Source organism: Trachypithecus francoisi, unplaced genomic scaffold (genome assembly GCF_009764315.1).
Source record: "Trachypithecus francoisi isolate TF-2019V2 unplaced genomic scaffold, Tfra_2.0 Lachesis_group6, whole genome shotgun sequence".
NCBI classification, from domain to species: domain Eukaryota; kingdom Metazoa; phylum Chordata; class Mammalia; order Primates; family Cercopithecidae; genus Trachypithecus; species Trachypithecus francoisi.
The window spans coordinates 87,418,841-87,488,164 of NW_022681471.1; the positions used below are offsets into that span (position 1 = coordinate 87,418,841).

Consider the following 69,324-nt stretch of genomic DNA (forward strand, 5'->3'; position numbering starts at 1 on the left):
CAAGGACACTATTGACATGCCCACCAGGGTGGCTAGAACCAAAAAGTCAGATAACAAGTATTTGTGAGGATGTGGAGCAATGGAAACCTCATACTATGCTGGTAGCAATGCTAAAAAAAAAAAAAAAAAAAAAAAAAAAAACAAAGTCCTTGCTCTTAGGAAATTCATACTGAAGTATTTAGTTAAAAGGGTGTCATATCTGCAACCACTAACAAATAATTCAGAAAAATCACTGTGTATCATCAGAAAAATTTATATATATATATATACACACACACATATATTACATCTGTACATATATGGAGAGAAAAAAACCAGAAGAACAGAGACAGAGAGAGAGTAAATATGTATCATTATAAGGCTTGGCATTCTTGTCAGTCCCATAAGTGAAAAATAGTATATCATTGTTTTTAATTTGCATCTCTTTAATTATGGAGAGCTCATTTAAAACACCCCAGAAACCACAACCCAGAATGACCACAGACATCTGTTGAGTGTCCACCCTCTACTAAGCTCCAGTGATAAAAATATGAAGCACAACATCTGGTAGATGTAAAATGGTATTATATCTCACTGTTGTTTTAATTTTACATTTCCCTGAGAAGAGATTGGGTTATCTTTTCATATATTATACATATTGACCATCTCTCAAGTTTCTTCTGCTGTGAATTACCTATTTGTACCCAATGTCTATTGCCAAGTGTATTGTTTGTCCTCTTCTGACTGATTTGTAGATGTTCATTATATATCCTAAAATCTAGATCCTACTTCTTTGTGACACAGGTCAAAAGCCTAGATGGAAACAATCAAGTCCGCGAAGCCCAGGAGCACATGTGGTAAGAATCTTCCAGTTTTAAATGCCAGATCTTGCATTTGAGGGAAGTATTTCTGGTAGGTGCTGTGGGTCATTGTTGACTCAACTTGAGTGGGTTTGACAACTGAGAAAAAAATTAAAATGAAATTTAATTCATAAAATGTACATCCTGTATTCTGCTGTTAAGGAAAAGAATTGATATTTGTGCATCTGGTCTAAGCTATTATTCCTCATATATACATATTCCTACCGTATTAAATATTTTTTGTTTGTAATACATGAATACTAATTTATGAGCTAGATGCCACTTAACTTCATGTTGAATAGAGAGAAAACATACATTTCTCTTCAATTACCATTGGTGTTTCCCAGCAAAAAACTGCAAACCCCACTCTTTTGTTTAACAGAAAAGGACACTGGAGACGGGTGAGTGGACATGACTTGCCCAGCTCCATACAGGCCATTGTTAATCTGATTAAATTCTGTTTCAGTTGGCTGCCCAGGTCAGGGTGGAGTCCAGCTTGACCTGGGCTTCCTTCTCCCTTCCATGTCACAGCTAAGCATGCAGTGCAGTAAGTGCCCAGTAAGTGCTCTTTTGGAAAAATAGGCCCTTCAACAGCCTAGGTACAAAGTGGAATGCCTAGAAACTGCAGCAGTAGGGTAGGTAGAAGGTGGGTGCTACATAAATCTTTAGTGTTGGTGCAGATAGAGTTGCAGATGGGGCCAGTGTAAGTGCTTTCTTCTTTATTTATTTATTTAGAGAAGGAATTTTGCTTTTGTTTGTTTGTTTATTTTGGAGAAGGAGTTTTGCTCTTGTCGCCCAGGCTGGAGTGCAATGGCGTGATCTCGGCTCACTGCAACCTCCACCTCCTGGGTTCAAGCGGTTCTTCTTGCCTCAGCCTCCAGAGTAGCTGGGATTACAGGTGCCTGCCACGACGCCCAGCTAATTTTTTTGTATTTTTAGTAGAGACAGGGTCTCGCCATATTGGCCAGCCTGGTCTCGAACTCATGACCTCAGGTGATCCATCCACCTCGGCCTCCCAAAGTGCTGGGTTACAAGCGTGAGCCACCACGCCCAGTCTTTATTTATTTATTTATTTATTTTGAGACGGAGTTTCGCTTTTGTAGCCCACAATGGCGCGATCTCGGCTCACTGCAACCTCCGCCTCCCGATTCTCCTGCCTTAGCCTCCCGAGTAGCTGGGATTACAAACGTGTGCCACCACGCCAGGCTAATTTTTGTATTTTTAGTAGCGACAGGGTTTCACCATGTTGGCCAGGCTGGTCTCGAACTCCTGACCTCAAGCGATCCTCCTACCCTTGGCCTCCCAAAGTGCTGGGATTATAGGAGTGAGCCACCAAGCCTGGCCCTTAAGAGCTTTATAAATGGCCCCCCTTTTAAGTGCTCCATACTAGCCTCCCTCTAGTTCACAGAGAACATTTACTAGTCGCTGGGGTCACCTTCGAAGCAAAGAGTCTGCTGGGGAATTAAGCATGCAAATCACTTCTCAACGACGACAGGCCAAGTGTTCACAACTCGTCCCCAGGGGAAGCACAGGAGCCTAATTTGTGTTCCTAGGTGACACAGTCATTACTTATAAATGTTCCTGGCCGGTCCCAGGAGGTGGGGACGGTTGGGAGTTACTTCGGTTCTTTCAAAGGTTGGGGAAGGAGAGATCTCGGTTTGTTTTCCCATCTGTGAAACGGGGACACCACGGTATTTAGAGGACTTGCGCGGGTGACTATTTCGGGGTGCAACGGCTTCCCTCCTCCCACCCCCATCCTTCCCTTCTCACTTCCAAGGCTTGGAAATTTGGAGATTCGGAAGTTTGTTCTTGGATGGCCAGAAATCCTCCAGATGCAAACGGTCTGGGGCTGGAACCGCCACAGGCCGGAAAGGTGCGGGCGTGAACGTCCTGCGCGCCGACGTCCCCCCGCGCCCGGCTCCCCTCAATCCTCCTGCTCCCCTCCTCCGCGTCCCCGTCCCCGCCCCCCTCCCGCTCTCCCATTGGCCGAGCCGGCGGCCGGGCCGCCCCGGGATTTAAAGGGCCCGCTCGCCGCGCCGCCCTGGGAGCCGCTGCTGGTCCCGGCCTTGCGGCCTGCGGGGGAGGCTGCCCGGAGGAGGCAGCGGCGGCGGCAGCGCGTCCTCGGTCCCCAGGACCACGGCTTCTTTCCTGCCAGGTAGGTCGCCAGTAGTGCGCACGCGGCTCCCCAGCTCCCATCCCTGAGCCGGCCTCCCCGGGTGGATCTGTAGCGCGAGTGCTAGGACCCCCTCCCCATCACCTTTCCGACTCTCCCTCCGGCTATGTCCCCTGCCACCACCTCCTTGCAGCCCCCGGACCTGGGCAGGACTTTGTTGGCGGCCTCTCGCCGGGTGAGGATGAGATGAGGCGCGCGGAGGATACAGGACAAACCCCCGCCCCGCGCCGCCGCATCCATACAAGGAGAGATGCACACGGCCCCCAAGTGTCACAGAATCCCCTCTCTGCCCTCCACTCAGAGCGACTCTACCTTGGAAACCAGGGATTCCCCTTCCCGTCGCCCGCCCCATTTGATATATGGGCCTGAAATGTATGCCATCCCATCACCATCGGACTGGACTGTTCACAGCATTGGAGAGACAGAGGTCCTTCATTCACTCCAGGTCACAGGCTGTGCGTGTGCATGCCGAACACTCACATGCACACAGCTGGTGGCTCAGTCTGATGTACCTGACTTCTCACACCCTCCCCCAGTCCTCCAGTACGTGCCTCTACATGGGTTGGGCAGCCCCAAACTGAAATGTGAGTGTCGGAGTCCATCCCTTAAGCGAGGTCTGCCCCACGGACACCCGCACCCTCTGTGTCCCTGCTTTGACAGATCTATCCGTCTGGCCATCCATCCGTGGGGGTCCGCAATGGCCACCTTCAGCCGCCAGGAATTTTTCCAGCAGCTACTGCAAGGCTGTCTCCTGCCTACTGCCCAGCAGGGCCTTGACCAGATCTGGCTGCTCCTTGCCATCTGCCTCGCCTGCCGCCTCCTCTGGAGGCTCGGTAAGTGCCTGCCATACGGTGCGCCACCATGCCAGGCCATATCAGACCTCCCACATTCATCCATATCGAGCCACACCTTACCCTGCCACATCCTGCCAGGCCCCAGCATGTCCAAGCTGGGCCCCAACATGTTCAGCCCCACCACATCCCACCAGCCAAACCCCATTCCACCATACTGCATCCTACTATGCCAGCCACCCCATGCCACGCCACACCGAGCCACATCCTGCCATGCCAAGCCATGCCCTTCAGTATTCCTGGGTTCTGGGATTCTGAAAAGCTGAGATTCTTGGATCTTGGGATTCTGAAATGTCTACATCCCAAGGTTATAAGACATTGCCATGCTGATGTCACAGGGTTATGGAATCCCAAAGTACTGTGATTACAGGGTTTGGAGATTCTGACAATTTGAAATTCTCACATTCTAGACTTCTGAAATGTTGGCGTTTGTGGATTTCTATAATCAGGGCATGATGCATTTTCTGGATTCTAGGATTCTGAAATGTTTCCACAGTCATAGCAGGCCTGTATCTTAATGAAAGATTCCAAGTCCCCAAGATTCCTATAGGAGGCAGAGATTTCTGGAAATCTGAGATCCGAAGGTTCTACACTTTCTTTTTTCTTTTCTTTCTTTTTTTTTTAATGGATGTTCTATTTTTTCCCAGGTTTATTATTTTGAAATATTTCAAAGCTACTGAAATGTTGAAAAAATAGTACAATGAGCACCCACGTATGCATCACCAGATTCTCTGTCAACATCTTGCCACATTAGCTGGCTCTATCTATCTATCTATCTATCTATCCATCCATCTATCTATCTATCATCTTCCTGAATTCCTTGAATATCCTGCTGACATCATGACACTGTACCTCACATCCTTCAGTGTGTGGCCCCTGAGAACAAGGACATCATCCCCCACAAACACATCCTCCACCATCACCCCCCAAGACATTGAATCTGGATACAATAATGTTATCCTATATAAATTGATATCTGAATTTCTTCCAGGGTCCCCCAAATGCCCTTTACAGATGTTTCTTTTCTTTAAACCCAGGCCCTGCCACCCTCTCCAGCTCCCCAACACCTGCTTTGGCCCCTCCAATCCCACTACATTCCAGCCTGAAGGCCTTTGCCCTGGCTATGCCCTCTGCCCAGGTCATCCTCCCCTTCCTACCAGCCCACCAACCTTCTCTTTCTTGTTCTCCCTCTCTCCCTCCCTCCCTCCCTCCCTCCCTCCCTCCCTTCCTCCTTTCCTCCCTTCCTCCCTTCCTCCCACTCCCTCTCTCTCTCTTTCTCGTTCTTTCTCTCCCTTCTTTCTCCCTTTCACCCAAAGGGTTGCCATCCTACCTGAAGCATGCAAGCACCGTGGCAGGCGGGTTCTTCAGCCTCTACCACTTCTTCCAGCTGCACATGGTTTGGGTCGTGCTGCTCAGCCTCCTGTGCTACCTCGTGCTGTTCCTCTGCCGACATTCCTCCCATCGAGGCGTCTTCCTCTCTGTCACCATCCTCATCTACCTACTCATGGGGTATGAGTGTGCATCCTTATCCACACTGTTGGCTGAAGTGCGTGGGTGGGTCCCCAGGCCCCTGATGAAGTTGTCCAAGTCAGGGAGGGTGGTGAGATTCCCCGGAGAAACAAGGGAGTCTGGGAGAATCATTTGCCTATGAGGAGAAACAGAACAGGGTAGGGTGTGGAGTGTCCCTGGAGAAGGGAATCTGGGAGATTTGTCCTTTCACAGGACTGTAAGGGACAGGTTGGGCATGGGCTCCCCCTGGAGGAGGAAGCCTGGGAGAATTTTTCTGCCGTGAGACTGTTGTAGGATAGGAGGAGGCAGAACCCTCTGGGCACCTTGGTCCCCTCTTCCCCTGTCCCCTGTGGTCTCAGAGGCCATGAGTGTCATGGGACCAAGACCAGCACCTTTTTCCTCAGTGAGATGCACATGGTAGACACCGTGACATGGCACAAGATGCGAGGTAGGTAGCCCTGCCCCTGCCCCCTCACCTGCCCAACCCCCCTGCCCCACTCCGTGTCTCCTAACTGCCCCCACCCTGCGCCTTTCCTCCCCTGCTTTTCTCCCTCACCTGCCCACCCCACTGGACATGCAGACCTCACATTACCCTCGGGTCCATGTCTCTTTCCACTGTGCATTTTCCCGAAGTCTGTCTGTCTCGTGTCATGTACGTGCCTGACTCTCTAGAGTAAGGGCATCTATCTGTCCTGGGCTTCCTTGCCCACCTGCCTATCTGTCCCATGCCCACCTATCCATCCCTGTGCCCCCTTTTCCTACCACATCTCACCTGATGCACCTGCTCCCTGCCATGCTGATCTGCTCTCTGCCCATCCACTTGACCATGGGCACCACACATAGGGGCCCAGATGATTGTGGCCATGAAAGCAGTGTCTCTGGGCTTTGACCTGGACCGGGGCGAGGTGGGTGCGGTGCCCTCGCCGGTGGAGTTCATGGGCTACCTCTACTTCGTGGGCACCATCGTGTTCGGGCCCTGGATATCCTTCCACAGCTACCTACAAGCTGTCCAAGGCCACCCACTGGTGAGGTCCTGAGTGGATGGGTGGGCAGGGACTGTGGGAGCCACCCTGGGGCAGCACTCATGGAGCCTTGATCCCTACAGAGCCGCCGATGGCTGCAGAAGGTGGCCCGGAGCCTGGCACTGGCCCTGCTGTGCCTTGTGCTGTCCACTTGCGTGGGCCCCTACCTCTTCCCATACTTCATCCCCCTCGATGGTGACCGCCTCCTTCGCAAGTGAGCACAGCCTTCGAGCCCCTGCCCAGCAATGAGGGGGTTGGGTAGGGACCCACGGTTTCCCCAGTTCTGAGCCTGTCTCTTAATGCTTCTTTCTGTCTTCTGTTACTACAGCAAGAAACGCAAAGCCAGGTAAATGAGGGCAGGTGTGAGGGTGCGTGGAGTGGGGCTGACGTGAGTGGGGGCAGAGCCCATGACCAATGGGTTCTGTGTGTCCAAGTGTGTCTGACCGTCAACTCCATGACTAGACAGAGACTGTGGCTGGCTGGCTGGCTGACCAAGCTTGGCTCTGTGACTCTGTATGACTGACACTCTAACACATACTATGTGTCTGGCTGTCCATCTGTTTAGCTGTCTTGCTGTTAGAAGCGAGTCACATAACTGTCATGGAGAGTGACAAGTGTGTGTTCGTTGGGTGACTTTAAACTGTCAGTGACTCTGGCTAGGGATATGTATGGGTTGTTTGTCTATTGGCCACTGACCCCCAGAATGTAAGCCTGTGAGTGGCTGTCTGGCTGTGCCATCGTCAATGATAGGGTGCGTGGCTGTCATTGGATAAGATAAATCTGTGTTGATGATTCTGATTTTTTGTAGCTTTGGCCAGGAGTGGGTCTGGCTGTGGCTTGTCATATGCCTGTCTGTGGAGTTCATGGGCTACCTCTGCCTGTGTATCTGCCTTGCCTGATGGCTTGGTGTTGTCTAGCTGAGGGGTTGTACCTGACTCTGGTCTGTGCCTGCCTGCAGGACTGACTGCCTCTGGTTTGACTATAGGGTTTGATCGGGCTCTTTGGTTGTATGGCCCCTGCCCCACTCCCTGACTGCTGTTTAGATCTAATGCCAAATGAGTCTCCAAAAGGTCAAGTGACTTGACCAGTGTCACCCAGCTAAGCAGCCAGGCATGAATCCCAGGCCTAACTTCAGAACCTATACTTTTTCCAACGCAAGATGCTGCCTGTTTTTGACCATGTCTGATTGCAACTAGTAGGGGGTGTGTGTGTGCATAGCAGGGTGTTTGATGTTCTCTGTGCCCAGCTCAGGGATTTTTGGCTGTCCTATGGTCACTGAGTCAGGTTAGAGCACTGCAAGGCTGGGAGTCTGATATTTGTGTCTGGCTGTTAGAGGGTGCGGGTCTGTGAAGTCGGGCCTCTGATGGTGGCTGGCTTTGGCCGTCTGGCCATGTGAGCCTGCCACATTATAGGACATATTATAAGACATGCCATATTATAGGACTGCTCATGCATCCGTTTGAGCCACATAAGACTAACTGCCTGAGGATGGATGTCTGTGTGTGACTATCATAGTTCACCTTTTTTGAGGTTACATTTCGTCTGTCTTGTCTGAACAATTCAGACCAGCCTCCAGGGCCTCTCTGACTCTCTTTTCTTTCTTCTCTGCTGCCTTCCTGACCCCTGGGGGCCCTAGGGGCACCATGGTAAGGTGAGTCTACAGAGCGGGGCCCAGGATGCTGACATGTGGTGGGGTATCATGTTGGGACCTGAACGTGATGCCTCTCACCCCTGCCCCTTTCTCCCCAGGTGGCTGCGAGCCTACGAGAGTGCTGTCTCCTTCCACTTCAGCAACTATTTTGTGGGCTTTCTGTCCGAGGCCACAGCCACGTTGGCGGGGGCTGGCTTTACCGAGGAGAAGGATCACCTGGAATGGTGGGAGGGCTTGGGGACCCCCTCTCCCACAGGGTGCTGCCTAGAGGAGCTGCAGGGAGGAGGGCGGGTGCTCCCAGGGAGGGAACAGCCAAGACAGAAGTGTGGTGGTCAGATGAGTTGAGATCCCAAATGGATGTGCATATCTCTTCTGCCAACAGGGACCTGACGGTGTCTAAGCCATTGAATGTGGAGCTGCCTCGGTCAATGGTGGAAGTTGTCACAAGCTGGAACCTGCCTATGTCTTATTGGCTAAATAACTGTAAGTCACCAAGTCACCACTCCAGCTATGTTGGTAATCCAGGCCCTTTCATACATTCATACAACATTTACTGAGCACCTTCCGTGTGCTAGGCACCCAAAATCCCTACCCTTGTGGAGCTGCAGTTCTCCTGGGGGGCAGATGATAAATAAGAGGAAAAAAAAATACATAATAGCTCAGGTGTTGATAAGTGCTATGGTTAAAAAAAAAAAAAAGGTAAAGCAGGTAAAGGTGATCCAGGAGTGCTGGCAGGAGATAGGAGTGGGGAGGGTGGGGTATTGCAATTGTAAAAAATTAGCCAGGGCAAGTCTTCCCAAGGAGGTGACATTGGAGCAAAGATGCAAGGCAGGTGAGGGAGCAGGGAGTGCAGATACATGGGGGAGGAATGTAGCAGATGCGGGAATAGCAGGTGCAAAGGTCCTGAGGTGGGAACTTGCTTGGTGCATGGGGAACAGCAAGAAAGCCAGCAGGGGCAGGAGCAGAGTGAGCCAGGGGCCAGTGGCAGGCAGTGAGGTCAGGGAGGGCCTGGAGGGTCTCGTGGGCCACGGAGAGGACTTTGGCTTTTTCTTTGAGAGAGATGAGCGCCACGGCAGGGCTCCAAGCTGAGGAGGGCCTGGGCTGACTCAGGTTGCAACAGGATCCCTCTGGCTGCTGTGAGGACAGACTGAGGGGAGGGGGCAAGGATGCAGCGGTGAGGAGGCCACTGCCATCACCAGGCCAGTGATGGTGGTGGTGGCAGTGGATGTGGAGAGGAGAGCTCAGATTCTGGCATATTCTGAAGGTGGAACTCACACGATTTGCTGAATTTGGATGTGGGAGTTTGGGGAGGGCAAATCAAGGGTAATTCCCAGGGTTTTGCCCTGAGGAACTGGAAGGGTGGAGTTGACATTGACTGAACGTGATGAGACTGGGAGGAGCAGGCTCGGGGGAAGATCAGGAGCGGGGCTTTGGGCATGTGAAGTTTGAGGCCATCTAAGGACTTTATCCTGGGGGCTCCAACAGGTTGTGGGTATTCTCATCCTGCCGATGGCCTTCCAGGAGGGGCTGGGGGACTCTCAGGAGAATTTTGTCCCACATTTCTTCCCCTCCAGATGTTTTCAAGAATGCTCTCCGCCTGGGGACCTTCTCAGCTGTGCTGGTCACCTATGCAGCCAGCGCCCTCCTACATGTGAGCAGGGTGGAGCAGGATCAGGGTGGAAGCTGGGTGGGGGCGGGTGGCAGGGCCTCTTCCTCACTCATTCCATTGTCCCCTGCACTCCCCCCAGGGCTTCAGCTTCCACCTGGCTGCAGTCCTGCTATCCCTGGCTTTTATCACTTATGTGGAGCATGGTGAGTGCAGGGCCCAGCCCAGCTGATGGATAGAAAGTTGGTCGGGGGCTGGAGCCAGCCTCCCCTGAGGCTAACCTGACCCCCTTACCTCTCCCCACCACCCCAGTCCTCCGGAAGCGCCTGGCTCGGATCCTCAGTGCCTGTGTCTTGTCAAAGCGGTGCCCGCCAGACTGTTCACACCAGCATCGCTTGGTGAGGGTTCAGCCTGGGCAACCTTGTGCCCAACACTCCCCGTCAAAAATGTTCCTTCTGTCTCTACCTTGTATCTGTCTCAGGGTGCCCAACTTCTTCTTTTGGTGCCTGAGCCATCCCCATAACCTCTCCTCTATTCGCTAGCATCTGTTTCCCTAACAGGCATTTATTGAGCATCTGCTGTATACACACTGGCATTTGTTTCCCCCAATGAACATCTGTTGAGTGCCTGTTGGTGCTCTAGGTGCTGGAGACACTGTGAACGAAACAGACCGAAGTCCCAGCACTATGGGACGAGCATTTTAACCGGGCAGACAGTAGATATAAAATGAGTCAGTAAAGTCTAATAATAGTGTGTCAGATTGCAAGTAGTGCTAAGGAGAAAATGCGTAGGGAAAAGGTGATTCCTTTATGGGGGTGATTTCCATTTGAAATAGGGAGGTCAATAAGCCTCCCTGGTGAGGTGACGTTTGAGGCCTTTAACCGAAGGAGGTGAGGGGGGAAACGTTCCAGGCAGAGGGACACCCAGTGGAAAGGCCCTGAGGTAGGAGAGGGCCTGGAATCTTTGAGAAATAGCAAGGCAGCCATGTGGCTTGAGCAGAAGTAAGGTGGGGAGGGAAGATGGGTGGGAGACATGGGCCCGCTAGGTCATGGTGGGGATTTGGTTTGGTTTGGTTTTGTGTTTTTCATTCTGTTTGCAATAAGAAGTACAGACAACCTCATATTTGTCTCCCACCCGACTCCCGTTCATTACTATAAAGCCCCGACTCAAAGCCCTGCCACTCTTCCTCCTCAGCCTGGAGACTCGAACCTCCCCCAACCCAGGATGCCCTCACTGTGAACAGTACCCTCATCCTTGGATGCCTCTGTACTCCCATAGGAGGCTCCCTGAACCATCTCTTCCCTATCTCAGGGGGTACCCTGGCATTCTCAGTCCTGGAACCCACTGTACCCTGTGTGTCCCCTGGGCTCCCCCACGAAGGAGGAGGTGGGACACAGTGAGTAAGTCCAGTTGCCAAGTATATCCATCTGTCCCCCACAGGGCCTGGGGGTGCGAGCCTTAAATTTGCTCTTTGGAGCCCTGGCCATCTTCCACCTGGCCTACCTGGGCTCCCTGTTTGATGTCGATGTGGACGACACCACAGAGGAGCAGGTGAGGTGGGGCCCTGGGCTGTGTGGTTAACCAAGGGTGGCGCTACCTGGCAGGGGGAAACCATGAGGACAAAGGCTGGGGAGCTGAGGCCTGAACTCCTCAGACTGTGCTGCTTTGCCTGGGCAGCCAGTGCTCCTTGGTCCTTTCCCACAGTCCCTCTGCTTGAGTCACACTATTAGGTCTTTTATTTGGCTGAAGTATGCAAAATATGTTTATTTATTTTACTTATAAAATTACTTTTAGGCTGGGCATGGTGGCTCATGCCTGTAATCCCAGCACTTTGGGAGGCCGTGGCAGACGGATTACTTGAGGTCAAGAGTTCAAGATCAGCCTGGCCAACCTTTTGAAACCCTGTCTCTACCAAAAATGTAAAAAATTAGCCAGGCGTGATGGTGCGCACCTGTAATTCCAGCTACTCAGGAGGCTGAGGCAGGATAATCACTTGAACCCAGGAGGCGGAGGTTGCAGTGAGCCCATGCCACTGCACTCCAGCCTGGGCAACAGAGCGAGACTCTGTCTCAAAAAAAAAAAAATTCATTTTATAGAGATGGAGTGGAAAATCCAGGTTTTACTTGTGTTAATTATTTCACTTCATTATCGTTTAGGTAGAATTTGCAAGACTTCTTATTTATTTATTTATTTATTTATTTTATTTATTTTTTTTTTTGAGACAAGGTTTGTCACCAGGCTAAAGTGCAGTGGCGTGATCACAGCCCACTGCAGCCTCACATTCCTGGGCTCAAGCCATCCTTCTGCCTCAACCTCCTGAGTAGTTGGGACTACAGGTGCATGACACTAAGCCCGGCTAATGTTTTTTTAATTTTTTTGTAGAGACAGTGTCTCCCTATGTTGCCCAGGCTGGTCTTGAACTCCTAGGCTCAAGCAATCCCCCTGCCTCAATCTCCCAAAGTGTTAGGATAACAGGCATGAGCACCCTGTTTTATTTAATTAATATATATATATTATTATTATTATTATTTTAGATGGAGTCTTGCTCTTGTTGCCCAGGCTGGAGTGCAATGGTGCGATCTCGGCTCACTGCAACCTCCACCTCCTGGGTTCAAGCAATTCTCCTGCCTCAGCCTCCTGAGTAGCTGGGATTACAGGCATGTGCCACCATGCTGGGCTAATTTTTGTACTTTTAATAGAGACGGGATTTCGTCATGTTGGCCAGGCTGGTCTTGAACTCCTGGCCTCAGGTGATCCGCCCACCTCAGCCTCCCAAAGTGCCGGGATTACAGGCGTGAGCCACCACGCCCGGCCAAGAAATATATATTTTATTTTACTTAGGTTGAGTGTACAAACCCTGGATTCTGCATTTTAAAAATTTTTCATTAAAATGTATGCACTATTTTTGTTCATGTTGAGTATGCAAATTCCAGATTTTACTCCTTTTTAAATTTAAAAATAACATTTATTCATATGGCTCTTGCAGAATCTAGGTTTTTGCTTCTCTTTTAGTTAGGTTTCAGTTGAAAACAAAACTTTATGTTTTTTGACATTGAAAAGGTTTTTAATTCAGGTTAAGTGTGCAAAATCTGGGATTTGCTTTTTTTTTTTTTTTTTTGAGACACGGTCTCACTGTGTCACCCAGGCACCCAGGCTGAAGTGCCGTGGCACAATCATAGCTCACTGCAGCCTCAAACTCCCAGGCTCGAGCAATCCACCCATCTCAGCCTCCCAGGTAGCTGGGACTAGAGATGCATGACACCACACCTGGCTTTTTGCTTCTTTTTAAATAAAGTTTTTGTTTTGTTTTCATTAAAATATTTTAAATAGTGAATGCCTATCACATGGTTCAAAAACCAACAGTATTCAAGATATTCAAGAAAAGACTTATTCCCACCCTCTGCCCGCTACCTCTTACAGATTACATGGTGAGACGGGGTTTCACCATGTTGGCCAGGCTGGTCTCAAACTCCTGACCTCAGGTAATCCACCTGCCTTGACCTCCCAAAGTGCTGGGATTACAGGCGTGAGCCACCACACCGAGCCCACTTTTATCCTTTTATTAAAATATCTTTCCAAAATTTAAACATATCAAACAAATATAAAAATATATTTTAATTCTACCCCCTCGCCAGTTTTTACCCTAAAGATAACACACAAATGATACTGTTCTGCAATTTTTGAAAATCTTCCACATCAGAATATAGTGTCCTCATTCATTTTTTCCACTATGAGGAAGTGACAGAGTTTAATTTTTCTCTTATTGGTGAACATCAGGTGATTTCTAGTCCTTTCCTATTGCAAGTGAGGCTGCAGCAGGAACTCTGTACCCATGTGGATCCACATAGGTGCAGACAGATCTGTAGGATCTGTTTCTGATAGTCTCAATGGAGTAGTACTTTTGTGCTCTCCCACCAGCAATGTCTGAACGTGCCTCCTGTCCCACCAGTACAGAGTGCCTCTCAAGCTTCCTGGATATGTTTGCCACTTCAATAAAGAAGAAGATGGCTGGGTGGGGTGGCTCATGCCTGTAATCCCAGCACTTTGGGACGCCCAGGAGGGCAGATCACTTGAGGTCAGGAGTTCGAGACCAGCCTGACCAACATGGTGAAACCCCATCTCTACTAAAAGTACAAAAATTAGCTGGGCATGGTGGTGCAGCATCTGTAATCCCAGCTACTCAGGAGGCTGAGGCAGGAGAATCGCTTCAACCCGGGAGGTAGAGGTTGCAGTGAGCTGAGATCGTGCCACTGTACTCCAGCCTGGGTGACAGAATGAGACCCTGTCTCAAAAAGAAACTAAATAAAATGAGGAAGATTATGAATGAGGCTGAGCATCTTTTCATATGTTTAAGAGCCATTTGTTTTTCCTTTACTGGAATGACCTATTATTTCACCTTCTCTGGCAATTTTTCTTTCCAAAAAATTGATTTTTAGGAGCTCTTTATATATTAGGGAGATAACAGGTCAGAGAATGGGATCACTTTGTTTTTAAAATGATTTTTAAAGAAGAAGACAAAAACTATATCTGGTCACCTTTCATATGTACCTAGGCCCTTCTGTAGGGCCTCACCTAGAACAGTCACAGAAATGTCCTTGGGCAAAGGCTGGGTTTTCCTGAGAACTTCTTTGTCCTTGTTAAGTGGGACCATCACCTCTTTCTCTCCCACAGGGCTATGGCATGGCATACACTGTCCACAAGTGGTCAGAGCTCAGCTGGGCCAGTCACTGGGTCACTTTTGGATGCTGGATCTTCTACCGTCTCATAGGCTGAGGCACATCTGTGGACCCTCATAACCCTCTTAAGACCCCTCTCAGGGTGCCACTGATGGGGGATGAGGGAAGGCCCTCTCTCTACTCCCTGACCCCCTCCATCCTTGACCCCCAACACCTCAACACACACACACACACACAAATCACACCATTTCCATGCCTGTCAATCCCCACCCCACCACAAGGCGGGAAGGGGGTGGTCCCTGTTGGGGCCTAGGGGTGGGGGATGCTTGGGGAAACAGAATGGGGAGATCCAGGGCCTCCTCACCTTCCTTCTTCCTTTTTATACAATTTGTTATTGTCAAATAAAAGTAGGAAATATACAGTAGGCTTCTTCTTCACTGCTCAGAGACGAATAGGAGTGAGTGAGGAAGGGGGCACAGCATAGATAAAGGTTTGGAGCTGGAAACCATGAAGAGAGAGCAGACTGTGATTGGTTCATGGTTAGTTTATGATTGTTTGATTAGATGAAGAGCCTGAAGATGGCAGGATCCTGGTCCTGCTTGGTTTGATTAGGGCAGGGACAGGTTGCATAGTTGGATGTGGGGGAGGCCTGATTGGCTGGAAAACTGAAGGATCCCCATTCTGATTGGTTGCTCTGAGTGGGACACAGAGGAGAGCAAGAGAGATGAAGGGTTGGTGCCTATTTGTCCTTAGGACTGAGGGTTGTGGGTTCTAATTGGATGGGAGGTCTGGGATGGGCCTGGATTCTGATTGATTGCTCCATCTGGGGGCCCACTAGTGGTTAGCGTTTGATTGGCTTTTTAGAACTGGCACACGGAGATTGAGGGTCTTCATGCCAATTGGCCAGTAGGACTGAGAGGCCTGGGTTCTGATTCGTTCTTCTGACCTGAGGTCGGGAGAAGAGAGAATGACCGCTGCTATTAGGACTGAGGAGTTCTGAGCACTGAAGAGCTGGGGAGGGGTGGTTGCAGTGTATAGCATGTGATCTGCCTGTAACAGTTTCTTTGCATCATGCTGAGGGTTACTCTACTAAGAAAAGGGCGGAGGTGAAAGGATGCAACGCAACGCTAATTTCACCAGCGGAAGAAGAGGATACACACCTTAATGAGTCCCTGTTTTGATCGACTGATAAGGGAATGAGGAAATTGAAGCCAGGACTCAATGCAGAGTGGCTACGGATCCAAAACGCCCACTAACCTTGGCCCGCCCCAGTCTCCACCCCAAACCTGACTCAGGTGAAAATGGCGCCACGCGTGGGGGCGGGGCCAGCGGCACACAGAGAGTGCCCATTGGTTGGGAGCGGCACAGGCCGTCTTCTTCGCTTCACCATTGGCCCGCTCCGTCAGGCAAGAGAACCCAAGAGGGGATGAGCCCGAACTGGGGATGTGACAGAGCGCGACAGCCAGCCTAGAAAGGTCCCGGAGCCCGTGTGGGAGGCCGCTGCCGTCGCGCGGCTGGGTAAGTGCCCTCCACCCGGCCCCCTGCTCTCTCCCCTAGCTGTCCCCGGCTATACGGCCAGCCCTTGGCGTGCCAACGCGAGACCGTTTGCCACCCTCCCCCCCCCCCACCGCCCTCTGGCGCCTGCGCTAGACCCTCAGCTACCGCACGGTTGTCCGGACGACAGAAAATCCGCCTTCTCGTTGGGCAGCGGGATTGGAGGGTTCTGGTTCGGATTGGTGGGCTTTGTGTTCCGTTCTAGCGCTGCACGCCAGACACCGCCCTTTCAATATCTGTCTCTTCCGTGCAGGTTGACGGCGTTGCATGCTCTCGCGGGGAGGCTCTGGCTTTCCAAACGCTGGCACCGAGGGTTGTAGTTCTGATTTGCTTTCTTTCCTCTGTCCCCCAAGCCGCAGTTTTCAGAACTACGTGGGGGAGGGAATAGCTTTTTGTTGAACGGTGCAAGACGCTGACCTGTGCAACGGGACCACGCCTGGTTCCTGTGTCTCTTACCAAACTGTGACCCCGGAGCACAGGACTGGGTTTGGTGGTCGTGAGCAGTTTGTGACCCTTGAATGAAGACACCAGGCCTGGTCCTGTATATCCCTCCCCAGACTGACCAGGGAGAGCTGGGATCAGGTATTGTTCCCATGTGCCTCCCAACAGACTTTGACCCCTGAGGGCTGAGACCGGGACTATTTCTACCACATCATAATATGGCTCCTAGAGGGCTGGAACAAGCTTTCAGTCTTTCTGTGGCCTTATATTTCAGTTATGTTCTTTTTCTTTTCTTTTTTATCTTGTTACAGAGTCTTGCTCTGTCGCCCAGGCTGGAGTGCAGTGGCCTGATGTCGGCTCACTGCAACCTCCGCCTCCCAGGTTCAAGCGATTCTCCTGCCTCAGCCTCCTGAATAGCTGTAACTACAGGCGCCGCCACCACACCCGGCTAATTTTTGTATTTTTAGTAGAGATGGGGTTTCACCATGTTGGCCAGGCTGGTCTTGAACTCCTGAGCTCCAGTGATCCACTCGTCTTGGCCTCCCAAAGTGCTGTGATTACAGGCGTGAGCCACCACGCCAGGCCTTCTTTTTTAGAGGCAGAGTCTCAGGCTGGAGTGCAGTGATGTGGTCACTGCTCACTCCAGCCTTGAAGTCCTGGGCTCAAAGCGATCCTCCTGCCTCAGCCTACCTACTAGCTGGGACTACAGGCGTTTGTCACCACACCCACTGATTTTATTTTTTTAGAGAGAAGAGTTTCGCTAAGTTGCCCAGGCTGGACTTGAATTCCTGGCTTCAGGTGCTGCTCCTGCATCAGCCTCCCAAAACACTGGAATTACCAGCCACAGTGCCTGGCCTTTAGTCATGGTCTTAAAACAGAATGTAGGCCGGGCGCAGTGGCTCACACCTGTAATCCCAGCACTTTGGGAGGCCGAGGCGGGTGGATCACGAGATCAAGAGATCGAGACCATCCTGACTAACACGGTGAAACCCCGTCTGTACTAAAAATACAAAAAAATTAGCCAGGCGTGGTGGCAGGCACCTGTAGTCCCAGCTACTCGGGAGGCTGAGGCAGGAGAATCGTTTGAACCCGGGAGGCAGAGGTTGCAGTGAGCCGAGGTTGTACCACTGCACTCCAGCCTGGGAGACAGAGCAAGACTCTGTCTGAAAAAAAAAAAAAACGGAATGTAATTAGAAATGTTACAGTCCTGTCTGTTAACTGGTAAATCGGTCCATTTACATTTCTTATGATAGTAAACTATTTGAATTAGATTTTATTATCTCATTCTGTGCTTTCTATTTGTCCAGGTGTTTCTGTTCCTTTTTTTTTTTTTTTTTTTTTTAAACTCCTTGCCTATCCACACGCAGCCATCAGCCCACAAAGACATGACTACCAATGCGGGCCCGTTGCACCCATACTGGCCTCAGCACCTAAGACTGGACAACTTTGTACCTAATGACCGCCCCACCTGGCATATACTGGCTGGCCTCTTCTCTGTCACAGGGGTCTTAGTCGTGACCACATGGCTGTTGTCAGGTCGTGCTGCGGTTGTCCCACTGGGGACTTGGCGGCGACTGTCCCTGTGCTGGTTTGTGGTGTGTGGGTTCATTCACCTGGTGATCGAGGGCTGGTTCATTCTCTACTACGAGGACCTGCTTGGAGACCAAGCCTTCTTATCTCAACTCTGTGAGTCCTGAGTTTTTTCATGTGCTGTGGGATGGGATTTGCTGGGCAGGGATTAGCTTGCATGTTTACCTATCCACCTATTCTTCTTCCATTGATTTATTTTAAATTTTTATTTAACCTTTTAAACAATTTATTATAGGCCGGGCACGGTGGCTCACTCTTATAATCCCAGCACTTTGGGAGGCCGAGGCGGGCGGATCACTTGAGGTCAGGATTTGAGATCAGCCTGGTCAACATGGCAAAACCCCATCTCTATTAAAAATACAAAAATTAGCCAGGCATGGTGGCTCATGCCTGTAATCCCAGCACTTTGGGAGGCTGAGGTGGGCGGATCACTTGAGGTCAGGAATTTGAGACCAGCCTGGTCAACATGGCAAAACCCCATCTCTATTAAAAATACAAAAATTAGCCAGGCACGGTGGCTCACACCTGTAATCCCAACACTTTGGGAGGCCGAGGCAGGCAGATCACGAGTTCAGGAGTTCAAGACCAGCCAGGCCAAGATGGTGAACCCCATCTCTACTAAAAATACAAAAATTAGCCGGGTATGGTGGCACACACCTGTAGTCCCAGCTACTTGGGAGGCTGAGTCAGGAGAATTGCTTGAACCTGGGAGGCGGAGGTTGCAGTGAGCCAAGACCATGCCATTGCACTCCAGCCTGGGGAACAGAGTGAGACTTCGTCTCAAAAAAAAAAAAAATTATTATTATGTATTCTTGTATTCTTCTTTTTTTTTTTGTGCTCTTCTCCAAAACTGGTAGATAACTTATTTTTGAGACAAGGTCTTGCTCTGTTGCCCAGGCTGGAGTTCAGTGGCATGATGATTGCTCACTGCAGCCTCCAACTCCTGGGCTCAAGCGATTGTCTTGCCTCAGCCTCCACAGTAGCTGGGACTATACTATAAGTGCACACCTCTATGCCTGGCTAATATTTTCACTTTTTTGTAGAGACAGGATCTTGTTATGTTGCTCAGGCTGTTCTTTTAACTCCTGGACTCAAGCAATCCTTCCACCTCAGCCTCCCAAAATTCTGGGATGACAGGTGCGCACCACTGTGCCCAGCATTATTTAACTTTTTTGTTGCATGTATATTCACATGGGTCAAAAAAACATTAAAGAGATTTGCAGTGAAAATCTGCTTTCTATCCACCAAGTGTCCCAAACGCTGTTAGGCACTGTTGATAGTTGTTTATGTTTCTTTCAGTTTATTTACACACATAAGTCTCAATTTGCTCAATTGTAAAAGGGGGATAATAGTAATAACCAACTATATGTAAGGTACTTAGAACAGTGTTTGGCAAACAGTGGTTGCCATGTAACTGTTCACTATTATTATTATCATCATTATTTGCACTTTCCCCATTTTACACAAATGGTAACGTGCTATATATACGTCTTTTTTTTGAAACAGAGTCTTGCTCTGTCGCCCAGGCTAGAGTGCAGTGGCACGCTCTCTGCTCACTGCAAGCTCCGACTCCTGGGTTCATGCCATTCTCCTGCCTCAGCCTCCCAAGTAGCTGGGACTACAGGCACACACCACCATGCCCAGCTAATTTTTTGTATTTTTAGTAGAGACGGGGTTTCACCACGTTAGCCAGGGTGGTCTCCATCGTCCTGACCTCATGATCCGCCCGCCTCGGCCTCCCGAAGTGTTGGGATTACAGGCATGAGCCACTGTGCCCAGCCATGTGCTATACATACTTCTAATCTTTTCTCTTTTTCTTTCTTTCCTTACAAGAAAACCAAAGAAGCCATTTTCTTTTTTGAGATGGGGTCTTGTTCTGTCACCCAGGCTAGAGTGCAGTGGCATGATTATAGCTCACTGCAGCCTTGAACTCCTGGGCAGTCAAGCAATGCTCCTGCCTCAGCCTCCCTAGTAGCTGGGATTATAGGTATGTGCCACCCCACCAAGTTATTTTTTTTTAACAACTTTTTTTTTTTTTTTTTTTTTTGAGACGGAGTCTCGCTCTGTCACCCAGGCTGGAGTGCAGTGGCCGGATCTCAGCTCACTGCAAGCTCCGCCTCCCGGGTTCATGCCATTCTCCTGCCTCAGCCTCCCGAGTAGCTGGGACTACAGGCGCCCGCCACCTCGCCTGGCTAGTTTTTTGTATTTTTAGTAGAGACGGGGTTTCACCGTGTTAGCCAGGATGGTCTCGATCTCCTGACCTCGTGATCCGCCCGTCTCGGCCTCCCAAAGTGCTGGGATTACAGGCTTGAGCCACCGCGCCCGGCAACAACTTTTTCTTTTAAGAGACGGGGTCTCACTTTGTTGCCCAGGCTGTTCTCCAACTCCTGGCTTCAAGTGATCTGCCCACCTCAGCCTCCCAAAGTGCTAGGATTACAAGCGTGAGCCACCACACCTGGCTGCTTTTTTTAATGAGGTCACTCCTCATGATTTCATAAAGAGCTTTTGAAGCATGGACATTATACAGTTACTTGACTTGTCTGGTATTGATGGGCATTTTCCCTCAATCTTCTGCAATTATAAACAAGGCCGGGCGCAGTGGCTTATGCCTGTAATCCCAGCACTTTGGGAGGCAAAGGCGGGCGGATCGCCTGAAGTCAGGAGTTTGAGACCAGCCTGGCCAACATAGTGAAATCCCATCTCCACTAAAAATCCAAAAATTAGCCCAGCATGGTGGCAGGTGCCTGTAATCCCAGCTACTCAGGATGCTGAGGCAGGAGAATTGCTTGGACCCAGGAGGTGGAGGTTGTGGTGAGCTGAGATCGCGCCACTGCACTCCAGCCTGGGCGACATGTGAGACTCCGTCTCAAAAAAAAAAAAAAAAAAAGATTACAGGCATGAGCCACTGCGCCTTGCTGGTCAGATGTTTCTTAAATTTCAGTCATTCCAGTAGATGTGAGTGATATCTCATTATGGTTTTAATTTGCTTTTCCTTAGTGACTAATGGAAGTTTGAACATCTTTCATATACTTACTGGCCATTTAGAAATTCTCTTTGTGAAGAACCTATTCAAGTCTTCTGCCTATTTTTATATTGGATGGTCTTTTTCTTTCTTTTTTTTTTTCTTTTTTCTGAGACAGGGTCTCACCCTATTGTCCAGGCTGAGCACCATGGTGCTATCATAGCTCACTGCAGCCTCAACCTCCTGGGCTCAAGACATCCTCCCACTGCAACCTGGGACTGTAGGCACGTGCCACCACGTCCAGCTAATTTTTGTATGTTTTGTAGAGATGGGGGTCTCACTATATTGTTCAGACTGGTCTTGAACTCCTTAATGCAAGCCATCTCCCACCTCAGCCTCCCAAAGTGTTGGGATTACAGGCGTGAGCCATCGCACCCGGCAGTCTTTTTCTTACTGATTCTCTGCTCACTCTTTTATTCACTCCTCTGGTCACCTACATTTTCTCTCTCTCATTGGCTACTTCACTCACTCCATTATCTACACTTGCCTCCTTTTATGCCACACACATTTCTTGAGTACCAATCACAGCCACACTGTTTTGTGTCAGGCTTTACACACATTACCTTGTTTTAGATAAATAAACCACTAGAATCCAAACAGTTACACCATTTCACAGATGAGGAAGCAGACGCATGGGAAGGTTATGAAGTCTGTCTTCTTGCAGGGACCCCCAGCTGTCACAAATGTGTGTTCCTTTCCCTGCCTTTATTCTTCATGTCTCTCTCTTCTTTTCTTCAGGGAAAGAGTATGCCAAGGGAGACAGCCGATACATCCTGTAAGTGTTTGCCTCTGTCAATGGAGACTGGCATTGGTTTTGGTGGGGTGGTAAGTTACCCTAATGAGGTAACCTGTAGGAAGAGCACACCGATGCCAGTGTCCCCTCATGCTTTCTCCTGCAGGGGTGACAACTTCACAGTGTGCATGGAAACCATCACAGCTTGCTTGTGGGGACCACTCAGCCTGTGGGTGGTGATCGCCTTTCTCCGCCAGCATCCTCTCCGCTTCGTTCTACAGCTTGTGGTCTCCGTGGTAAGGAGAGGGCACTAGAGGGGCACTGGGCACTAGAGGGGTTGATGGGGAATCCACAGACACAGGTGCATCCCTGTGGTGGGATCTCAATGGTGCCCTTCCAGGGGTGAGTCAGACTGAATGACAAACCTCCTGAGGCTCTGGAACAGCCATGCCCTTCTCTGAGCCTGTACTCTCAGGTGGGGAGGGTTCATTTTTCTTCCTCCTCCTCCTTCTTCATCACAGAGTCTCCTGTGAAGGTTACATGAGGTGGCCCAGGGTGGTAAGAAGCCCCTGGAACCTCCAGGATCAGGACGCTGAGATCCCTTCATGTAAGATTCAGTCATCTTTTTTTAAAATAGGGTCTGGCTCTGTCACCCAGCCAGAGTGCTATGGTGTGATCTGGGCTCACTGCAACCTCCACCTCCCAGGCTCAAGCGATCTTCCTGCCTCAGTCTCCTGAGTAGCTGGGACTACAGGCATGTGCCACCGTGCCTGGCTAATTTTTGTATTTTTAGTAGAGATGGGGTTTTGCCATGTTGCCCAGGCTGGTCTCAAGCTCCTGAGCTCAAGCAATCCTCCTGGCTTGGCCTCCCTAAGTACTGGGATTACAGGCGTGAGCCACCATGTCCAGCCTCAGTCATCTTGTGTTATTAAATTGTTAGCTTTCTTTAGTTCTAGAGATAGGAGTTATCTTTAGTCCCAGAATCCTAAGCTGTCTTGGATTCGAGGATTTTGAACTTCCTTAAATCTGAAGGTGTGAGCTTTCCTGAATTCTGAAATTCTTAGCTCTCTGGTGTCTGGAATCTCACTTTTCTGATATCTCGGATTTTCAGCTCTATGATTTCAGAATACTTAGCTCTGAGACCTTGAATGATGACTTGGAAAGTGCCTTGGAATAGAGAATTGGGGAAACTGTTCCCTTCCTCACTGGAGCTTCTCTTTCCCCTCCTGCCGCCCACAGGCCAGATCTATGGGGATGTGCTCTACTTCCTGACGGAGCACCGTGACGGATTCCAGCACGGGGAGCTGGGCCACCCTCTCTACTTCTGGTTTTACTTTGTCTTCATGAATGCCCTGTGGCTGGTGCTGCCTGGAGTCCTTGTGCTTGATGCTGTGAAGCACCTCACTCATGCCCAGAGCATGCTGGATGCCAAGGCCACAAAAGCCAAGAGCAAGAAGAACTGAGGAGTGGTGGACCGGGCTCGAACACTGGCCGAGGAGGAGCTCTCTGCCTGCCAGAAGAGTCTAGTCCTGCTCCCACAGTTTGGAGGGACAAAGTTAATTGATCTTTCACACTCAGGCTCATGGGTGGGCACAAGAAGGGGAATAAAGGGGCTGTTTGAAGGCACTGCTGGGAGCCATTAGGACACAGATGCAAGAGAAGCCAGGTCTATGATGGTGACAATTTTTAAAATCAGGAAATAAAAGATCTTGACTCTTAACACTGAGAGATCCTTAATTACTAACCCCAGAGATGCCCTATGACTGACCCCACAGATCCCACCATCATTCACTTATTCCAGACCCCCATCAGCATCATATAGACCTCCCATCTCTGACGTCACAAACCCCTATCATCGCTGACCCTCCTCCCAGACCCCATAACTCACCACATAGACCCTATCACTGGCCCCACAGTCCCCTTGTCTTTTTTTTTTTTTTTTTTGAGACGGAGTCTCGCTCTGTCACCCAGGCTGGAGTGCAGTGGCCAGATCTCAGCTCACTGCAAGCTCCGCCTCCCGGGTTCACGCCATTCTCCTGCCTCAGCCTCCGGAGTAGCTGGGACTACAGGCGCCGCCACCTCGCCCGGCTAGTTTTTTGTAGTTTTAGTAGAGACGGGGTTTCACCGTGTTAGCCAGGATGGTCTCGATCTCCTGACCTCGTGATCCGCCCGTCTCGGCCTCCCAAAGTGCTGGGATTACAGGCTTGAGCCACCGCGCCCGGCCCAGTCCCCTTGTCTTAACTCGAGCTGCCATAACAAAATGCCACAGACTAGGCTTAAACCACAGAAATTCATTTTCTTATAATTCCAGAGTCCAAGATCAAGGTGTCAGCAGGTTTGACTTCTCCTGAGACCCCTGTCCATAGCTTGCAGGTGGCCACCTTCTCACTGTGTCCTCACATGGTCTCTACGAACTAGCATCCCTGGTGTCTCTCTGTGTGTCCAAATTTCCTTTATTTATTTATTTTTATTATTATTATTTTTTTTTTTTCAGACAGAGCCTAACTCTGTGCCAGGCTGGAGTGCAGTGGTGTGATCATGGTTCACTGCAACCTCTACTTCACAGGCTCCAGCGATCCTCCTGCCTCAGCCTCCTAAGTAGCTGGGACTACAGGTGTGCAGTACCAAACACGGCTATTTTTTTTTTTTATAGCAATGGAGTCTCACTATGTGTTGCCCAGGCTGGTCTGGAACACCTGGGCTCAAGCAATCCTCCCACCTCAACCTTCCAAGTAACTGGGACAACAGGCATATGCCATTATGCCTAATTTTTTTTTTTTTTTTTTTTTTTTTTTTGAGACGGAGTTTTGCTCTTGTTGCCCAGACTGGAGTGAAATGGCACAATCTTGGCTCACCAAAACCTCCGCCTCCTGGGTTCAAGCGATTCTCCTGCCTCAGCCTCCCGGGTAGCTGGGATTACAGGCATGCGCCACCATGCCCGGCTGATTTTGTATTTTTAGTAGAGATGGGGTTTCTCCATGTTGGTCAGACTGGTTGCGAACTCCCAACCTCAGGTGGTCTACCCACCTCGGCCTCTCAAAATGCCAGGATTATGCCTGGCAATTTTTTTTCAATATTTTGTAGAGACGGTGTCTCTCTATGTTGCCCAAGCTGGTCTCAAACTCCTAGGCTCAAGTGGTCCTCCACCTCAGCCTCCCAAGTAGCTGAGACTACAGGTGTGAACTACCATGCCTGGCCCAAATTTCCTTTTATGAGGACACCATTTGACCAGCCTGGGCAACATGGTGAAACCCCATCTCTACAAGAAATTTTAAAATATTAGCCAGGCATCATGAGGCCACGATGGGAGAATCATCTGAGCTAGGGAGGTGTAGGCTGCAATGAGCCATGATCATGGTGAGACCCCATCTTAAAAAAAAAAAGGGGGGGCGGGAGGGGGTGGGCACCAGTCAGGCACAGTGACTCATGCCTATAATCCCAGCACTTTGGGAGGCCGACACAAGTGGATCACCTGAGGTCAGGAGTTTGAGACCAACCTGGCCAACATGGTGAAACCCCATCTCTACTTAAAATACAAAAATTCGCCTGGCATGGTGGCACATGCCTGTAATCCCAGCTACTTGGGAGGCTGAGGCAGGAGAATCACTTGAACTCTGGAAGTGGAGGCTGCAGTGAGCCAACATCATGGCACTACTGCACTCCAGTCTGGGCAACAGAGTGAGACTCTGTCTCGAAAAAGGCAGGGGGCACCATTTGTATTGGATTAGGCCCACTCTATGAGCCCTGTTTTAACTTAACCACCCCTTTAAAGTTCCTATCTCCAAATATAGTCACATTCTGTGGTATTGGGGGTTAGGGCTTTAACGTATGAATTTGGGGAAGACACAGTTCAGTCTATAACATTCTGTTCTCTCTGGCCTCCCAGAATTCATGTCCTTGCATGCAAAATACATTCACCCCCATCCCAGCAGCCCAAAACTCTCTTTTGTTTTTTTGGAGACAGTGTCTTGCTCTGTGGCCCAGGCTGGAGTGCAACAGCACGATTTCAGGTCACTGCAACCACTGCCTCCTGTGTTCAACTGATTCTCCTGCCTCAGCCTCCCAAGTAGCTGGGATTACAGGCATGCACCACCACCCCTGGCTAATTTCTGTATTTTTAGTAGAGATAGAGTTTCACTATGTTGACCTGGCTGGTCTTGAACTCCTGGCCTCAGATGATCTGCCCACCTCAGCCTCCCAAAGTGTTGGGATTATAGGCATAAGTCACTGTGCCATAAGCCACTCTGAAAACTTAACTGAGTCCAGCATTAACTTTAAGTCCCAAGTCTTACCTAAATATCATCCAAATCAAGTGTAAATGAGACTGGAGGTATGATTCATCCTGATGCAAAAATTCTCTAGCTGTGAACCCGTGAAACCAGATAAATTATCTGCTTCCAAAATTCAGTGGTAGGACAAGCATAAGCTAGATATATATTTCCATTCCAAAAAGGAGAAATCAGAAAGAAGAAAGGGATCACAGGCCAGGCATGGTGACTCACGCATGTAATCCCAGCATTTTGGGAGGCTGAGATGGGAGGGTCACTTGAGCCCAGGTATTTGAGACCACCCTGGGCTACATGGTGAAACCCCGTCTCTACAAAAAACTAAAAAATTAGCCAGGTATGGTGGTACACGCCTATAGTCCCAGCTCCTCGGGAGGCTGAGGCGGGAGGATTGATTAAGCCCAGGAGGTAGAGGCTGCAGTGAGCCCTGATCTCACCAGTGCACCCCAGCCTGGGCGATAGAGCGAGACCCTGTCACAGGAGAAAAAACAGGGATCACAGGTTCCAAATAAGTTTGAAACCGAATAGGGCAAATTCTATTAGATTTTTAAGGCTTGAGAATATCCTGTTTGGCTCTATGTTCTGTCCTCTGGCCCACCAGATTGGGGGCCCCACTTTCCTGGTTCACTGGAGAGGTGGTGTCTCTCCCTGAACCTTGGGTGGCAGCCTGGCCCACTGAAACAGAGGAGGCCTCTCTGCTCTCTGGAACTGAGGAGGAGACAGCTCCACCTCTGGGATCATTCTCCCTTCTTCTTGAAGTATAATGCATGTTCACAGCCAGAAAGCTCTGTTGTCGTGCCCTGTTGAATCCCAGAAGTCCTACAGTCTTCTTTCATTTTGTCCCATCTCTGTCCTCTTTAGTCCCAGCTGGCCGTGTTCCTGCTGGTATTACCCATCTCTATTCCTGGCTTCTGCCAAGATGGCTGATTAGGTCAGTGAGTCACACCCATGATCTCTTTGTGGCATGATTGTTTAGCCACACCCTTTGTCTTCTCACCAGAACACATTCTCAGCTTTTGCGGTATTGGATAGGCTGAGAATTTTTTTATCTTCACATTCGAGTTCCCTTCTGCCTGACAATTTCTTTTTCAATTTCTCTCTCTCCTCTTGCATTCCACTAGAAGCAGCAAAGAGAAAAAGGCCGCATAATACGCTGCTTAGAAATCTCCTTAGCTAAATCTCCTAAGTTCGCCTCCCACAGGTTCTACCTTCCACAAAACACTAGAACATAATTAACCAAGTTCTTTGCCTTCCCTCCATTTTCCAATAACATATTCCTCATTTCCTTCTGAGGCCTCACCAGAAGCACCTTCAGCATCCGTATTTCTACCAGTAGCCTTCAAGATAATTGTCTTAGTCGTTTGGACTGCTCTGACAAAATACCGTAAACTGGGTAACTTATGGGCAACTGATATTTATTTCTCACAGTTCCGAGGTCTGGGAAGTCCAAAATCAAGGTGTTGGCAAATTCAGTGTCGAGTGAGGGCCTGCCTCCTCACAGATGGCTCCTTCCCTCTGTACCCTCACATGGTGGGAGGGTAGAACTCTGGTCCCTTCATCCCTTATAAGGGAATGACCTAATCACCTCCAAAAGGCCCCACCTTCTAATATCATTACACTGGGAATTAGGTTTCAACATAGGAATTGGAGGTGGGAGGGACACAAATATTAAGACCATAGCAGCAACATAGGCTTTTTCTAACATGTACCTCAAAACTCTTTCAGCCTCTACCCGTTACCCAGTTCCAAAGCTACTTCCACATTTTTAGGTATTTGTTATGGCAGCACTCCACTTCCCAGGACCAAAATCTGTGTCAGTTTTCTAAGACTGCTGTAACAAAATGCCATAGACCTGGTGGCTTAAACAACAGAAATTTATGTCCTCACAGTTCTAGAGGCGGAAAATCCAAGTTCAAGGTGTCAACCAGTTTAGTGTCCCCTGAGGCCTCTCTCCTTGGCTTGTAGATGGTCACCTTCTCACCGTGTCCTCAGTCTTCCTTCTGCCTGTGCATGTCGGTGTCCTAATCTCTTCTTATAGGGACACCAGCCAGATTGGATTGGAACCCGCCCTCACCAACCTCATTTTAATTTAATCACCTCTTGAAAGGCCCTATTTTCAAATATAGTCACATTCTGAAGTATTAGGGGTTAGGGCTTCAGCATGAATTTTGGGGAGATACAATTCAGTCAGTAACATCACTCTGTGCTCATTCCACTCACTCCCCAACACAGATCTTCCATCACTCACCCCACAGACCCTCATCACATGCCCTGATTACTCAGCCCACAGATCCCTCTGCATTGCTGCCACATGGACCCCACCAACACCCACCCTATAGACTTCCCATCACAAACCCTAAAGATCCTCCATCACTCACCCCACAGGCCCCATCGTGAACCCTGCATATTCACGTCATTCACCTCACAGAGCCACATTACTCATCCAACAGACTCCACCCCTGGATCATTCAGCTTATTGGCCCCTAATCACTTCACTCACTCTACTGACTCACTCATCACTGACTCCACGGAGCTCTAATCTCTCACCCCACTGACACCCCATTACTAACCCCACAGGTGACTCCCACTCATCTCACAGACCCTCCATCTCTCACACCACAAAGCCCCCTCACCTTACAAGCTAGCACATCAGCACCCCTACAGACCCCTAGTCATTCTTCACCCCACAGATGCCCCCATCACCCCACAGATCCTCATCAGTCGTCTATAGATTCCTCCATTCCTCAAAGACCTCCTTCACTCCCCCTACAGACTCGCCCCACAGCCCCATCATTAATCCTACAGAATCCTGTCACTCGCCACTCAATACTCCATCATTCACTCCACAGGCTCCCCATCACCCTACAGACCCTGTCACTACCCCACAGATCCCTATTACTCAGTTTATTGTCCCCCGATCATACCTTCTAGAGGCCCCATCGCTAACCCCACAGACCCTAATCCTCCCCTGTGTTAGTTGTCTCTGGCTTCCATAACAAAACGCCATAACAAAAAGACCAGGTGGCTTAAACAACAAATTTATTTTCTCACAGTTTGGGAGACTGGACAGTCCAAGGGCAAGGTAACATCAGGGTTGGTGTCTGGTGGGGCTTCTCTCCTTGGCTTGCAGATGGCTACCTTCTTGCTGTGTCCTCATGTGGCCCTTTCTGTGTGCACTCATGCCCAGTGTCCCTCTTCTTATAAGGACACCAGTTCTATTGAATTAGGGCCCCACCCTTATAACCTCATTTAACCTTAATTACCTCCTTAAAGGCTCTATTTCAAATATAGTGATATTACGTTGAAATATTACGTTGAAATTCAACCCTAATTTCAACCTAATTTGGGTAGGAGGACATCATTCAGTTCATAACACTCCCTATCACTCACCCCACAGATGCCACAGCTCTCACCTCGCAGAGCCCCCAACACTCCTACCGCACACATTCCATCACTCAGTCTCTTGGCTTCTGCTAAACCGCCCCACAGACATCCCATCACTAATTCCACAGACCCCCCCATCACTCCTCCCACATACCCCATCAACTCCTAAGATATCCATCACTCTTCCTACCAACACACATTCGTTTCATAGATTGCCCATTATTGACCCCCCAGAAACCCCATAACTCACCACACAGACCTCGACCCCATCACTCACCCCCACAGGCCCCTATCACCCCCAAAATCTTCATTCTGAAGATCCCACAACTCACCCCAGAAGCCCCATGTCAGTCACCCACCAACCCCTATCACTGACCCCACAGACCCACCACTCATCCTACAGATGCCCTTTTGCTAACCCTATAAGCATCCCATAACTCACCTTGCAGAACCCATCACTCAACCCACAGAGTCCATTTCTCATCCCACAGACCCCTTATCACTCACACCACCATCCATCTCTCAACTCATGATCCTCCACCATCCACCATATACACCCCATCACTCACCCCACAGATGCCATCATTCACCCCTCAGACCCCCATGACTTACCTCATAGTCCACCTATCATGCACCCAGACTCCCATCCACCCCAGAGATCCTCCGTGACTCTCCCCACAGACCTCCTATCATTCACCCAACAGACACCCCTCACTTACTCCACAGACCTCCATCACTCATCCTGCAGTCTATCATTACCTTATAGACCCTCCGTCATAAAACAGTTGGGTACTTGAGAAGTTTTGAAGAGATGGAAAATAATAAATAATAAAACCACAGATACCTGTAGACTGGCTTCAGGTGACCTGTATAAGGCTGGGTGGCAGTGGCTCACGCCTGTAATCCCAACACTTTGGGAAGCTGAGGCGAGCAGATCACCTGAGGTCAGGAGTTCAAGACCAGCCTGGCCAACATGGTGAAACCCCATCTGCACTAAAAATACAAAAAAATTAGCCAGGCGTGGTGCCAGGCACCTGTAATCCCAGCTACTTGGGAGGCTGAAGCAGGAGAATCACTTGAACCCAGGAGGCAGAGGTTGCAGTGTGCCGAGATTACACCATTGCACTCAAGCCTGGGCAACAAGAACAAAACTCTGTCTCAAAAAAGAGGACCTGTGGACTTCAGTTCAAATCCTGGCTCTGCTTAGGCCTACAGTATATAGCTTTGGAGAAATGCCTTACCGTTAAGGTCAAAGCCCTGCATGATCTCACTCCATTCTCACCTCGTCTGCTGTCACTCACCTATCATTCACTCTACTTAAAGGCATGCTGACCTCCTTGCTCTTCCTCAGACACAACAGGCATAGCCCCAAGTTCCGTCCATTGCACTGCCTACTCTCTGTGTCACTACCCACTTTGACCTTGAGCTTGTTTCTTCCTGGCTTTCAGTACTCTAATCTGTAGAATGCTTAGAATAATAACACCTACCTGCTGTGGTTGGAATGTTTCTGCCCTCCAAAACTCATGTTGAAACTAAATCTCTATTTTAACAGTATTAAGGAGGTAGGAAATCCGACTACGGTATTTGAGAGATGGGACCTTGAGAGGTAATTAGGATTAGATTAGATGAGGTCATAAGGGTGGGGCATTAGTGGTTTTCTAAGAGGAGAAACAGATCTGAGCTAGCAAGGTCAGCCCCCTCACCATGTGATGCCCTGCTCTGCCTCGCCACTCCACAGAGAGGCCCCACCAGCAGAAGGGCCTCACCAGATGTGACCCCTTGACCATGGACTTCCCAGCCTCCAGAACTGTAAGAAATTCATTTCTTTTCTTTTTTTTTTTTTTTTGGTTGTTGTTGTTGTTTTTAGAGAGAGGGTCTCACTCTGTCACCCAGACTGGAGTGTAGTGGTGTGATCACAGCTCACTGCAGCCTCAAACTTCTGGGCATAAGCAATCCTCATGCTTCAGCCTCCTAAGTAGCTAGGACTACAGGCATACTGCCACGCTCAGCTAATTTTTAAAATATTTTGTAGAGACAGGGTCTTGCTATGTTGCCGAGGCTGGTCTTGAACAGGCCTCAAAGCAATCCTCCCACCTCAGCCTCCCAAATTTCTTTATAAATTACCCAGTCTTGGGTATTTGATTATAGCAATAGAAAAATGGACTAAGATACTACCTCATAGGGTTTTTATGCAGATTATAAGAATTAATTTATGTAGACTGCCTAGCATATATTTTGTATTTGTTGAATGGAAGAATGAATAAACAAAAAAGAAAGTTCTCCCCAGGACTATGGGAAGGACCTCCTTTTTGATATCCTTGCTTCCAGTATCTTTCCATCCAAGGCTCTCCCCAGGACCAAGACAGAAGCATCTGACCACATCATACCCCTGTCTAAACCTTTGCCCCAGTGCCCTCAGGATCGATTCCAAACTCCAGGCTAATGGTTTGCACATCCCACCCTATGATAAATGAAAAGCAGACTCTTACTCCTTGTCTCTATCAGAAAATCCAGCAGTGCTATAGGTGATTTTGACTCTAAGTACATGGGGCAAGACAGACATGCCAATAATCCTTTTCTGGCTTTCAGAGAAAATCCCCATTATTTATACCTTCTAAAAGTAGAGGTATCTATCTAATATTAATACCAAGGCAACATGTTATCTTAAAAGACACCAAAATAGAATTGCAGACTTGCCTAAAATGTTAACCTTGAGGGTTGCATCCATATGACACGGACACAATAGTTGGAGTGCTAGTATCTTACAAGACTCCTTTGTTGGAAATTAACATTTGTTTTTTTTTTTTTTTTTGAGACGGAGTCTTGCTCTGCCACCCAGGCTGGAGTGCAGTGGCCGGATCTCAGCTCACTGCAAGCTCCGCCTCCCGGGTTTACGCCATTCTCCTGCCTCAGCCTCCCGAGTAGCTGGGACTACAGGCGCCCGCCTCGTCGCCCGGCTAGTTTTTTTTTTGTATTTTTAAGTAGAGACAGGGTTTCACCGTATTAGCCAGGATGGTCTCGATCTCCTGACCTCGTGATCCGCCCGTCTCGGCCTCCCAAAGTGCTGGGATTACAGGCTTGAGCCACCGCGCCCGGCCGGAAATTAACATTTGTAAGTGCAGCCTGTATTTTGTCCAGACCGCACGGATGTTGTGCCATTAAGTGGGAAGACTGCCTTTTTGCATTTTGCCATACATAAAGTTTCTCAGAAGAGTCTAAGATATATTTAATAATTCAGCCAATATCTAGTAGACATACATTGTTTAAGAGCAGGACCAACCTTAACATGCTGTGGCCTTTTTTTTTTTGAATCAGGGTCTCACTCTGTCACCCAGGTTGGAGTGTAGTGGTGTGATCACAGCTCCATTGCAGCTTGGACCTCCCAGGCTCAAGCAATCCTCTCACCTCAGCCTCCCGAACAGCTAGGAGCACAGGTGCGCACCCACACCCAGCTAATTTTTTTTTTTTTTTTTTTAATTTTGTAGGGACAGGGTCTTCCTATGTTGCCCAGGCTGGTCTCGAACTCCCCGGCTCAAGCAATCCTCCCACCTTGGCCTCCCAAAATGCTGGGATTACAAGTGTGAGCCACTGTACCTGACTCAGTTTATTTTTAAAATTTTTTCTTCATTTATTATTGGCTTCTTGCATTCGTTGTTTTGAGCAGTAACTATGTGCTCAGCACATTGCTAAGCCTTTTGCATGCTCTGCTGGGCATTCCCCATTTGCTCTTCCAGATCCATTTTCCACCTGCTCTGGGACCCCAGAAAGCTGATCTTTTACAGACGGTATCATTTGGGCTCCATTGGTTGGTTTGTAGTTGAGCCTGGCCACTTCTCTTTCAATGGGTCCCTGGCAGTCAGTACCAACATTTTAGTCAGGTTTCAAATAAATCTCTAGACCAAGCTGGACAGAGGGCTCTTCCAATGATTCAGTGATTCTCCAAGATCTGAGAATGTGAAACTTGGAAAAGGGATATAAAGACCAGGGATCCTTTGAACTGGTTCAATAATGGCAGAGCTTTCGAGATATGCTTCTGAGCTCCCTGGGTCTGTCTCGCTTTCTGCCTTCTGAAGTCTTAATTGTTAACTTCTTCCTGGGTTTCAATTAGAAGCATTAGTGTCCTTCCTGGAGTTGAATTAACCTGGAAGTTTGCCTCCTAGTTGTATAAACTTGGGAAAATATGATCTCGTCAAGTTTCAGACAAAGGCAAACCAAAAAGCTAGAACTCCAAAGAGCATAAAAGTTTTTTTGGGGAGTAAATTATTTAATGAAGTGTAACATTCATACAGGAAGTACAAAAATCATCAGTGTACAAAATCTCCATGAATTTTCACAATGCATAAACCATTTTCCTGTTTTTTATCTGACCTTACTAAGTCAGGGTGTAAATTATTAATTTTTGTTTGAGACAGGGCTTTGCTCTGTGGTGCAGGTTAGGGCAGTGGTGTGATCAGGGCTCACTGCAGCCTTGACTTCCTGGGCTCAGCTATCCTGCTGCTTCAGCCTCCCGAGTAGCTGGGACTGCAGGTGTCACCACGTCCAGCTAATTGTTTAATTTTTTGTTAAGAGACAGGGTCTCGCTGTCTAGAACTCCTGGGCTCAAGAGATCTGCCTGCCTCAGCCTCCCAAAATGCTGAGATTATAAGACGTGAGCCACTGCACCCTGCTGAGTATATTTTTAAAAACACTTTAACCAGGGGCTATGGCTCACACCTGTAATCCCAACACTTTGGGAGGTCAAGATGGGCGGATCACTTGAGGTCAGGAGTTCGAGACTAGCCTGGGCAACACAACTAAACCCTCTCTCTACAAGATATACAAAAATTGGCTGTGCGTGGTAGCGCGCTCCTGTAGTCCCAGCTCTCGGGAGGCTGAGGCAGGATAGCTTGATCATAGCTCACTTTGAGGCTACAGTGAGCTGTGATCGCGCCATTGCACTACAGCCTAGGTGACAGAGCGAGACCCTGCCTTAAAAAATAAAAGGATTTTTTTCCCGTTCAGTGGATTCATTTGAAGCGAGGGCCAATTTGAAATAGATGACATCATCTGTCAGCAGACGCGTGAGGCAACTTGAGGCGGGGTATGGGGCCTGACGTCATCACGCAGCCCCTTCCTTTCCCCGCCCACTTCTCTTGGCGAACGAGGTGTCAGTATAACACCTCTATGAATCCGGAAGTAGGCTGTCAAAACAACCAAACCACAGGGCTGGGGGAGGCGGGGCCTCAGTAGGCGTCCGCACGCTAGCTGAAATAAAGCAAAATGCCCGACTTTTGGGGGCGGGGCTCCTGGCAACAGCATCTAGGCGCAGGCGCAGAGGCGACCTCCAGGCAGGGCCAGGTGGGTGGGACGGTGGGGGGGGTAGGGTCGCGCGGAGCCCTCTGCGCCTGCGCCCCAGCACGAGGTGGGGCGGCGGGCGTCAGTACAGTAGCGTGTGCGCCGGGTTGGGGGGCAACGGTCAACCGTCACCCTGAGACGGGCGGCGGCGGGATGGCGACAGCCTCCGGGGCTTCGGATTTGTCTGGCTCCGGAGCGCCCCCGCCCGGCGTGGGAGCTCAGGCGGCGGCGGCCGCTGAGGAGGAGGAGCGAGAGGTGGTGCGGGTCCGAGTCAAGGTGAGGCTGGCGGGTGAGTCGGCCCAGTCGCCGAGGCATCTCAGGGGAGGGGGAGGCGGTGGCTGTCATAGGATGGAGGGCGGGACCTGAGATTTGGGACCAAAACCTGAGCGGCGAAGCTTGAGGGCCAAGTGATGGTGGCGAGGGGGAGGGAGGGCTTGAGTGCCTGGGAGCGTTAGCGACGTACCTTGGGGCGTGGGACTGAAAATGGAGAGACGGGGGGTCTATGGGATAAATGGGTGGAGCTTACAGCGAAAGGGGAGGGGCTATGGGGCTGGAGGAGGGGCCGCAGTAGTTGAGGGTGGGGCTCTGAGGAATGAGAAGGTGCTGGCTCTGGAGTCAGTCAACCCGTATGTGTCGAGAGTGCACTTATGTGCAAGTTCCCACTTTGATGAACTGACAGGCTCGTGGGTGAAGACAACTAAAGAAATGAGATGCTTCGGACACTCAAATAATGAAAAAGGTTATGCAACAGGGAGTCACTTTAGCCAAGGTTGTACAGGGAAATCCCAGAGGAAGTACTGAAGCAGCAGAGACCCGAATAAAAGGAGTCAGCCATGTGCATATTAGAAGGGAAGAGTATTCTAGGCAGAAGGAATAGCAAGGGCAAAGGCTAGAGGATAGGAATGAGCCTGGCATGTTCCTGTAGGTTCCTGATTGCTGGAGTGGAGACAATGAGGGGAAGAGTGGTAGGAGGTGAATCAGAGTGCTAAGACAGAGGCAGATCACCAAGGGCCTTTGGTGCGTATGCTGAGGAAGAACGCTGTTGCCATAGTTCCGTAAACAATGATGGTGGCTCCAACCAACCAGTGGCACTGGCAGTGATAGGAGGGTCCACACATCACTTCAGTGTAATAAAGCTCTAAGGTAGAAGTTTGACATTCAGAAAAAAAGATGTCTGAGCTGGGAGTGAACCATGTGAAGAAAGTGGGAGGGATGTTCCAGACAGGGGATCAGCACAATCAATGGCCTGGAGTCAGGATGGTTTCAAGGTAACTTCTAACAGTTTGGTACTACCAGAGTATAAAGTGCAAAAAACCTGGTGAGAGGCTGGCTGGGGCCCCATAGGCCCGCTTGCTGGGACTCTAGGGTTGCCATTGAAGAGATTTAAGCAGTAGAGTGTTGTAGGTAGATGTGCTAGATTGGTTACAGCATCATAGAGGACTGATTTAACAGGAGCCAGACTGGATATGGTGATTCTGGCAACCACAGTTGAAGGGATATAGAAGAAGGATTGGGGGCCTAAACGCTTGCAGTAGCCTCCTCCTCACTGGACCCTATGGTCCAGAACACCTGCCTGATCTGGCCCCTGGCACCTCTCTGACTTTGGCTTCTACCACTCTGCACCTCACTCTTCAGCATGGTGATGAGGCCCCTGGTGGCCTACCCCATGTCTTCTCTCCCCAGAAATGTGAGAGCTTCTTACCGCCAGAGTTCCGCTCTTTTGCTGTAGATCCCCAGATCACCTCGCTCGACGTGTTGCAGCACATCCTCATCCGAGCCTTTGATTTGAGTGGGTGAGTGGGAAGATGCTGGGGACTGGCCAGTGGGCCACCCACCTCTACAGTGGTTATCTGGCCTTTGTTTGTTTGGTAGGGTTTGTGTTTATTTTACTACTACGAATAATCCCACAGTGAACAGCCACGTATGCATGTCTTGGAGTACAGCAGTCTACTTTTATCTGTGGTTTTGCTTTCTGCAGTTTCAGTTACCCATGGTCAACCTCAGTCTGCAAATATTACATACAATAAGATATTTTGAGAGAGAGAGAGACCACATTCACATTACTTTTATTACAGTTTACAGATAGTCTCCAACTTACAATAACTGGACTTAGGATTTTTCAACTTTACAATGGTGCAAAAGCGATACGCATTTGGTAGAGACTGTACTGCAAGCCATTCTGCTTTTCACTTTCAGTACAGTGTTCAATAAATTACGTGAAATATTCAACACTATTATAAAGCAGGCTCTGTGTTAGATGAGTTTGCCCAACTGTAGGCTAATGTGAGTGTTCTGAGCATGTACGCTAGGCTAACCTGTGATGTTTGGTAGGTTAGGTGTGTTAAATGCATTTTTCTTTTTTTTTCTTTTTTTGAGACAGAGTCTCACTGTCACCCAGGCTGGAGTGCAGTGACATCTCCTGGGTTCAAGTGATTCTCCTGTCGCAGCCTCCCAAGTAGCTGGGACTACAGGCGTGCACCACTATGCCGGGATAACTTTTTTTTTTTTAGACGAAGTTTTGCTCCTGTCCCCTGGACTGCAGTGCAATGGCGCAATCTCGGCTCACTGCAACCTCCACTTCCTGGGTTCAAGTGATTATCCTGCCTCAGCCTCCCAAGTAGCTGGGATTACAGGCACGCACCACCATACCTGGCTAATTTTTGTATTTTTTAGTAGAGACAAGGTTTCACCATGTTGGTCAGGCTAGTCTCGAACACCTGACCTCAAGTTTTCTGTCCGCCTCAGCCTCCCAAAGTGCTAGGATTACAGGTGTGAGCCACCACTCCCAGCTCCGGATAGTTTTTTGATCTTCTCTTTTTTTTTTTTTTTTTTTTTTGAGACGGAGTCTCGCTCTGTCGCCCAGGCTGGAGTGCAGTGGCCGGATCTCAGCTCACTGCAAGCTCCGCCTCCCGGGTTTACGCCATTCTCCTGCCTCAGCCTCCCGAGTAGCTGGGACTACAGGCGCCCACCACCTCGCCCGGCTAGTTTTTTGTATTTTTTAGTAGAGACGGGGTTTCACCGTGTTAGTCAGGATGGTCTCGATCTCCTGACCTCGTGATCCGCCCGTCTCGGCCTCCCAAAGTGCTGGGATTACAGGCTTGAGCCACCGCGCCCGGCCGATCTTCTCTTTTTTTGAGACAGAGTCTCACTCTGTCGCCCAGGTTGGAGTGCAGTGCCCAATCTTGGCTCACTGCAGCCTCTGCCTCCCAGGTTCAAGCAATTCTCATGCCTCAGCCTCCTGAGTAGCTGTGATTACAGGTATGTGCCACCACACTCAGCTAATTTTCATCATATTGGTCAGACTGGTCTCGAACTCCTGACCTCAAGTGATCTGCCCACCTCGGCCTCCCAAAGTGTTGGGATTACAGGCGCATGAGCCTCTGCACCTGGCCAATTTTTGTATATTTAGTAGAGACAGGGTTTCGCCATGTTGCCTAGGGCAGTCTCAAACTCCTGAGCTCAAGCAATCTGCCCGCCTCAGCCTCCCAAAGTGCTGGGATTACAGGTGAGGCAATGCGCCCAGCCAAATGCGTTGTCAACTTACAGTATTTCCAACTTATGAACTTATGATGAGTTTATTGGTACATAATCCTGTCATAAGTCAAGAAGCATCTGTATTGTCATAATTGTTCTGTTATTGTTCCTCTCTTACTGTGCCTAATTTACCAATTAAACTTTATCATAGGTATGTATGTATATGAAAAAAAAACATAGTATATGTAGGTCTTGCTACTATCTGCAGTTTCAGGCATCCACTGGGGGGTCTTGGAATATATCCCCTGTAGATAAAGAGGGAGTAATGTATTTGGAAACATCCAGTCATGGGATAAATTCCTAGCAGTGGTATTGTCAGGAAAAAGGGTATTTGCATTTTATTTTATTTATTTATTTATTTTTTAGTCAGAGTCTCACTCTGTCGCCCAGGCTGGAGTGCCGTGGTGCGATCTCAGCTCATTGCAACCTCCACCTCCTGGGTTCAAGCGATTCTCCTGCCTCAGCCTCCTCAGTAGCGCCACCATGCCTGGCTAATTTTTGTGTTTTAATAGAGATGGGGTTTCACCGTGTTGGGCAGGATCATCTCCATCTCCTGAACTTGTGATCCACCCGCCTCAGCCTCCCAAAGTGCTGGGATTACAGGCGTGAGTCACCGTGCCTGGCCTGCTTTTTAAACTTTTAATGGGTGTTTCCAAAATGCTCTCCAGACAGGTTTTATCAGTTTATGATCTCATCAGCAGCACATAAATGCCTGTTTCCCTCACACCCTCACAAACACTGGTTACTGTATAACTGCAAAATTTGCTAATCTGATAACTGAAAAGTGGTGTCTCTTGGGGGCAGATGTGATAGTCATTTTGTTGTGCTGGTTTTGGAGGGATACATGCACATGGTAAGAAATTCAAACAGTACAAAATTGATGGGTATTTAGGATGTTTCCATGGTTACGGTGAGCGTCACTCAACAAACTACATAGTTGCACAAGTATAGCTGAATAATAAATTCTTAGTTGTTATTAGACTTTCTTACATAAACATTTTTGTTGTGAAAAATAACAAACGCAGATTGCTTTATTTTTTTATGTAGTAAGAAGGCTGCTTTCTTCCCACTTCTGTCCCTCATCTACCCCAGAGAGAACCAACTTTTTTTTTTTTGAGATGGAGTCTTGCTCTGTCACCTAGGCTGGAGTGCAATGCCACAATCTTGGCTCACTGCAACCTCCACCTCCCAGGTTCAAGTGATTCTCCTGCCTCAGCCTCCTGAGTAACTGGGATTACAGGCACCTGCCACCACACCCAGCTAATTTTTTTGTATTTTTAGTGCAGAAGGGGTTTCACCATGTTGGCCAGACCAGTCTCGAACTCCTGACCTCAGGTGATCCGCCCATCTCGGCCTCCCAAAGTGCAGAGATTATAGGCGTGAGCCACTGCACCCGGCCAACATTTTACCAGTTTCCAATGTGACCTCCAGATACAAGCAGGTATGTACCTGCTTGTATGTGTTGGTATAACAAAGTGGGTATAAATGACCTGATCTCAGGCTGCCCATAATCCTTGGCACAGTACCTTGCACATAGTAGGAAGTTGTTTTCAACACCTTCTATATTACCCTCCTTGTTTTGGAAACTGTCCCTGAGGCCTCCAGGGCATCAGGGGCCCTGAGAGCTCCCTCATATCCCCTGTCCAGGAAGAAGAACTTTGGCATCAGCTACCTGGGCCGGGACCGGCTAGGACAGGAAGTTTACCTCTCACTCCTATCTGACTGGGACCTCAGCACAGCCTTTGCCACTGCCTCCAAACCTTACCTGCAATTGCGTGTAGATATTCGGCCCTCGGAGGACAGTGAGTACCCAGTGCCCCCGGGAGCACTGCTCTGGGACCCCTTTACCCCATAGGGTGATGCCACCCCTCACAATACACTCCCTCATGGTGGGATGGGTAGCAAGGTGTCCTAGCTATAGATCCTGGCTCAACCACTAGGCCTCAATTTCTTCACTTGTAAAGAGAAAATTGTATCTTAGAACCATTGCGAGGCCTTGTATCTTAGAACCATTGTGAGGGGAAATTCACATAAAATGCCTGGAACGGTGCATGACTGCATAATGAAGGCTCAGAAAGTGTTATCTCTAATAATGATAATTCTATTGTATTATACTATTGTAACATATAACCTAGTCATGTATGTAATAATTATATATAATGCAGATTTATAATGTAGTATAACGGTATAGCTTTAGCATTATGTATTTCAGTTATAATACCAAAATGTAACAATGCATATTATAATAATGCTAGTTGTGTTTATTCATTCACTCATTCTGCACCCATATTCATTTGTTTATATTCTTGCTCACTTATTCATTTGTTCCCTTGACCTCTCAGCCACTTTTTCTCTTCTCATCTTTGTTCCTCCACTCTTGCCTATTCTGGTCCCTGTGAGCACACAGATAAATTAGGACATGGTCTCAAAATTTGATTACAGAACATACATTAGATAATTGTATTGTATCAGTATTAAATTTCCTGGGTGTGTGTCTTAGTCGTTTTGTGCTACTATAACAGAATACCACAGACAGAGGAATTTGTAAGAAGAGAAATTTGTTTCTCACAGTTTTGGAGACTGGGAAGTCCAAGATGAAGGTGCAGGCAGGTTGTGTGTCTGGTGAGGGTTTCTTGCTGCATCATCACATGACAGAAGAGCAGAAGAGAGTGAACCCACACCTCAACATCTTTATAAGAGCCCTAATCTGCTGGGCGTGGTGGCTCACACCTGTAATCCCAGCACTTTGAGAGGCTGAGGCAGGCAGATCACCTGAAGCCAGGAGTTCGAGACCATCCTGGCCAACATGGTGAAACCCCATCTCTTCTAAAAAAAATACAAAAATTGGCTGGGCGCGGTGGCTCAAGCCTGTATCCCAGCACTTTGGAGGCCGAGACGGGCGGATCACGAGGTCAGGAGATCGAGACCATCCTGGCTAACATGGTGAAACCCCGTCTCTACTAAAAAATACAAAAACACTAGCCGGGCGAGGTGGCGGGCGCCTGTAGTCCCAGCTACTCGGGAGGCTGAGGCAGGAGAATGGCGTAAACCCGGGAGGCGGAGCTTGCAGTAAGCTGAGATCCGGCCACTGCACTGCAGCCTGGGCAACAGAGCGCCAGACTCCGTCTCAAAAAAAAAAAAAAAATACAAAAATTAGCCGGGTGTAGTGGCACATGCCTATAATCCCAGCTACTTGGGAGGCTGAGGCATGAGAATCGCTTGAACCCAAAAAGCAGAGGTTGCAGTGAGCCAAGATCTTGCCACTGCACTCCAGCCTGGGCGACAGAGCAAGACTTCATCTCAAAAAAAAAAAAGAGGCTGAGTGCGGTGGCTCACGCCTGTAAATCCCAGCACTTTGGGAGGCCGAGGCGGGCAGATCACGAGGTCAGATCGAGACCACCCTGGCTAACACGGTGAAACCCTGTCTTTACTAAAAATACAAAAAAAATAGCCGGGTGTGGTGGTGGGCACCTGTAGTCCCAGCTACTTGGGAGGCTGAGGCAGGAGAATGGCATGAACCCAGGAGGCAGAGCTTGCAGTGAGCCGAGATCATGCCACCGTACTCCAGCCTGGGTGACAGAGTGAGACTCCATCTCAAAAAAATAAATAAATAAAAATGAAAAATAAGAAAAAGAGTCCTAATCTCATCTATGAGAGCACTACCCTCATGACTTAATCACCTCTTGAAGGCCCCCACCTCTTAATATGATCACATTGGTAATTACATTGCAACACATGAATTTGGGAGGACACATTCAAACCATAGCAGTGTGGTACTGGTATTATATCTATTGAAGGAAAATATCTTGTTCTTGGAAAAACACAGTTAAGTATGAAGGGATAAAATGTCATGATGTCTGCAAATAACCTGGCAAAAATAATGTGTTTATATACAGAGAGAGTGAGATAAAGCAAATGTGGCCCAAAAAAAATGTTAATAGAGGATCTAGATGAAGTATATATGGGTGTTCAGGGTATTCTTTTAATGTTATTGTAGGTTTGAAATTGTTTTAAATAGATGTGGAGTGGAAGATGTGGTTCCCAGCCTCAGGAAACTCACGTGCCCATTTGGGATGATTTGGGCACTTTATTGATGTCATAATAACATAAATAGCTAATGTGTATTGAACACTTAGGGCCATTCTGTGCACATAATATTTTTTCATTGAATTGTCAAAATAATCCTATAGAGTAGGGACAATCATTTTCCCCATATTATACATGAGGAAACTGAGGCTCAGAGAGGTGACAGGACTCATCCCAGCCATACAGACAGTAAGTTGAAGAGCAAGATTGAACCCAGACAGTGACTGAACTGGCTCCAGAGTCCTTGTTCTTAACCATTTGACTCTACAATATTTTGGACTTGTTAAAATTGGCAACTTTGTAAAAAAGAGAGGAGAGAGGGAAACAAGTCAGAGGGAAAGATAGTGACAGAGATGGGCAGGAACCAAATAGGAAAAGAGAGGTAGCCAGACACACAGGAACCTCTGCCACTGAGTAGCCATGTGTGCTTATGTCAGTCGCTTAATTCCTTGGGCCTTGTTTTCCTCACCTGTAAAAGAGACACAGTAGCACTATTTCAGGAAAAAAATCAAATCTGCATGGCTACAAAACATGTGGAGAAAACCCCAAGTGCATGAGAACTGGGACGAATGCCAATAAAGCAGAGAGACAGAAAGGCACCCAGCAGTCTGGCAGGAATACATCTTTAAAAGGTTATCGCTGTGGCTCACGCCTGTAATCCCAGCACTTTGGGAGGCCAAGGCAGGTGGATCACCTGAGGTCAGGAGTTCAAGACCAGTCTGGCCAAATATGGTGAAACCCTGTCTCTACTAAAAATACAAAAATTAGCCAGGCGTGGTGGTGGGTGCCTGTAATCCCAGCTACTAGGGAGGCTGAGGCAGGAGAATCGCTTGAGCCTGGGAGGTGGAGGTTGCAGTGAACCAAGCTCACGCCATTGCACTCCAGCCTGGGTGACAGAACTACACTCTGTCTCAAAAAAAAAAAAAAAAGAAAAAAAGAAACCCTCTGTCTTATTTACCAAATTCCTGCACATACATGGGTCTGTTTCTGAATTCCTGATTCTCTTACTTTGATCTATTTATTAAATTCTAAACCAATCTATGTTGTTTTAATCATCATAGTTTTTGTTTGTTTGTTTGTTTGTTTTTTGTTTTTTGAGACAGGGTCTCACTCTGTCATCCTTGCTGGAGTGCAGTGGCCCAATCTCAGCTCACTGCAGCCTCCGCCTCCCAGGCTCAAGCAATTGTCCCACGTCAGCCTCCTGAGTAGCTGGGTCTGCAGGCACATGCCACCATGCCCAACTAATGTTTGTATTTTTTGTAGAGACAAGGTTTTGCCATGTTGCCCAGGCTGGTCTTGAACTCCTGGGCTCAAGCAATCTGCCCGCCTCAGCCTCCTGAAGTGCTGGGATTATAAGCAAGAGCCACCACACCCAACCTTAATCATTACAGTTTTATGATATGTTTTCATGTTTTCCTTTTTAAAAATTTTTCTTGAATATTCATGTTTACTTACTGTTCTTTTTATTTAATAAATTAGCTTATTATTCCATTAAAATCCTGATGGGAATTTGATTAGAGTCATATTTTTAAGAGAAACTAATCTTTACCAGTAAATACATTCTTATTAAAAATAAGAGCATTTTAAATAAGGGTGAAGTCTCCTGGGAACACTATGCCTAATCTCAATCCCCTACCCTACCCTTTTTGCCCTGAGGGAATTGGTTTGCCCTTTACTTATTTACATTAAGTGCATGTCCTTTACTTATTTACACTCCCCACACACACATTTATCCATGTATGTGAGTATATTCATATTTGTGTGTCTATACACACAAACGGTATGTGTTTAACATAAGTGGTATTCTACACATTAATATGTAAGTGTCCAATATATGGAGCTATCATTAGACATATTAATGGCATGCTCATGATCATTTTCACGGCTGTGAAAGCAACAGACATGTTGGGACTGTTTGGATGGCTAGTCCCTCTTTCTGGGAAAAAGCCAGTTTCTGTCACCTCTACAGTTGGGAGATTACAAAGCCTAGACCTTTGACCAATTTGTACCTTTCCAGTATGAATCTTTTTTTTTTTTTTTGAGACTCTCTTTGTCACCCAGGCTGGAATTCAGTGACACAAATATGGCTCACTGCAGTCTTGAGCTCAAGCTCTCCTGCCTCAGCCTTTCAAGTAGCTGGGACTACAGGCATGCACCACCATGCCCAGCTAATTTTTGTATTTTTTGTAGAGACATGGTTTTGCCGTGTTGGCCAGGCTGGTCTCGAACTTCTGACCTCAAGTGATCCACCCACCTCGGCCTCTCAAAGAGTTTGGATTACAGGCGGGAGCCCCGCGCCCAGCCACCAGCTCTTTTCTATCATATGTACTGCAAATGTTTTTCCCAGTTGATCTTTTGTTTTTTGGCTTTGCTTATGGGATGGATCTGTTTTGTCCTATCAAAATTAAACATTTGATTGCACACCTATACACATACCTATCTTTTTCTTTATGATTTCTGAGTTTCTCCTTTTTATTGCAGGTGTGGGGACAGAGTTTCGCTCTTATTGCCCAGGCTGGAGTGCAATGGCGCAATCTCAGCTCACTGCAACCTCCACCTCCTGGGTTCAAGTTATTCTCCTGCCTCAGCCTCCCAAGTAGCTGGGATTACAGGCATGTGCCACTACACCTGGCTACTTTTGTATTTTTAGTTGAGATGGGGTTTCACCATGTTGGTCAGGCTGGTATCAAACTCCTGACCTCAAGTGATTTACCTGCCTGGGCCTCCCGAAGTGGTGGGATACAGGCGTGAGCCACTGCGCCTGGCTGAGTTTCTCCTTTTACTTTGGAACATGTTCCCCATCCATAAGCTTATACAAATATTCTGTATTTTCTTCTATGCTTATTGTTTTCTTTTTTACATATAAATTTTTCTCTGTCAGCATTGTGACAAGCAGAACTAGCTTTAAAAAAATCAAGATAGGCCGGGCGCGGTGGCTCAAGCCTGTAATCCCAGCACTTTGGGAGGCCGAGACGGGCGGATCACGAGGTCAGGAGATCGAGACCATCCTGGCTAACACGGTGAAACCCCGTCTCGACTAAAAAATACAAAAAAAAAATTAGCCGGCGAGGTGGCGGGCGCCTGTAGTCCCAGTTACTCGGGAGGCTGAGGCAGGAGAATGGCGTGAACCTGGGAGGCGGAGCTTGCAGTGAGCTGAGATCCGGCCACTGCCTCCAGCCTGGGCGGCAGAGCCAGACTCTGTCTCAAAAAAAAAAAAAAAAAAAAAAAAATCAAGATAGTCAATTATGCCAGCATCATTTTTTTTAATTTAATTTTTTTTTAGATGAGGTTTCACTCTTATTGCCCAGGCAGGAGTGCAATTGCACAATCTCAGCTCACTGCAACCTCTGTCTCCTGTGTTCAAGCAGTTCTCCTGCCTCAGCCTCCCAAATAGCTGGGATTACAGGCACCCGCCACCATGCCCGGCTAATTTTTATATTTTTAGTAGAGATGAGGTTTTGCCATGTTGGCCAGATTGGTCTCGAACTCACGACCTCAGGTGATCCACCTGCTTCAGCCTCCCAAAGTGCTGGGAGTACAGGCATGAGCCACTACGCCTGGCCTGCCAGCATCATTTATTAAATAATCACCTTTTGTGCAGTGATTCGAAATGCCACATTTGTTGCATATTCAGTTCCCATATATATATGCTTGGATTTATTTCTAGGCTATCTATTGCATTCTACCAACAGACTCTATTTGTCTACTGCTATGCTAACACCATGTTATTTTTATGACAGTGGTTTTGTGGTCAATTTTAATAAGCTTTTGCCATCCTCCCACTGTTCTTTGTCTAGCTATTCTTTTTTTTTTTTTTTTTTTGAGATGGAGTCTTGCTCTGTCACCCGGCTGGAGTGCAGTGGCACGATCTTGGCTCACTGCAAGCTCCGCATCCTGGGTTCACACCATTCTCCCGCCTCAGCCTCCCAAGTAGCTGGGACTACAGGCGCTCGCCACCACGCCCAGCTAATTTTTTGTATTTTTAGTGGAGATGGGGTTTCACCATGTTAGCCAGGATGGTCTCCATCTCCTGACCTCGTGATCCACCCGCCCACCTCGGCCTCCCAAAGTGCTGTGATTACAGGCATGAGCCACCATGCCTGGCCTGTCTTAGCTATTCTTAAATGTGAATTCTTCTATAGAAACCTTAAAATAATTTATCCAGCTCCAGGAAAAACCTCCATTCAATTTCTGACTGGCATTGCAGTGAGTTTATATATTAATTTAGGGTTTGGGAAGTCTGACAATTTTATGATAAGGAAATGTGAGTATCACAAATATTATGTAATACCACAAGCGGGACTGGGCCAGCAGCCCATAATGAAACACTTGGATGTTTCTTCAGGGAAATGTGTGCATAGTCACACTACGTGGGTTATATAAAGACTATATATAGTCTCCTGTCAGTTCAGATCAGGTTTTGCTACTAGGTGAGTTTGTGCTTGTAGACATTCTTGGCCTGTTTGTTTTTTGTTTTTGTTTTTGTTTTTGTTTTTGTTTTTGAGACAGAGTCTCACTCTGTTGCCAGGCTGGAGTGCAGTGGCACAATCCAGGCTCACTGCAGCCTCTGCCTCCCAGGCTCAAGCAGTTGTCCTGCCTCAGTCTCCTGAGTAGCTGAGATTACAGGCACATGCCACCATGCCCAGCTAATTTTTGTATTTTTAGTAGAGACGGGGTTTCACCATGTTGGCCAGGATGGTCTCGATCTCTTGACCTTGTGATCCGCCCGCCTTGCCTCCCAAAGTGCTGGGATTACAGGTGTGAGCCACCGCGCCCGGCCTTTTTTTCCTTTTTTTTGAGAGGGAGTCTCGCACTGTTGCCCAGGCTGGAGTACAGTGGCACGATCTCAGGTCACTGCAACCCTTGCCTCCCAGGTTCAAGCGATTCTCCTTACCTCAGTCACCCAAGCAGCTGGGATTATAGGCATCTGCCACCAAGCCCGGCTAATTTGTTTTTGTATTTTTAGTAGAGATGGTGTTTCACCATGTTGGCCGGGCTGGTCTCGACCTTGTGATCCGCCCGCCTCGGCCTCCCAAAGTGCTGGGATTACAGGCGTGAGCCACTGTGCCTGGCCTTTTTGCCTGGCCTCTTTGCCTGTTTTATTAGGGGGATGCGGGGGCGGCGGGGGCAATTATCAGTATAAAATGTCTCTTCATGTTTAATGCTTTTGGCCTTGAGTGATGCTTTTTCTGACATTCGCATGGCTACTATTTCTTTCTGTTTGTGTTTGCCAGATATACCTTTAGGATTCTTTAATTTTTAACCTTTTTGTGTCACCTAGTTTTAGGTATGTTTCTCATACCTCTCATAAAAACCTCATAGCAGAATTTATGCTTTTTTTTTTTTTTGAGACAGAGTCTCGCTCCGTCGTCCAGGCTGGAGTGCAGTGGCCGGATCTCAGCTCACTGCAAGCTCTGCCTCCCGGGTTTACGCCATTCTCCTGCCTCAGCCTCCCAAGTAGCTGGGACTACAGGCGCCCGCCACCTCGCCCGGCTAGTTTTTGTATTTTTTTTAGTAGAGACGGGGTTTCACTGTGTTAGCCAACCCGTCTCAGCCTCCCAAAGTGCTGGAATTACAGGCTTGAGCCACCGCGCCTGGCCAATTTTATGCCTTTTAAGACAACTGACAGTGAAATTTTTTTTTTTTCTTTTTGACACGTAGTCTCGCTCTGTCACCCAGGCTGGAGTACAGGTGGCACGATCTCAGCTCGCTGCAACCTCTGCATCCTGGGTTCAAGAAATTCTCCTCCCTCAGCCTCCTGAGTGGCTGGGATTACAGGCACACACCATCACGCCCGGCTAATTTTTATTTTATTTTTTTTTCGAGATGGAGTCTCTCTCTGTCACCCAGGCTGGACTGCACTGGCACAATCTCGGCTCACTGCAACCTCCACCTCCCGGGTTCACGCCATTCTCCTGCCTCAGCCTCCCGAGTAGCTGGGACTACAGGTGCCCTCCACCATGCCTGGCTAATTTTTTTCATTTTTAGTAGAGACAGGGTTTCACCGTGTTAGCCAGGATGGTCTTAATCTCCTGACCTTGTGATCCACCTGCCTCGGCCTCCCAAAGTGCTGGAATTGTAGTCATGAGCCACTGCACCCCAACAGTGAAATCTTTAGACCACTTTTTTTCCTCCAATCTCTCCCACTTTTTCTGGCCTTTAAAATAGAGCTTTGGAACACTTCTAATTCTTACTTGTTTTCTGGTCCCTAACCCTTAACTTCTAGCTTTTGCTTAGACAACTTTTTTTTTTTTTTTTTTTTTTGAGATGGAGTCTTGCTCTGTTGCCTAGGCTGGAGTGCTATGGCACAATCTCAGCTCACCACAACCTCCTCTTCCCAGGTTCAAGCAATTCTCCTGCCTCAGCCTCCCAAGTAGCTGGGATAACAGAAGCGCGCCACCACACCCAGCTAATTTTTTTATATTTGGTAGAGATGGGGTTTCACCACATTGGCCAGGCTGGTCTCGAACTCCTGACCTCAAGTGATTTGCCCACCTCAGCCTCCCAAAGTGCTGGGATTACAGGCATGAGCCACTGCACCCAGCCAATTTTTTTTCTTTTTAAATTCCAGGTTATCATTCTGTTTTCTTACTAACACACTAAATCACTTATGTTTCAGGAATCCTAATGTAACATATAATATTACAAATCCCCAATCATGTTATCTTTGTCATTTTAACTATAAATATTAAAAATCTAGGGCCCTCCACCATTTACCTTTCCCTTTGTCTCTCCCTATCTTGAGCCCTTCTAGTCATGCAGGAGTCATTTGCTCAGAGAACTTCTTTGTTCTTCTCCAAAAGGGTGCATGGGTTAGATGTACTCTAATGGTCAAAAATGTTTTTCTTTGGCTGAATAGATCTGTTACTGTCATGACTGGGTGTGGGGCCCTTGGATCTCAGGTCTTTCTTCTTAGTGCTCCATAGATGCTGTGAGCTACTGTCTTATTGCCTCCAGGGTTATGGAGCAGAAGTCTGTTGCTTGTCTGATCTTTCCATTGTAAGCAGCCGTTCTTTGTCTCTGGAAGCTGCGAGAGTTTTTCTCTTTTTTTTTTTTTTTTTTTTTTTGAGGCAAGGTCTCTGTTACCCAGCTGGAGTACAGTGATGTGATCTCAGCTCACTGCAACCTCTGCCTCCCAGGTTCAAGCGATCCTGCCACCCACCTCAGCCTCCTGAGTGGCAGGGACTACAGGTGTGTGCCACCATGCCCAGCTAATTTTTATATTTTTGGGTAGAGACAGGGTTTCATCATGTTGGCCAGGCTGGTTTTGAACTCCTAGGCTCAAGCAATCCACCCACCTTGGTCTCCCAAGTGCTGGGATTAGGCCAGGCGTGGTGGCTCACACCTGGAATCCCAGCACTTTGGGAGGCAGAGGTAGGTGGATCACTTGAGCTCAGGAGTTCAAGACCAGCCTGGCCAACACGGTGAAACCCCATCTCTACTAAGAATACAAAACTTTGCCAGGTGTTGTGGCGCACACCTGTAGTCCCAGCTACTCGGGAGGCTGAGACAGGAGAATCACTTGAACCCAGGAGGCGGAAGTTGCAGTGAGCCTAGATCACGCCACTGCACTACAGCCTGGATGACAGAGCAAGACTCTGCCTGGAAAAAAAAAAAAAAATTGCTGGGATTACAGGCGTGAGCCACTGAGCCCAACCTAAGAGTTTTTCTTTATTCTTAGAATTTGAGCATTTCAGGCTGGGCACAGTGGCTCACACCTGTAATCCCAGCACTTTGGGAAGCCAAGGCAGGTAGATCACTTGAGCTCAGGAGTTCAAGACCAACCTGGCCAATGTGGCAAAACCCTGTCTTTACTAAAACTACAAAAATGAGCCGGGCGTGGTGGCACACCCCTGGAATCCCACCTACTCGGGAGGCTGAGGCAGGAGAATAGCTTGAACCAAGGAGGCGGAGGTTGCAGTGAGCTGAGATCATACCATTGTGCTCCAGCCTGGGTGACAGAGCAAGACCACATCTCAAAAAAAAAAAAAAAGGGAAAGAATAGGGTTGGTGGGGGGTCTGTTGTGTGTTGTTAGTTAATTAATCCTATCTAAGACTTGGTGAGCCATTCCTTCATCTCAGGGAAATTTTCCTTCATACTTGTTTAATTCTGACATCTCCACCTGATCCCTTTTCTCCCCCTGCATTTCCTGTTATTTCCATATTTGGTCTCCTGGACTTGGCATCCAGGTCTCTCTACTTTTTCACTCAAATCATCGAACCTTAGCTCCATGCCTTGCAGTGGTTCTTCTGTTCGGACTTTCAGACCATTACTGATTTTTCATAGTGTGACCTTCTTCATTTTACCTGTTAAGTGTTTTAATGCTCTAATTAATGTTTTAGAAAGACCATTCTGGCAGCTGTTGGGAGAGACTGGAGAGGAATACAGAGGAAGTGAGGACTGGTTAGGGGGCAGTTTCAGGTGAGAGATATGATGGCTCAGACAGGGTGAGAAGACGGAGATGAGAGAACAGGTAGGATGGAGGAATGCTTTACATGCAGTAGCCATAGGGCTTGGCGGTGGTTTGGACCTGGGAGTTAAACGAGTGGGAGGGGGACAAGGATGTCTCTCAGGTTTCTGGTCTATTAAACAACTGAACAGATAGAGATGCTGTTTGTTGAGATGGGGAGTAGAGGAGGAGGCCATGTCTAGAGTGGATCTTGGGCTTCTCTCTTTGGACCCCTTAGGTTTGCAGTGCCCCATGAGACATCCAGCGAAAAGCAGTGACATGCAAACGTGGCCTAGGGTTTGTTTCCCCCCTCAGCTCTGTGGGAGAATTGGGCTCCATGGGAATGCTGTTTAGGGATGGCATTTGCTTGCAAATGACAGTGGCTTAAACAAATAGAAGTTGATTGGTTTCACACAAGAGAGTTTGAAAGTTAGCCACTTGGGCCAGGTGCGGTGGCTCACGCCTGTAATCCCAGCACTTTGGGAGGCCAAGGTGAAGGGGGCCTGCCCCTCCACACCTGTGGGTATTTCTCATCAGGTGGAGACGAGAGGCTGAGAAAAGAAATAAGACACAGAGACAAAGTATAGAGAAAGAACAGTAGGCCCAGGGGACTGGCACACTCAGCATGCGAGGACCTGCACCAGCGTCGGTTTCTGAGTTCCCTCAGTATTTATTGATTGCTATTTTTACTATCTTGGCAAGGGGAGTGTGGTAGGGCAACAGAGTGATGGTGGGGAGAAGGTCAGCAGGCAAACATGTGAGCAAAGGAATCTGTATCATGAATAAGTTCAAGGAAAGGTACTGTGCCTGGATGTGCATATAGGCTAGATTTATGTTTCACTTTACACAAATATCTCAGTGTAGCAAAGAGTAACAGAGCAGTATTGCTGCCAGCATATTTCGCCTCCAGCCACAGGGCAGTTTTCTCCTATCTCAGACTAGAACGAATGGTTGGCTTTACACCGAGACAGTCCATTGCCAGGGACAAGCAGGAGACAAAAGCCTTCCTCTTATCTCAACTGCAAAGAGGCCTCCCTCTTTCACTACTCCTCAGCACAGACCCTTTATGCGTGTCGGGCTGCGGGATGTAAGGTCTTTCCTTTCCCATGAGGCCATATCTCGGGCTGTCTCAGTGAGGGGAAACCTTGGACAATGCCCAGGCTTTCTTGGGCAGAGGTCCCTGCGGCTTTCCGCAGTGCATTTTGTCCCTGGTTAATAGAGAATGGAGAATGGCGATGACTTTTACCAAGCATACTGCCTGCAAACATATTGTTAACAAGACACATCCTGCACAGCCCTAAATCCATTAAACCTTGATTCAATACAGCACATGTTTCTGTGAGCACAGGGTTGGGGCTAAAGTTACATACAGATTAACAGCATCTCAAACCAGAACAATTTTTCTTAATACAGATCAAAATGGAGTTTCTTATGTCTTCCTTTTCTGCATAGACACAGTAACAATCTGATTTCTCTTTCTTTTCGCCACACAAGGTGGGTGGATCACCCAAGGTCAGGAGTTTGCGACCAGCCTGGCAAACCCTGTGTCTACTAAAAATACAAAAAATTAGCCAGGCATGGTGGCAGGCACCTGTAATCCCAGCTACTCGGGAGGCTGAGGCAGGAGAATTGCTTGAACCTGGGAGGCAGAGGTTGCAGTGAGCGAAGATCACGCCATTGCACACCAGCCTGGGTGACAGAACAAGACTCCTTCTCAAAAAAAAAAAAAAGTTAGCCACTGGACATTGCCATTGTTGGCTTAGTAGCCCTCTGGTGTCAGGGCTATAGGAGAGGATCTCTGAAGATCCTCTCGAACTTACCCTCAGATGACCACTGCTGCTTCAACCACCACATTTTATGTGAGGTGGGAAGAAAGGATGTGAGGCAAAATGAAAAAGAGAGAGAAACGGTCAGGTGCAGTGGCTCACACCTGTAATCCCAACACTTTGGGAGTCCAAGGCAGGAGGATCTCTTGAGCCCAGGAGTTCAAGACCATAGGCAATATAGTAAGATCCCATCACTACCAAAAAAAAAAAAAATTATCCAGACATGGTGGCACATGCCTGTAGCCCCAGCTACTCAGGAGGCTGAGGCAAGAGGATCGTTTGAGCCCGGGAGTTTGAGGCTACAGTGAGCTATGATCACACCACTGCACTCCAGCCTGGGGGGACAGAGCAAGACTGTCTCAAAAAAAAAAAAGAAAAAAGAAAAAGATGCCTATAATCCTAGCACTTTGGGAAGCCAAGGTGGGCTGATCACCTGAGGTCAGGAATTCGAGACCAGCCTGGACAACACAGTGAAACCCTGTGTCTAGTAAAAATACAAAAATTAGGCCGGGTGCCGTGGCTCACGCCTGTAATCCCAATACTTTGGGAGGCCGAGGCGGGCGGATCACCTGAGGTTGGGAGTTTGAGACCAGCCTGACCAACATGGAGACACCCCGTCTCTACTAAAAATACAAAATTAACCAGGCGTGGTGGTACATGCCTGTAATCCCAGCTACTCGGGAGGCTGAGGCAGGAGAATCACTTGAACCCAGGAGGTGGAGGTTGTGGAGAGCCGAGATCCCGTCATTGCACTCCAGCCTGGGCGACGAGTGAAACTCCGCCTCAAAAAAAAAAAAAAATTAGCTGGATCTGGTGGCGGGCACCTGTAATCCCAGCTACTCAGGAGGCTCAGGCAGAAGAACTGCTTGAACCCAGAAGGTGCAGTTTGTAGTGAGCCGAGATCGCACCACTGCACTCCAGCCTGGGCGACAGAGTGAGACTCCGTCTCAAAAAGAAAAAAGAGGCTGGGTGTGGTGGCTCACGCCTATAATCCCAGCACTTTGGATAGGCCGAGGCGGGTGGATCACGTGAGGTCAGGAATTCAAGACCAGCCTGACCAACATGGTGAAACTCCGTCTCTACTAAAAATACAAAAATTAGCTGGGCATGGTGGCAGGCACCTGTAATCCCAGCTACTTGGGAGGCTGAAGCAGGAGAATCACTTGAAACCAGGAGGCAGAGTTTACAGTGAGCCACATTCACACCACTGCATTCAGCCTCAGTTACAGAGTGAGACTCTGTCTCAAAAAAAAAAAAAAAAAAAAAAAAAAGCATGTACTGCATACCTGTTCCACTTTTGCACAAATATTTTATTTCTAAAGTATGTCTGGGCTCTGGCTAGGGTGAATGAAGTTCAGATCCCAGCCCTACTATTTCCTGGCTGTAGAATCTTGGTCACTTACTATTTGTTCCAAACCTTTTTGTCATCGTCTGTAAAATGAGAATGGTAATGTTAGTGTGCACTGTTTGTGGGAGGAGGACTGGCAAGAATATGAGAGTAGGAGTTTGGGCTCTGGAGCTTTGGGCCTGGCCTTCAAATTTCCACTCTTTCACTCACTAGCTAAGGGGCCTTGGGCAAGTACCTTATTGTGACTGTGCCTGTTTCCTCAAAGAGAGTCACGGTAATGTAGTACTCAACCGATAGAACTGAAGTGACTATTGCATGAGTCAGTATTTGCAAAGAATTCAGAATAGTTCCTGGTACACAGCACTATGGAAGCATTAGCTAGTATTATTATTCCCTATATTGCTGTTGAGCATTTGTCCTAGTGCTTGGCACATAGTAACTGCTCAATAAATACTACTTTATATCATTAAAATATTAGAGGCTACCCAGCCATTTCCTGAGACATCTACTACAAAAGAATTGTGCATGGTTTGATTTTGTTTTTCACATGATTTGGATGATACAGGAAGAGGGACTGGGAGTCGTTTGTTCCCCTGCAGGTAGCCCAGCTTCAGTAGAAGGAGAGGAAGCTGGCCCTGAGGTCTGGGTTATCATCCCCATTCTCATAGCACTTTGTTCTGTTTGCCCAGGCCCATTGCTGGAAGACTGGGACATTATCAGCCCCAAAGATGTCATTGGCTCCGACGCGTTGCTGGCTGAGAAACGGTCATCACTGACGACTGCTGCCCTGCCCTTTACACAGTCCATCCTCACTCAGGTGTTTTCAGGGACCCTGGGGACCCAGCTGTGGTTGGAGGGCAGAGCCTACCTGTCACCCTGGTTCTCAGCATGCTGGCTGGCATCTGCCCTTACTCCACGCAGTTGATCCCTCCTTCCTTCTCATAGGTGGGCCGTACCTTGTCTAAGGTCCAACAAGTGCTGAGCTGGTCATATGGGGAAGATGTCAAGCCCTTCAAGCCACCCCTGAGCGATGCTGAGTTTCACACATACCTGAACCACGAGGGCCAACTCTCCCGACCCGAGGAATTGCGCCTGCGGATCTACCATGGCGGTGTGGAGCCCTCACTGCGAAAGGTGAGCATCCTCAGTCATCTGTTGGGTCCATCACTGCTGCACTCATTAACAGCTCCTGAGACACATGCAGTCAGCCACACTGCTGTGGGCGAGGGTGGAGATGTTCCAGGGCACGAAGCTCTCTTTAGGGAGGGGTGAGCAGTCGGAGGCCTAGCAGACTTATCAGAAGGAAGACAGAGGCCCAAGGAGGGTGGGTGGGTGGCGACTGATAGACACTGGGGTGTGGCTCATCTGGAGAATTCCAGCCTCATCCCTTTCACCCCTGGCCAGGTGGTGTGGCGGTACCTGCTGAACGTGTATCCAGATGGACTGACAGGCCGAGAGCGGATGGACTACATGAAACGCAAGAGCCGCGAGTATGAGCAGCTCAAGAGCGAGTGGGCCCAGCGAGCGAGCCCTGAGGACCTGGAGTTCATCCGCAGCACGGTCCTCAAGGATGTACTGCGCACTGACCGGGCCCACCCTTACTATGCGGGGCCTGAGGATGGCCCACATCTACGGGCGCTGCACGACCTGCTCACCACCTATGCCGTTACCCACCCACAGGTGTCCTACTGCCAGGGCATGAGTGACCTTGCCTCACCCATCCTCGCCGTCATGGACCATGAGGGCCATGCCTTTGTTTGCTTTTGTGGCATCATGAAGCGCCTGGCCGCCAACTTCCACCCTGACGGCCGCGCCATGGCCACCAAGTTTGCACACTTGAAGCTGTTGCTGCGACACGCTGACCCTGACTTTTACCAATACCTGCAAGAGGCAGGCGCTGATGACCTCTTCTTCTGTTACCGCTGGCTGCTGCTGGAGCTCAAGCGTGAGTTTGCCTTTGATGACGCCCTCCGCATGCTTGAGGTCACCTGGAGTTCGCTGCCCCCTGATCCTCCTGAACATGAGGTAGAGCTGGTTGGACCCCCCAGCCAAGTGGCAGACACTGGTTTTGGTGGCCACAGGGGGTGGCCCGTGCGACAGAGGCACATGCTGAGGCCTGCTGGTGGAGGAGGTAGTACCTTTGAAGATGCTGTTGACCACCTGGCCACAGCCAGTCAGGGGCCTGGTGGTGGGGGGCGTCTCCTGAGACAGGCCAGCTTGGATGGCCTCCAGCAACTCAGGGATAACATGGGCTCCAGGAGGGACCCTCTGGTCCAGCTGCCCCACCCAGCTGCCCTTATCAGCTCCAAGTCCCTCTCCGAGCCTTTATTGAACTCCCCAGACCCACTGCTCTCCTCCTTTTCCCACCCTGATTCCCCATCTTCCTCATCTCCACCATCCACCCAGGAGCCCTCTCCCACTGGTGATATGGCTGTAGGATCCCCCTTGATGCGAGAGGTAGGCTCCCCCAAAGACCCTGGAAAGTCCCTGCCACCTGTACCACCAATGGGCCTGCCCCCACCCCAGGAGTTTGGCCGGGGGAACCCATTCATGCTGTTCCTCTGCCTGGCCATCCTGCTGGAGCACCGCGACCACATCATGCGCAATGGGCTGGATTATAACGAGCTGGCCATGCACTTTGACCGCCTCGTGCGAAAACATCACCTGGGGCGCGTCCTGCGCCGGGCCAGGGCTCTCTTTGCTGATTACCTGCAGTCAGAGGTGTGGGACTCGGAGGAGGGGGCTGAGGCCACAGCCACATCTTGATCAGGCTTTCTCCAGCCCTCCGTTAGCTCCACTACATCTCCATTCTTTGCCATGAGGGCCAACACATGAGACCCCACCTCCCTCCCTGCCTGCCAGCCCTAGACCTGTTGGAGCATAGATCCCTTCCTCCCCAGGTCTAAGTATGTGGAGCTCTGCTTAGGCACTGCCCCACAGAGCCACGCCTCTTTATTCTGTTTCTGTTGTTTTGTTTTTAACAACTATACTTTGCACACATGAAGGTCACTGTGGTTTGTGTGTTTCTCTGCCTCCTCCCTGGGTTTTGCTGTAGATGGAGTCCTCAGGGGCCCTTTACCTGATGGAGGGGAAATAATTCACTTGGTAGAGAGAGGCTCCAGCTTCCCCCTTGTGATGGGGAGAGTGGATGCTGAGAATCGGTTCCTGAAGGTGACCAGGTGGGCCACTGCTTGAGGAAGGCCTGAGTCTGTTTTTTTGGTACATTCATCTGCCTGTAAGGGTCTGTATTATGGCTGTGAATATATGTTTTCAGGACAGCGCCCTGGATGAGAGATAAGAGAGTTCCTGGCTCAAAAAAGGACAAGATTCTTTACTGAGATAGGGAAGTATGGGCTACTTAGAAACGTTGGACCAGCCACCCCTGGCATTCCACATGTCACCATTTCTGAGATCTTGACTTCTCTGTGAGGTTTATGCACCAATGCTGGCAGCCCTGGGCAGGGGCCTCAGCCTCCTTTTTGTTTTCCACTTCAGACAGGTACCGTGCAGATGTTAACAAGGTTTGAGGGAGGCACGTGTCACACATGAGCATGAAAGCCCAATCATCACATTGTTGAATTACAAAAGGATCTAGCGCTCCTATTCTTGTCACTTGCTTTGGAGCCAGTTTGAAGGACTGTGGCCTAGCCTATGCCTAGGGGCCCTAAACTGGGATTCCAGCTCACAGCACCTGTCTTAACCATTTCAGCAATAGAAACCACTTATTTACCTTCTTCATCTCACAATGGACAAACATCAAACACTGATAAAACGCAGGCCATAATAGAATTCACTTCATTATTTGGAGGATAATGATCAAAAAAGGTCCTTTTTCCCACTGACATGCTCAGAGGATGGGATTCTCTCACAGGCGAGGTGCTGTCATCCACAAAGGATGGGTGAAATAACTGGACTTCTCAGGTCACGGTCTAGCCACACCAGCTTCTCCCAAGTACTAACCAGGCTTGACCCTGCTTAGCTTCAGAGGTCAGACAAGATCTGGCATGTTCCAGATGGTATGGCTGTAAACCGGGCTGGGCTCTGGCCTGAGCTGTTGCACTAGGCAATGCTGCCAGAGATGAGGAGGCATCAGGGCAGTCATTCCCTCTGCTGTTTGCCCCGAGAATGCCATACAAACCTGGGGATGACCCTTAAAAGGCTCCCGTCACCCCCAGTATTGGGGGGAAGCTGACTATTCCTCAGATGAGAGCCCAGTCCCTTGAAGAGCAGGACAAGACTATTCTGTGTCTAGGGGGCTCAAGCACTGTGTGTGGGTCTTACGAGTGCATTTTGTGGAAATGGGCTCAGACTCCCCAAAGGGCCATCCAACGTATGGGAGTGTCTGGCCTTCTGAGGTCCTGAAATGTCTCTCTTGTCAGTAAACAGCTAATACCCTCTGGGATGCATTCTGTGATTAATGAGCTCAGGTGTTTGAAGGACCAGACAAGCCAATTCTGTGGATGGTAGTTTGGGACCTCTGAGGGACAGAAGAGTCCTTTCTGTGAATAGGAGGCTCAGATACCCTGAAAGGCAGAAACCTCTAATATTCCTCTAGGATACTTGGGGTTTCTGGTTCCTGCAGAGATGGCAGACACCACAAGCTACTGATTCCTTTGCCCGAAACCAACTCTGGAGAAACTAGAGAGGGAAACATGGGTTCCAGAAATTGCAACATAGCAATGAGAGACCCATGGGGAAATGGAGACTGTCTTTCACTGGTGTGTGTTGATGGGGCGGATGAGCGGATGGCCAGAGGCAGTAAACAGAGGCTAGGTTAGGGAAAAAGAGATTTACGTTCTGGCTCTCACCTCTCCCCTAGATTGCCTTGGGGAGGTCCTTGTTTGCCCCCTTCATTGCATTAGTCATCCAAACCACTGGTACACGTCTGGGGAACTAGGATCAGGGCAGCAAGGGCCCTGCAGGGGAAAGAAATAGGCAGCCAGAGGAAATCAGTCCTCCACCTCTCCCACTCCAGATAACAGGCTGGTGGATTACACCTAAGGAGACTGCCATCTCTTTTTTTCTTTTTTTTTTTTTTTTTTTTGAGACAGAGTCTTGCTCTGTCACCCAGGCTGGAGTGCAGTGGCGCGATCTCGGCTCACTGCAACCTCCATCTCCTGGTTCAAGGAATTCTCTTGTCTCAGCCTCCTAAGTAGCTGGGACTACAGGCGCCTGCCACCACGCCTGGTTAATTTTTGTATTTTAGTAGAGACAGGGTTTCACCTTGTTGGTCAGGCTGGTCTTGAACTCCTGACCTCAGGTGATCCACCCAGCTTGGCCTCCCAAAGTGCTGGGATTACAGGCGTGAGCCACCGCACCCAGCCAAGACTGCCACCTCTTAAAGCGGTTTTTCCCCGATGGTTTAAAGATGAACCCCACGCTAGGGAGATTGTCAGGTGTCCAAAGAGCAAGTGAGCGGGATAACTGTGCTTCTGTGGTGCCTGTGGCTGTTCAGCCTCTGACTCCTCTCCCACACATCCTTTTCCCCCTGGAGCTCCAGGTCATTGAGCTGACTCTAGTCGGGCCTTCAGCCTTTCCTCAGTATGTTCTATCAGCCAGGAGAGCAGATAATTTCAGGGGTGTATAAGTTCACCGCCAAAATAACCAGACACCAGGGCAGTATGACTTCCACCAAAGAAAAATAAACTGGACATTCTCTAGTGCTGGATAATAAATTACCCCAAACTTAGCCACTTAAAACATCACAGTTTCTGGGGTGGGTGCGGTGGCTCACGCCTATAATCCCAGCACTTTGAGAGGGCAAGGCAGGCAGATCACTTGAGGTCAGGAGTTTGAGACCAGCGTGGCCAACATGGTAAAAACCCATCTCTACTAAAAATACAAAAAATTAGCTGTGCATGGTGGCGCACCTGTAGTCCCAGCTACTTGGGAAGCTGAGGCAAGAGAATTGCTTGAGCCCGGGAGGCGGAGGTTGCAGTGAACCAAGATTGTGACCCTGCACTCTAGCCTAGGCCGACAGAGTGAGACTCCGTCTCCAAAAAAAAAAAAAAAACAACAACAAAACTATCACAGTGTCTGAGGGTCAGGAATCTGGAAGAGCCTAGCTGGGTGGTTTGACTCACGGTCTCTCCTGACGTTTTACTCAAGTTGGCAGCCAGGACTGCAGTCGGCTGAAGGTTTCACTTGGCTGACAGACCCATTTCAACATGGCCCACTCACAGGGTCATTGGCAAGAGGCTTCAGTTTGTCACCACCTGAGCATCTCCGTGGGCTCCTCACAACATGTCATCCTAACGAGAAGGTGAGACCGTGACCAAGACAGAAGCCACCATGTCTATCATAACCTCACAGAAAAGACAGACCATCACTTCTACTGTATTTTATTGGTCACATAGACCAACCCTAGCACAACATGGGAAGGGGATATACAGGGCATGAATACCATGAGGCAGGAATCATCAGGGGCTATATTGGAGGCGGGCTCTACTGGGTAACGTATAATATTTGAAGCAGAAGTATTGAAACAGATGAAAAATTTTAAATAAACATAATAAATAAAAACTATTAGAATATAGGACTGGGCGTGGTGGCTTACGCCTGTAATCCTAGCACTTTGGGAGGCCGAGGTGGGCAGAGCATGAGGTCAGATGACACCATCCTAGCCAACACAATGAAACCCCGTCTCTACTAAAAATACAAAAAATTAGCCAGGTGTGGTGGCAGACGCCTGCAGTCCCAGCTACTTGGGAGGCTGAGGCAGAAGAATTGCTTGAACCCAGGAGGCGGAGGTTGCAGTGAGCCGAGATCACGCCACCACGCTCCAGCCTGGGCAACAGAGCGAGACGCTGTCTCAAAAAAAAAGATTAAAATATAAAACAGGAACTAGAGATTATAAAAAGGACCCCAAAAATGTTAGGTGTGAGTATGATGGTAGACAAAAACAAAACAGCCCGGCGTGGTGGCTCATGCATGTAATCCCAGCACTTTGGGAGGCCGAGGCAGGAACATCACTTGAGCTCAAGAGTTTGAGACCAGCTTGGGCAACATGGCAAAACCCCATCTCTACATAAAATACATCTCTACATAAAATATAGGTGTGGTGGTGCACCCCTATGGCCCTGGCTACTTGGGAGGCTGAGGTGGGAGAATCACTTGAGCCCAGGAGGTTGAAGCTGGAGTGAGCTGAGATCGTGCCATTGCACTCCAGCCTGGGTGACGAGAGCAAGACCCTGTCTCAAAAAAATAAAAATTTTTTTAAAAAGTGTAAATGGAGAATACGGAATGAGATGTCCCAGTAGTAATTATAAAAATATTTGAAACACAGAGACCCTCACTGAATTAGTCCGACAGCATACACACACACAAAGATTGAGAAATATTGAAAATGAAAGGATGGGCTGGGCACGGTGGCTCATGCCTGTAATCCCAACACTTTGGGAGGCTGAGGCAGGCAGATCACGAGGTTAGGAGATCGAGACCATCCTGGCTAACACAGTGAAACCCCGTCTCTACTAAAAATACCAAAAGTTAGCCGGATGTGGTGGCGGACGCCTGTAGTCCCAGCTGCTCAGGAGGCTGAGACAGGAGAATGGTGTGAACCTGGGAGGCGGAGTTTGCAGTGAGCCAAGATCAGGCCACTGCACTCCAACCTGGCCGACAGAGCAAGACTGTCTCAAAAACAAAAAAAAAGAAAAGAAAAGAAAATGAAAGGATATAGCACACTAAAAGCCCAAAGAAAGCTAAGATAGCTATCCTAATAGCTACGAAAATAGGTTGGGCGCAGTGGCTTCTGCCTATAATCCCAGCACTTTGGGAGGCCTAGGCGGACAGATCACTTGAGGCAAGGAGTTCAAGACCAGCCTGGCCAACATGGTGCAACCCTATCTGTACTAAAAATACAAAAATTAGCCTAGAATGGTGTCATGTGCCTATAAAACCAGCTACTCAGGAGGCTGAGTCAGGAGAAGCGCCTGAATCCAAGAGGCGGAGGTTGCAGTGAGCTGAGATTGTGCCACTGCATTCAGCCTGGGTGACAGAGATGGAGACTCTCAAAAAGAAAAACAGTTGATAAAAAAGCAGAGGAACAAACCCAAAGGATTGAATCGTGGAGGAAATAATATAAGGAAGGAAAAAGATACGATAGAGAATTGTTAAGTAACAATAAAGATTAACAGAATAGGCCAGGTGCGATGGCTCACACCTGTAATCCCAGCACTTTGGGAGGCCAAGGCAGGCATATCACTAGGGGCCAGGAGTTCGAGACCAGCCTGGCCAACATATGAAACCCCGTCTGTACTAGAAATGCAAAAATTAACCAGGCATGGTGGTGCATGCCTGTAGTCCGAGCTACTCAGGAGGCTGAGACAGGAGAATTGCTTGAACCTGGAAGGAGGAGGTTGCAGTGAGCCAAGATTGTGCCAATGCACGCCAGCCTGGGTGACAGAGTAAGACTCCATCTCAAAAATAAATAAATAAAAAACAAACTAAAAAAAGAAAAGAAAAGAAAAAAAAAAAAAAAACAGGCGCAGTGGCTCAGGCCTGTAATCCCAGTGCTTTCAGAGGCCAAGGCAGGCAGATCACTTGAAGGTCAGGAGTTTGAGACCAGCCTGGCCAACATGGTGAAACCCCGTCTCTACTAAAAATACAAAAAAATTAGCTGGGTGCGGTGGCTCACGCCTGTAATCCCAGTACTTTGGGAGGCCAAGGTGGGCAGATCACCTGAGGTCAGGAGTTCAAGACCAGCCTGACCAACATGGAGAAACAAAAATACAAAATTAGCCAGGTGTGGTGGCACATACCTGTAATCCAGCTACTTGGGAGGCTGAGGCAGGAGAATCACTCGAACCTGGGAGGCAGAGGTTGTAGTGAGCTGAGATTGCACTCCAGCCTGGGTGACAAGCGAGACTTCATCTCAAAAAAAAAAAAGCTGGTACTTTGAAAATAATTAATGATGATAGACCTTTGCCGAGACTGATTTAAAACAACACAATGCAAAATGCGTAACAAAGGAAAATTATAGATACAAAAAGGCTACAAATCGTAAGCTAATGCACTTGAAAACACAGATGAAAAGCAAAAATTTCGGGAAACATTAAAATGTGGTCAAATGAATGCAAAAAGAAATAGAAAGCTTGAGTATAACTTGAATATAACAATAAATTTTAGGAAAAATTAAAATGATAATCAAAGATTCCCCATCTTATTGTAATAAAGAGTCTCAGGCCCAGCCCCAGATGCTTTTACAGATTGTAGTTCTATCAAACTTTCAAGGAACTGTAATTCCCATCTTATACAAATTGTTCCAGAAAATAGGAAAAGAGAAAAAGCTGTATACCTCATTTTATGAGGCTAAAATAGTCTTGATTCTAAAACCACATAAAGAAAATACTAAACAATAAAGTTATAGACCCACTGGACTTATGAATATAGATGCAAAAATTCTAATAAAATATTAGCTACCTGAATTCAATAGTGCATTTTGTTTTAAATCGTAAGTAGGGTTTATCCGGGAATACAATTGATCCAAATTAGAAAATTAGTGAGTGCAGGCTGGGCGTGGTGGCTCACACTTGTAATGCCAGCACTTTGGGTGGCTGAGGCGGATGGATTACGAGGTCAGGAGTTCGAGACCAGCCTGGCCAACACAGTGAAACCCCGTCTCTACTAAAAATACAAAAATTAGCTGGGCGTAGTGGCAGGTGCCTGTAATCCCACCTACTCAGGAGGCTGAGGCAGGAGAATCGCTTGAACCCAGGAGGCGGAGGTTGCAGTGAGCCAAGATCGTGCCACTGCACTCCAGCCTAGGTGACAGAGGTAGACTCCGTCTTAAAAAAAAAAAAAAAAAATTAGTGGATGCAATTTACCATATTAATAAAGGAGGAAATTATATGATAATCTCAAATCAGAGAAGGATTTGATAAGGTTCAGTGCCTGTTTATGATATTTAAAAGGGTGCTGGGCATGGTGGCTCATGCCTGTAATCCCTATAGTTTGGGAAGCTGAAGCAGGTGGATCACTTGAGCCCAGGAGTTTGAGACCAGCCTGGGCAACGTGGCAAAACCCCATCTCTACAGGAAAAAAATAAATAAATAACTCTTTGCAAACAGAAGTAGAAGAAGGCCGGGCGCGGTGGCTCAAGCCTGTAATCCCAGCACTTTGGGAGGCCGAGACGGGCAGATCACGACGTCAGGAGATCGAGACCATCCTGGCTAACACGGTGAAACCCCGTCTCTACTAAAAATACAAAAAAAAAAAAACTAGCCGGGCGAGGTGGCAGGCGCCTGTAGTCCAGCTACTTGGGAGGCTGAGGCAGGAGAATGGCGTAAGCCTGGGAGGCGGAGCTTGCAGTGAGCTGAGATCCGGCCACTGTACTCCAGCCTGGGCGACAGAGCAAGACTCCGTCTCAAAAAAAAAAAAAAAAAAAAAAAAAAGAAGTAGAAGAAAACTTCTTTAACTTCATACATAGCAAAATCTTACAGCAAAAATGCTTAATAGGGAATTTTTTTTTTTGAGATGGAATCTCACTCTTGTTGCCCAGGCTGGAGTGCAATGGCATGATCTTGGCTCACTGCAACCTCCACCTCCCAGGTTCAAGCAATTCTCTTGCCTCAGCCTCCCAAGTAGCTGGGATTACAGGCGCCCCCACCACACCCAGCTAATTTTTGTATTTTTAGTAGAGGCGAGGTTTCACTATGTTGGCCAGGCTGGTCTCAAACTCTTGACCTCAGGTGATTCACTGGCCTCGGCCTCCCAAAGTGCTGGGATTACAAGCATGAGCCACCAAAGCTGGCCAATAGAGAATTTTTAAATGCATTTCCCTTTAAGATCAGGAACAAGGCAAGGATGTTCACTCAATACTACTCTTTAATATAAAACCAGCTAATGCTATAAGGAAAAAGAAATGAGGTATACATTGTAGAAGGATTGATAAAACTCATTTGCAAATGATAGGAGTGACTACCTTAAAGAACCAACAGAGCCGGGCGTGGTGGCTCACACCTGTAATCCCAGCACTTTGGGAGGCCGAGGCGGGCAGATCACAAGGTCAGGAGATCGAGACCATCCTGACTAACATGGTGAAACCCCATCTCTGCTAAAAATACAAAAAATTAGCCAGGTGTGGTGGCGGGCGCCTGTAGTCCCAGCTACTCGGGAGGCTGAGGCAGGAGAATGGCGGGAGGCCAAGCTTGCAGTGAGCCGAGACTGCACTACTGCACTCCAGCCTGGGTGACAGAGCGTCTCAAAAAAAAAAAGGCTGGGCGTGGTGGCTCAAGCCTGTAATCCCAGCACTTTGGGAGGTCAAGACGGGCAGATCACGAGGTCAGGAGATCGAGACCATCCTGGTCAACACGGTGAAACCCCGTCTCTACTAAAAAATACAGTAAAACTAGCTGGACGAGGTGGCGGGCGCCTGTAGTCCCAGCTACTCGGGAGGCTGAGGCAAGAGAATGGCGTAAACCCAGGAGGCGGAGCTTGCAGTGAGCTGAGATCCAGCCACTGCACTCCAGCCTGGGCGACAGAGCAAGACTCCGTCTCAAAAAAAAAAAAAAAAAACCAACAGAATGACAAAAACAACTAATAGGACTAATAAGAGAGTTCAGCGGCCAGTCGTAGTAGCACATGCCTATAATCCCTGCACTTTGGGAGGCTGAGGTGGGTGGATCACCTGAGGTCAGGAGTTCAAGACCAGCCTGGCCAACATGATGAACCCCATCTCTACTAAAAATACAAAAAATTAGCTGGGCATGGTGGCACATGCCTGTAATCCCAGCTACTCAGGAGGCTGAGGCAGGAGAATCGCTTGGAACCTGGCAGGCGGAGTTTGCAGTGAGCCGAGATCGCGCCACTGCACTTCAGCCTGGGCAACAATAGCAAAACTCCATCTCAAAAAAAAAAAAAAAAGTTCAGCAAGGTTTCCCAATACAAAATCAACATCAACCTGTAAAAATCAAAAGCATTTCTGTATAGCAGCAACAACCAACAAAAAAAAGTAGGAATGAATTTCATGCAAAAGACCTCTATTTTAAAGAATTTAAACTCTAACAATAGAAATCGATCTGAATAAAAGAGAGACATTTCATGCTCTTTGCTGGGAAGATTTTGGTAATATGTAAGTTATTTTTAACAAATTATCCCAAAACTTAGTGGCTTAAAACAATAAACATTTATTATCTCACATGGTTTCGGAGAGTCAGGATTCTGAGAGTGGCTTAACTGGGTGGTTCTGACTCAGAGCTGCTCATGAGGCTGCAATCAGGATGTTGGCCAGGACTGCAGTTATCTGAAGGCTGGGATCCACCTTTAAGAAGGCTTGCTCACATGGCTGTTGGCAAGAGGCCTTACTTTCTTGCCACCTGGATCCCTCCATAGGGCTGCTCATGACATACCAGCTAATGTCCCACAGAGTGAGCAATCTGCGTGACAGCAGGAAGCAGATGTGCCTTTTACAACCTGGTCTTGGAAATGACACACTATCACTTCCACCTCATTCTGTGCTTTACAATTGAGTCACTAAGTCCAGCACACATGCAAGTGGAAGGGAGTTAGGCTCCAACTCCTGACAAGTGCAGTATCAGAGTGTGACCATATCTTAAAACCTCCACAGTTAATATTATTAAGATGTTATTTTGGCCGGGCACGGTGGCTCACACCTGTAATCCCAGCACTTTGGGAGGCCGAGGCGGGTGGATCACCTGAGGTCAGGAGTTCGAGACTAGCCTGACCAACATAGAGAAACCCCGTCTCTACTAAAAATACAAAATTAGCTGGACATGATGGTGGGTGCCTGTAGTTCCAGCTACCGGGAGGCTGAAGCAGGAGAATTGCTTGAACCCGGGAGGCAGAGGTTGCGGTGAGCTGAGATCGTGCCATTGCACTCCAGCCTGGACAACATGAGCAAAACTCCATCTCAAAAAGAAAAAAAAAAAAGACATTATTTCTCCCAAAATGTAAAAATTCAATGCAATCTCAATAAAACTTCCATTACTTTTTGTTGTTGTTGTTTTGAAACAGGGTCTCACTTCGTTGCCCAGGCTGGCGTGCAGTGGCATGATCATAGCTCACGGCAGGCTCCAACTCCTGGGTTCAAGCAATCCTCCTGCCTCAGCCTCCCAAGTAGCTGGGATTTAGGCGTGAGCCACCATGCCTGGCCTCATTACTTCTTTTTTTCAGAACTGTAATACACAGCCGGACACGGTGGCTCACGCCTGTAATCCCAGCACTTTGGGAGGCCGAGACAGGCAGATCACGACGTCAGGAGATCGAGAACTGTAATACACTTATATTAGAATTTAGAATACTAATGAATCATGGACAGCTAAGACAGCCTTCAAAGAAAGAGTTATGCCCACTAGATATTAAGACATACTAAAGGCGTTAGTAATAAAAGGAAAAAAAAAAAAAGAAAGAAAAAAAATCCTATATTGGTCCAAGAGCTAAGAAGTAGACCTATTTAGAAGAGAAAGCCGGGTGCAGTGGCTCACGCCTGTAATCCCAGCACTTTGGGAGGCCGAGGTAGGCGGATCACAAGGTCAGGAGATGGAGACCATCCTGGCTAACACGGTGAAATCCCATCTCTGCTAAAAAATACAAAAAAATTAGCCGGGCGTGGTGGCAGGCGCCTGTAGTCCCAGCTACTCAGGAGGCTGAGGCAGGAGCATGGCGTGAACTCGGGAGGCGGAGCTTGCAGTGAGCTGAGATCAGGCCACTGCACTCCAGCTGGGCAACAGAGAGAGACTCCGTCTCAAAAAAAAAACAAGAGAAAAAACAGCACAGGGCCAGGCGCGGTGGCTCACGCCTGTAATTCCAGCACTCTGGGAGGCGGAGGTGGGCGGATCACAAGGTCAAGAGATCAAGACCATCCTGGTCAACATGGTGAGACCCCATCCCTACTAAAAATACAAAAATTAGCTGGGCGTGGTTGCGCACACCTGTAATCCCAGCTACTCAGGAGGCTGAGGCAGGAAAATCACTTGAACCTGGGAGGCGGAGGTGGCAGTGGGCCAAGATCGCGCCACTGCACTCCAGCCTGGCGACAGAGTGAGACTCTGTCAAAAACAAAACAAAACAAAACAAAAAAACAACTCAGAAGTCAGGTACAATAGTCCTCACCTGTAATCCCAGTGACTCAGGAGGCTGAGTTGGGGAGAATGCTTGAGGCCAGGAGTCAGCCCAGGCTCATCTCTTAAAAACAACAACAACAACAAAACCAGCAACAAACCACCTCAGAGACAGACCCATGTATCTATGGAACTTAATATATGATAGAGGTGGTAACAAACACACAGGGATGGGACAGATTGCTTAATAGATGGTGATGGGGCATCTGGCTCATCACATAGAGAAAAATAAAATTGTAGCTCTATCTCACACCATATACAAGGACGGACTCCACATGAATTAAAGACCTAAATGTGGCCAAGCACGGTGGCTCATGCCTATAATCTCAGCAATTTGGGAGGCCGAGGCGGGCGAATCACTTGAGGCCAGGAGTTCAAGACCAGCCTGGCCAACATGGCGAAAACCTGTCTCTACTAAAAATGCAAAAATTCGCCAGGCATGGTGGCTCACGCCTGTAATCCTAGCTACTCAGCAGGCTGAGGCAGGAGAATCGCTTGAACCCAGGAGGCGGAGGTTGCGGTGAACTGAGATAGTGCCATTGCACTCCAGCCTGGGCAACAAGAGCGAAACTCTGTCAAAAAAAAAAAGGGGGGCCGGGTGCGGTGGCTCAAGCCTGTAATCCCAGCACTTTGGGAGGCCGAGACGGGCAGATCACGAGGTCAGGAGATCGAGACCATCCTGGCTAACACGGTGAAACCCCATCTCTACTAAAAAATACAAAAAACTAGCCGGGCAAGGTGGCAGGCACCTGTAGTCCCAGCCACTCGGGAGGCTGAGGCAGGAGAATGGCGTGAACCCAGGAGGCAGAGCTTGCAGTGAACTGAGACCCGGCCACTGCACTCTAGCCTGGGTGACAGAGCGAGACTCCGACTCAAAAAAAAAAAAGAAAGAAAGAAAGAAAAAAGAAACTGTAGGGGAACATCTTGTGACCTGGGGAAGAGAATTATTTCTTTAAAAGCACAGACCAGGCCGGGCGTGGCAGCTCACACCTCTAATCCCAGCACTTTGGGAGGCCGAGGCAGGTGGATCATGAAGTCAGGAGTTTGAGACCAGCCTGACCAACATGGTGAAACCTTGTCTCTACTAAAAATGCAAAAATTAGCTGGGCATAGTGGTGCACACCTGTAATCCCAGCTAATTAGGAGGCTAAGGCAGGAGAATCACTTGAACCTGGGAGGCAGAGGTTGCAGTGAGCTGTGATTGCGTCACTGCACTCCAGCCTGAACGACAGAGTGAGACTCCGTCTCAAAAAAAAGCACAGACTGCACTTCAGCCCAAACGACAGAGCAAGACTCTGTCTCAAAAAAAAGCACAGACCATAGGGGGGAAA

General features: G+C 48.5%; 3 protein-coding genes, 1 long non-coding RNA gene and 1 other non-coding gene across 16 annotated transcripts; 3 read left to right on the top strand and 2 right to left on the bottom strand.

The window, feature by feature from the left end:
* Positions 1–408: 408 nt before the first annotated feature.
* Positions 409–2,749, bottom strand: LOC117077375. Its single transcript, XR_004434745.1, has 2 exons — positions 2,610–2,749; positions 409–938 (listed from the first exon to the last, which is right to left on the bottom strand). It is a non-coding gene; the product is annotated as an uncharacterized LOC117077375 (long non-coding RNA).
* An 87-nt stretch (positions 2,750–2,836) lies between these two features.
* Positions 2,837–14,745, top strand: PORCN (porcupine O-acyltransferase). Of its 7 annotated transcripts, XM_033201041.1 has the most exons (16): positions 2,856–2,994; positions 3,314–3,555; positions 3,673–3,845; positions 5,180–5,372; positions 5,777–5,820; positions 6,216–6,397; positions 6,478–6,608; positions 6,723–6,740; positions 8,031–8,045; positions 8,144–8,269; positions 8,428–8,528; positions 9,620–9,696; positions 9,794–9,857; positions 9,964–10,049; positions 11,092–11,202; positions 14,323–14,745. In XM_033201041.1, the coding sequence occupies exons 2-16, from the start codon at positions 3,383–3,385 to the stop codon at positions 14,422–14,424; spliced, it is 1,596 nt and encodes a 531-aa protein (XP_033056932.1). In that variant the 5' UTR covers positions 2,856–2,994; positions 3,314–3,382; the 3' UTR covers positions 14,425–14,745. The 7 variants fall into 7 exon arrangements, with proteins under 7 accessions (XP_033056928.1, XP_033056929.1, XP_033056930.1 ...); XM_033201037.1 differs by lacking the exon at positions 3,314–3,555 and having other exon boundaries at positions 2,837–2,994; XM_033201040.1 differs by having other exon boundaries at positions 3,314–3,845.
* Positions 14,746–14,964: 219 nt separating this feature from the next.
* On the top strand, positions 14,965–23,387 carry EBP (EBP cholestenol delta-isomerase). 4 transcript variants are annotated; one of them, XM_033201046.1, is made up of 7 exons: positions 14,965–15,622; positions 15,734–15,845; positions 16,135–16,463; positions 17,630–18,008; positions 21,673–21,709; positions 21,834–21,964; positions 22,907–23,387. In XM_033201046.1, the coding sequence occupies exons 4-7, from the start codon at positions 17,708–17,710 to the stop codon at positions 23,128–23,130; spliced, it is 693 nt and encodes a 230-aa protein (XP_033056937.1). In that variant the 5' UTR covers positions 14,965–15,622; positions 15,734–15,845; positions 16,135–16,463; positions 17,630–17,707; the 3' UTR covers positions 23,131–23,387. The 4 variants fall into 4 exon arrangements, with proteins under 4 accessions (XP_033056937.1, XP_033056938.1, XP_033056936.1 ...); XM_033201047.1 differs by having other exon boundaries at positions 17,859–18,008; positions 21,834–21,963; positions 22,906–23,387; XM_033201045.1 differs by lacking the exon at positions 16,135–16,463 and having other exon boundaries at positions 21,834–21,963; positions 22,906–23,387.
* An 11,179-nt stretch (positions 23,388–34,566) lies between these two features.
* Positions 34,567–58,312, top strand: TBC1D25 (TBC1 domain family member 25). Of its 3 annotated transcripts, XM_033200961.1 has the most exons (7): positions 34,567–34,947; positions 36,355–36,464; positions 37,882–37,929; positions 39,853–40,007; positions 54,605–54,732; positions 54,861–55,049; positions 55,320–58,312. In XM_033200961.1, the coding sequence occupies exons 1-7, from the start codon at positions 34,597–34,599 to the stop codon at positions 56,679–56,681; spliced, it is 2,343 nt and encodes a 780-aa protein (XP_033056852.1). In that variant the 5' UTR covers positions 34,567–34,596; the 3' UTR covers positions 56,682–58,312. The 3 variants fall into 3 exon arrangements, with proteins under 3 accessions (XP_033056852.1, XP_033056853.1, XP_033056854.1); XM_033200962.1 differs by lacking the exon at positions 37,882–37,929; XM_033200963.1 differs by lacking the exons at positions 34,567–34,947; positions 36,355–36,464; positions 37,882–37,929 and adding an exon at positions 36,477–36,534 and having other exon boundaries at positions 39,852–40,007.
* Positions 57,405–57,506, bottom strand: LOC117078683. Its single transcript, XR_004435113.1, has one exon. It is a non-coding gene; the product is annotated as a small nucleolar RNA U13 (small nucleolar RNA).
* Positions 58,313–69,324: the final 11,012 nt, after the last annotated feature.

Excerpts from the sequence above, each read along its gene's own strand:
- PORCN (XM_033201040.1), top strand. The coding sequence starts at position 3,383 with ATGTATGCCATCCCATCACCATCGGACTGGACTGTTCACAGCATTGGA. Across the intron at positions 8,270-8,427 it reads GAGAAGGATCACCTGGAATG|GGACCTGACGGTGTCTAAGC; the intron begins GTGGGAGGGCTT and ends TTCTGCCAACAG. Across the intron at positions 9,858-9,963 it reads TATCACTTATGTGGAGCATG|TCCTCCGGAAGCGCCTGGCT; the intron begins GTGAGTGCAGGG and ends CCACCACCCCAG.
- EBP (XM_033201046.1), top strand. The coding sequence starts at position 17,708 with ATGACTACCAATGCGGGCCCGTTGCACCCATACTGGCCTCAGCACCTA. Across the intron at positions 21,710-21,833 it reads GGAGACAGCCGATACATCCT|GGGTGACAACTTCACAGTGT; the intron begins GTAAGTGTTTGC and ends TTTCTCCTGCAG. Across the intron at positions 21,965-22,906 it reads ACAGCTTGTGGTCTCCGTGG|GCCAGATCTATGGGGATGTG; the intron begins TAAGGAGAGGGC and ends TGCCGCCCACAG.
- TBC1D25 (XM_033200961.1), top strand. The coding sequence starts at position 34,597 with ATGCCCGACTTTTGGGGGCGGGGCTCCTGGCAACAGCATCTAGGCGCA. Across the intron at positions 36,465-37,881 it reads CGAGCCTTTGATTTGAGTGG|GTTCAAGCAATTCTCATGCC; the intron begins GTGAGTGGGAAG and ends TCTGCCTCCCAG. Across the intron at positions 55,050-55,319 it reads TGGAGCCCTCACTGCGAAAG|GTGGTGTGGCGGTACCTGCT; the intron begins GTGAGCATCCTC and ends ACCCCTGGCCAG.